At 38.1% G+C, this 62660-nt stretch overlaps 1 protein-coding gene across 4 annotated transcripts; it reads right to left on the bottom strand.

The window, feature by feature from the left end:
• Positions 1–4774: 4774 nt before the first annotated feature.
• Positions 4775–45450, bottom strand: GUCY1A1 (guanylate cyclase 1 soluble subunit alpha 1). 4 transcript variants are annotated; one of them, XM_052777884.1, is made up of 10 exons: positions 45311–45450; positions 35068–35149; positions 22248–22659; positions 19205–19266; positions 17500–17558; positions 15711–16420; positions 13710–14195; positions 13053–13196; positions 10744–10898; positions 4775–7911 (listed from the first exon to the last, which is right to left on the bottom strand). In XM_052777884.1, the coding sequence occupies exons 3-10, from the start codon at positions 22494–22496 to the stop codon at positions 7710–7712; spliced, it is 2067 nt and encodes a 688-aa protein (XP_052633844.1). In that variant the 5' UTR covers positions 22497–22659; positions 35068–35149; positions 45311–45450; the 3' UTR covers positions 4775–7709. The 4 variants fall into 4 exon arrangements, with proteins under 4 accessions (XP_052633844.1, XP_052633853.1, XP_052633835.1 ...); XM_052777893.1 differs by lacking the exon at positions 35068–35149 and adding an exon at positions 28563–28669; XM_052777875.1 differs by lacking the exon at positions 35068–35149.
• Positions 45451–62660: the final 17210 nt, after the last annotated feature.

Below are 62660 nucleotides of genomic sequence, written 5' to 3'. Positions count from 1 at the left end.
GTAATCTTTGTGTGCCTACTGGTGGTAATGAATCTACACTCCTGGAAGAGTGTAAGACAGCACCTGGGAGTTTTGCCCTCTGACGATGTAGCCTTCCTCTCCACACACCTATAAAATAGTTTTGAGGATACAAAATGTCAAGGAAGTCCTGACTGCACATCCCAGGCAGGAAACAAGAAGACTGGGTTGAGAATCAGTGTTAACGTTCCCATTCTTCATAAGTTTCAAGGGAATCTACTTGCTCAGTCTGTATGTGGGGTAAACCCTCATGCTCAGAATATGATACTAGAGAGATTACATAAAATTCTTTTTGGATATGGTTTTCAGAAATTAGAGTAGCCTGGCAATTTTGTGTACCTGAGTGACACTTTTTCAAAAGTGCTGATATCTGCAAAGGTCAAAATTGCTTTAGACAATTGTGAAATTGCCTTTCTTCTTCTGATCTGGATCAGGCCTGGTAGATCGCATTCGCAGCCTGTTCTTGCGATTAAGCCATTGTCATACTAGTGGAAGTTCTAGCATCCGAGGTGAGATTTGTAAAATGTGAACTGAAAACAGCAGTTTTCAGAGTTAAAGCAGGCAATGATTGATTTAGTTTTCTAAAACAGGGATCCCCTTTTAAAATTTTGGAAGATGCTGAATTGAAGAATTGAACCAGGTGATTTGCTGAGAGGGACCAGCCTCCATTCCAGGTGCCTGCTGAATCAAGACTATCTGGTAGGTCTTAGGCAAGATTTGGTTTCAGCTGAAGGAAAGGCTCTAAGTCAACAAGATAAAGTACATGTCAGACCAAGCTGTTAGTACTGGGCTGTGTTTTCAAGGCCCAACCCTATCAGTACCAGGACTATTAGGTCACATGCATTATGCACATCATGCAATCACTTGGACTGTATCTGATTGTCACACCCCAATTTCTCAGGACAATGACCCAGGTTTGCCAATTCCCAGGTCAGGATTAAGGTGAAGCAACACCAGGGATCCTTTAACTCACAAAGCTCAACTTTTATTCGCTCACAACAAGAATTGGCATGCTCACCACCAAAACTGGTATGCTCACAACAAAAATTGGCATGAAAATATGTCAGTAAACTGTGTAACATGGGCTAACCATACATCACCAAATATATACTACAGGCCTTGCTTATTTGGAAATCAGTTCTGGGAAGACAATAAGGAGAGCCCTCCCATTGAGTCACGAGGTTCAGAGCGGACCCCTTTGCTTTCTAGACTCCTTCTCAGAGAGGAGCCCGGGGCGGCTGGATCCACTCTTAGTCCCAGACTTGGTCAACAGTTTATGTCTAAAGGGATTAGGTGTAGGAATTAGAGAAAAAGAAAAGGCAAGAGAGAACAAGACAAAGAGAGAAAAAGGAACAGAGAAAGATCCTGGGTCCAGCGTTGGTTCAGTCAGCTGAGGGGTCCAGTCAGCCGAGGGGTCCAGTTCTGGTGGGCTTGCGCACGCAGAGCTTCAGTTTGTGTCCTTTTATCATCCTTGCCCCTCCTTCGGGCGGGCATTAGGTTAATTAGGTGTCATGAGCGGTTTGTGAGCCTTTGGGCTTGGGGGTCGTTTGGGGAGTAACTTCCCCTTCCCTGCATGGTGAGTTGCCCTGTTCAGCATATCAGAACAGGGAGCTGTGTGCCCTCCAGCACGACCTCCCCCTCGTGTTGCTGATGGGTGCTGATCTGCTTCTCTTCACCTGTGGTTCCTTGCTAGGCAGAGTTCCTTGTTATGCAGTTAGTCCTTAAGCAGAACTTACCCCACCACAATGTTTGAGACATTAACTCTTTCAGTCTCTCACACCGATGCACTTCATAAAGCCTGCAGCTTATTTACTATAGCGTGCAATCTCATTTCCATTTGGGGACCCTCATGTACCAGGTACAGCTCATGACCTGCTGCCCAGCTGCTTTCTGGTATTCAGGAGTGGGAGGGTAGCTGTGGCACTAGCCACAACTGGGACGTGCATGGGATGGAACACTGGCATGAGAGGAGCCTTTTAGAAAGTGTTTTCTGTAACTGAAATCCTACAAGGCAGCTTCTCCACTTTGTGTCCCCTGAACATGTTTCTCAGGAGTAGTTTCCTGAGCTGGCCATCAGAAAGCCAAAAGAGTTGCAGTCAGTGATTAAAAGAGAAAAACAACTGCTGTAGTTTTTAAGTGGTGGTATATATGTTTTTTCCTGATTTGAGATGCTAACTTCATCTGGAAATTCTTGTTGAGATCCGTGAAAGCAGAAAGTAGCATAGGATCCTTTTATGCTGTATGAGAGGGCAGTTGCTGAGACAGTAACTTTGGGAAAACCACTAGCTGGCCAAGAACATCTACATTCAGTTCAATATGGTTTGTGTTAATACACAAGCACTATAAAATAAAGAAAGTATTTTAATAAGTTGCATTTTTTACTTTGGACTTTGCTCTTACAGTTTATATTGTTACTGTAATCCTGAATAAAAATGCTGCCTTATATGGTATTGCTGAATTTCACTTACTGAAGATGGAGTTACTTTACTGACATCAAACTGAATTATGGGTATTTTCTAGTTATCTGTTTCAAATCATAATGGTCTGAGACTTGACATGTGGGATTGTCATAATAATACTTCTCTGGTGCAGAAATATGCTCTTAAGATCACTTCAGCAAGATTCATTATTTCTACTGTACCACTATACACTATTTCACTATACCATTACATTCATTTTCCAACACTGGTATTGACAAGCTATGACTGAAACAGCCCTCAGTATGTCAGTGCTGTTCTGTAATGCAATAACCTGTGCAGATTTGAGAAACTCTGTGAGCTGTCTTGCATCCTCCTGTAAGAGGAATGTAATCTTAGCAATGCAGAGCAAACTAATTGTATGTCCAGATCTTCCCTAACACCTTCTGCAGTCAGTGGAAAGACTCCTCTTGATTTTCATAGGCTTGTAGTCCAAAGCTCCTGGGAACATTATTGTTCTCGATATTTCTTTGGCAGGTTTTGCTTGGGCTGAAAAATTCAGAAAAGTGGAAGTGTATCTGTGACTTAATCTGCCCCTTTTCACATCCTTGGGACGTTACTGCATGTATTCCTCTAGGTTATTTCCCATTACATGCTGTGTGTGCACGATACTCATATAAACATGGCATTTGTTGGTGTAGTGGCACAAGAATTTGTACTGCTCAGAAGATGGGAAACAATTTCAGCACAGATCTTCAAAGGAGGCCTTATAATGGGGCTGCAAAGCAATGTGCTCTCTTCCATTTATATTAGGAAATCACTGGCTTAAATTGACTTTACTGTCAGCATCAAAAATCTGCTGAAGCAGATGAGACACACAACTTTATAAGGTTGTTTACTTTGTTTTAGATTCTTGCACAGTTTATTATTTCTTTGACTGGCTCTCCAGCTTCATGTTCCACCCTAACTGCATATTTAACATTCAGATCCTACTGTTTGTGCTCAGGAGAGTACGTATCTTTAAACTGTTGCATCTGGATGTAGCAGAGGTTCCAGAACCACTGATTATCTTCCATCTTTTATTTGTGCTTCAGTATCAGAGCAATGCTGAGTAATGTAAGACAGTGAGTTTTACTCTGTCCCTTTGCTCTGCAGAAAAGGACTGCCAGTGAACTCATGCAAGTGGGATTGGGAAATTAAATTTAAAAAAAAAAAAAGAAAAAAAAAGCTTATATCTGATTATTTCCTTCCTATGCAGTTGTGAGCAGCCATACCATCGGGGATGATTTTAGAAGTCTCTAAAGACTGTTGTTGCACACGTCTTACAGACTTTAGAAGTAGAAAAGAAAGTCCTAGCTTTCATTTCAGAAACAGCCTCAAAGTTAAATTTGGTTTCTGCCAAGCTGACTTCTGATAAACTGGAGCAGGGCTTTGAAAGCAACACAGTCCCTTGTATGCTATATGGCAAATAGCCACAAAAATTATTGCTGTTGCAGGAAACAAAAACTCCCCTTCCACTGCTTTTGCAGAACAATGAGCAGGCATAAAGAACGGTAGCAGCTAGAGTGGCTCGGTAGGTTATAGGATGGGTGGGGTTTGAAAAAGGGGTCCCCTTGCCAAGATTCAGGAGAAATTCCCCTTAATTATGATGGCTTTCAGCTGGAAATACTGATTTTGCCTCCTGTACTATCTGTTGCAGCTGTTTCTGCAGAGAATGCAAAAGAAAATGATGGGAGAAATAAACTGGTTTTGGGGGAGGTCTGAATTCTTCCTTTGTAAGATTTCACAAGAAAAAGTAGATCTGTCCTGGGGCTCGATTATCTGTGTGCTTCACTGTTTTGTCAGCTTCTGTGAGTTTGTTTGCTTTGTTTTTGCACAGTAGTTCAGAGAGAAGGAAAACATCAGCTCCACACTAATTGCACTTCTTCTGATACCAGCAATGAGAATTTTTTTCCAACATGTCCCTAAAATCTTAGCAGGTTTTGCCTGAATGAAATAAAAGTAGTTGAATTCTTTTGCTATAGCTTGGCTATAGCTTGTACTTTAGCTGTGTCACTGTTAAGATTCAAAGGATCCACTTTTTATTTATTTCAAGGGCCATTTACACCTCTTTGGCAAAGAAATTGCAGTGTGATAAAAATGTTATCTTCCATCACGTAGTGTAAATGTGAACAGGAGTCAGCCCCACCGAATCTTCAAGAACTAATAAAATAAAAATTCACATAATAACAAAACTGTTTCTGGACATAATACTAAGGTATTTGTATATTTATATAAATAGCATTGCATGGTCTCTGAAGACTTTCACAATATCATACAACATAAGACTATACAAGACATCAGCTTAAAAACAACTGTTTTATTTCCTTGCAAAATCTCCCAGTATTATATCAGTTAAATTGCCTTCCTTTTGTTTATCTCAACAATTTGCTCATTGGCTTTCTGATTCCTTTTTTCCCATTGGCTTTAATTTAAGTGAAAAGATTACTTAAAAAGTGAAAGGACTAATTAAGATCTAAGTGAAAAGATTAGTTAAAAATAATTGTCCCTTATTAAATACATATTCATTCAGCAAAAAACTTAAACAGGTTTAAGTGAGACCTAAATTTTTCAGTTCTGCTTAAAGCTAAGCATAGGCTTGTGGGTTTTTTTTCAGAACAGGCCTGAACACAAGTACATTTTAATGAACTTTCTTGAATCATTGTCTTAAATACCTGCCTAAATCCTATTTACTTCACTGAGATTCAAGTGTATTGTTTTATGTGTACACTTAAGCGCCTTATCAGGATTTTTCTCTGAACCAAGGCTGAAGTAGACATGGGAATGTTTTGAACTTTTCAGAAAAAAAAGTTAGTGAAGTAAAAGGAACTCTACAGCAATTCTATCCCAGCTGGTAATGTAGCCTAGGGTTTGTTAAAAAACAGAGAGTTATAAAAAGTAATGTTGGAAGATTAATTTGATCTGTAATAAGAACTAAGGCCAAGGGCACATTTTATTTTACAGAGATACATTTAGGAAGGTGTCGGGAACTGCCATGATGAACATCCTACTGAATGACAGATTTATATGAAATCTGGCTTTGAGAACGGCCATCATCCAGTCCAGCAATAGTTCTTTCCTGGGGACAAAAGGAAATTCACTCCTAAGAGTCCCTCCCATTTGGTAAATATGGAGAAAGAAATCCTTTTTATTTAAAAGCCTATTTGTTTTTTAACATTCAACAGATGACAGGGATGGATAGATTCCTACTGACTTCAGTCATTACTGGCTTAATACCATGAGCCTACTAAGAGTCGGTCGTCAAACACTCCCACATTTTTAAATCCAGGAGCAGACACATGGGACTGCTACCAGCATCCTGGTATTTATGTCAATAGAACAGAATTTTCTGACCAAAATAATATTGCAAAGATCAGTTGCCAAGGTTTGCATAGTTCTCATTCCTTGAAACACTGCTGTTAAAAATGTTACAAATACATATGCTTGTATATGTGCGTGTATAGGTATGACGTGTGCAAGAGAGAGATGTGCATATATAGAGAGACTTTCAGGTTCCACTTTTGTGTCACAATTATTTCTAACCATCTTGGATGGATACAGGAGACCTCAAGCAATAGCAGGATTCAATGTTTCAAGTTTTGTTCAAATGCTGCTTACAGGAAATCTGAATTAAAATATGCTTTTAAAATGTTCTTAGTGCTAGTCCCTTATAAGGATTTTTCTCAAGGCTCTGATAGTACATGTTCTGTATGAGTTTCTACTGCAACATAGTAGGATAAAAGTGTATTGAGCTTCAGAATGAACCTGTCAAGTTCAGAAAATGAACAGACTGGCACCTTAGTCTAATGTAATTGCTCCCTGTAAATATTCAGAGAGCAAAATCTGATTCAGTAGCAAGTAGCTTGAAGAAAGACTTTTATGCTTGATATGCCAAAACCAAACAGTTTAAGAGGTTAGAATAATAACTAATAATATTTGATACTCCTGGAAATATTTTATGTGTGTAAGCAGTGCAGTTCTCCAGCCCGCAGGTGGGATCAAACTGTGTGGCATGGAGAAATTTCTGTGCAGATGGATCTGCTAGTTAGAGAGGCAGAATCCTAAACTCAGGACTCGTAACTAACTCTATTCTGCCAGTTCTAGAGGCAGACCCTTTAGAGTTCTCCACTCATGTTCCACCATTCACAATAGAAAAGCTTGTACTGTATTAATAGTAATATCTCACATATGTGTTCATATGTTTTAAAGCATTTCTGTTGACTTGTAGATTCCCTGGCAACTTTAAAGTGAGTATACCACAGGAATTTCAATAATATGTCATTCATACCCAAGTTGCCGTTCTGAATAAGGATCATAGCTTTAAACCAGTGTGCTTCTGTTCGATTTTAAACAGTCTGACTGGAATTTCCATTCTAAGCGAACACTTCAAAGCATGTTTTATTACACTTCTTTTAAAACATTTCAAATTTAAATGACAACAAAAAGAAAACATTTATTGCTCTAATACATAATAGCAAGTGGATATTATTATTTTTGTAAAGTATTTTAAAAACCCCAAAAACTAAAATATGGTTTGATGATTACAGAGACTTTAGTATGTAATTATACAGTGCTTTAATCTATATTCATTTTATACACAAAATAAAGTTCATGAAACAGTAAGCAGCAAACTTTGCTATGTATATGTGTATTAGCTACAGTTAGCAGCCTGATCCAGAAGATGCTGAGCACCCTCAACACGTTGACTCCAATCAGTGTTAGAAGATGGTCAGCAGCTTCTAGGATAGGGCCCAAATGATGCACTGGAATGCGTATGTGATAGCAACAACAATATTTTAATGGACATTTTCTTATGGAATCACTAAGAAAATATATTTTAATAGTCATTGATAAGCACCAGCTCACAACACTGCATGTAGCTGCATCACTTGCACATTACATTTCCTGACACGCTGCATATACAATACATCTAGAATTCTCAGCACAGAGAGAACTCAGAGAGCTGTTACGCACTTACAAATTACCACAGGGAAAATGTAGGTTTTAGTAGCATTTTCAACAGTGAAGTTGCAACATTATTTTAGTGACTATGTTCCTATGCAAAGAAAAAAATAAAAAGTAGTCAGTGACGTACTTCCTGAAATTTTAATACTGGCTTTCAGGTGTTAACAATCTAAAGTGCTTTCATGTTTCATACATTTTTAAAAATTTGCAATTCATACAAAAAAATCAAAATATTTATAAACTTATTCTATACACTTGTGAATGTACCATTTAGTCTATTCCTGTTTCCTCACCCAAAAAATTGGCATTGCCGTCTTCCAAATCTCTCTTTTGAAACCAAGTCTGTGAGTTTGTTCCTTGAATATAAGCATCCAGAAAATAGCAAATTCCAGGGATATCAGTGGGAAAATTTGGTGGAAGCTCTTCTCTTGAGCGAGGTGTGAACACAAAACCTGGATATTCCTTTAACAACCTAGAACAAAAATGAATCATCTTGATTAAAAATGAATCAGTCACTAATTGTTACTACAAGTGCCAACATTCAATAATTCTTCAGGTACTGCAGGGCAGAATGTAGCAGGGCAGAGTCTAATTTAATATTTATATGTTATTTACTGATAATATAAAAAAAATACTGTTTATTTGATAACCTTGATAATCTATTAACTTGTGCACCAGTGCAAACAGGAATATTGGCTCTCTGTTTTTGTCTTGTCAATGTTTTTCATGTAAGTGGTATGTTTGTTGTAAATATTTAAAAAAATTATTTAGTACTGAAAGCTAGCTCAGATTTGCACGTGAAACTGGCACCATAATTAATGTTTCAACTAATGAAGGACTGAAAAGCTTATTAATTAAACTATTCAGATCCTCTTACCAATTCTAATAATTTTGCTTTTTCACACATGCATCCACTAAACCCCGTGGTCTTCTGTATCTGAAACACAGACTGCTAATCGGTAGGTATAAATACTGATGATTGGTATATAAGCTTCCAAACAATTATTGCAATACACAGGAATTGTGCAAGGTACCATAATGTTAGCAATATGTGTTTAGAATTGGTGTACAAATCAAAAAGAAAAAAACACTAAACAAAAAGGAGGTTAACACATCATTCACTCAGGGAAAAAACCAAACATACCACAACAATAGTAACAATAGTTTAACCAAATTGCCTATTTTCTAGGCACTCAGAGAATTAATTCTCTTTTTTTTTCAACAGTATACTCATTTCAAATATTGTCTTGAGATGAATACACAGCCATGCAGAAATCTACGTATGCCACAAGTTATAGGCAAGTCTTGTGTGGACGAATGATTTTAAGAAAAGACTGTAGTCAGTATCATTCAAAATTATTTTCCGTATGGATGTGGAAAAAAAATCAGCATTGGCCAGCACTGTTCTTCTGACATACTGTCGTGGTTTAACCCCAGCCAGCAACTAAACACCACGCAGCCGCTCACTCACTCCTCCCCCCCCACCCAGTGGGATGGGGGAGAAAATCGGGAAAAGAAGCAAAACCCGTGGGTTGAGATAAGAACGGTTTAATAGAACAGAAAAGAAGAAACTAATAATGATAATGATAACACTGATAAAATGACAACAGCAATAATGAAAGGATTGGAATGTACAAATGATGCGCAGTGCAATTGCTCACCACCCGCCGACCGACACCCAGCCAGTCCCCGAGCGGCGATTCCCCACCCCCACTTCCCCGTTCCTATACTGGATGGGACGTCACATGGTATGGAATACACCGTTGGCCAGTTTGGGTCAGGTGCCCTGGCTGTGTCCTGTGCCAACTTCTTGTGCCCCTCCAGCTTTCTCACTGGCTGGGCATGAGAAGCTGAAAAATCCTTGACTTTAGTCTAAACACTACTGAGCAACAACTGAAAACATCAGTGTTATCAACATTCTTCGCTCTGAACTCAAAACATAGCACTGTACCAGCTACTAGGAAGACAGTTAACTCTATCCCAGCTGAAACCAGGACACATACATAAGCACCAGCGATGCTAATGCTATCTCTGTATTTGTTTAGAGTGCATGATTGAAAAGGTTACTTACTGTGTGCCTGAATACCTGTGCTACTTTTATCTAAATCACCTATATGAGATAATCTAAAGTTTGGCATCCTGTAAGTCACATAGCACATGCTGCAGGGGATGTCAGGATCCTGGTCCAAATTCTCTGTCTGACTTTGGACACAGAATCTTGCCACAAGACATTATCAGATATATGGCAGTGGGTACAAGCAGAGTAGGAACAACTAATTGACTGTCCAGGCTGCAGTGAAGGTAGCAGAGCTTCCTTAAAAGGAAAAAAATAATTTATATCCATATTCCTGGTAATTTTACACAGCCAGCAATATCACTTTCTACGAGTAGATTAACTCTCTACAGTTCATTCTTATAAAACTTTTGGCCACTCTAGAAGAAACAATAGTCTCTATCAGCTCAGTGGCATAAAATTCAGACCTGGACCTGGAGTTCAGATGTAGACTGTTACCATCAAATTCAAAACAGTTTCCTATTATTTTGCCTGGCACCTATAAACACTATTCTTGGCCATGAACATGTTGTAAGGTGATTTTTAAGTACAATTAAACAGATAATACGAAAAGAGTATTAGGTTCGAAGGACAAAGGAAAGATGGTGTATTTCCCATGGAAGAGCCTGCTAGCTGTCTGCATAATCACATAGTACACGTTACTAAGAATGTCTGATCTGAGTGGATAAATAGTACAGCCTAAGTTCCATACTAAAAGGTTTAAACTGAGCTGGGATCAAGACCTGTATGAACTAAACACTGGAGTGGTTGATTCATTGTAATCTATTCATTAATCTTCCCTAACCAAGAGAATGAAGATGTGTAGGGTGATGTTTAACAATTCTTCAGTAAGGTTGTTACTTTCAAGGGCACCTGCAGCCAGTTTGGCATCCAGTTCACACTTAAAGCCACATAGCTCAAAGAGGAGCCAGCTATATGAGAGAAGGAAAAAAAAAGCAAGAGGTGTACAGCTGCAGGGTGAGAAGCAAAATTGGCCCAGGCAGTCCATTTATTTTAAATGTAACATCTGAAAAAATAAGTATCAACTGTTCTGTTTTGCCCTTTTTCTCACTGCTGCTGGTTGTATTCTGACTAAAAATAACCATGGTGCATTTATGAGCAGTCAGATAAAAAGAGAAAAAGGAAAATAAACAGCAGTATTTCAGAGGGGGGCAGGGAAAGAACAGGAAGACAATCAACTATTACAGTAACTACTTCAAGTGGAAATTTTACAGGTATGAAGCACTGTACCTGTAAGTTGTTGGGCTGACGTTTATTTTTCTAGGTATACTGCAAGATTCAAACTTATTGGCAAGAGTTACATTATTTCCAAAAAGGCAGTAACGAGGCATTTTAACCCCAACAACTCCAGCAAAGACAGATCCAGAATGAAGGCCAATACGCATCTTTAAATAAAAGACAGAAAACAGCATTATTAGGTAAAATAAAATGGTTAAAGTCAGTTTTAGAAATTCTTCCTCTATTAAAAAAAAAAAAAAAAGAGCTACTAATATAAATTGAGTTAGTACAGTCTCCTTAAAATGTCTGTATTCCGGTCATCACTTCTTATGGAGAGGAAACTAGCTGAAGTTTACCTTGCTTTGCATTTATAGTAAGTAATCCTTCATCTGATATGACTGTGATAACGCTGGTCTCTGTGGCAGTAAATTGATCTAGAAACATCAGCAGGAGTTACTATGACACTTGGATACTTTTCTGGGAGGAATTACATGACTGGTGATAGTTAATGAATAGTACTTGCTTTGCTGTCACAGTCAGAAGACAAGTCTTAGGAAATAGCAAAGACAGTATGTATATGCTGCAGTTCCAACTGAATTCTATTGACAAGGTCGCACATAGGGTAAATCCCAATCCCAGAGTACAGAATTTTGATAAGTAATCAAATTATACAACAGTTGCAACATTCTGATACCTCTTCTTTGTAACTCATACTCAGATTTTTGAGTTTTGCTTAGCTGGTGCTGCTTTCTAGGTTCTTTTTTTTTTTTTTTTTGAGATGTGTTCTTATGCACATTATACATATGTAGACATGTTTTCTTCAGAATAGCACTCTGACACACTAATGGCATGATGTTGGGAAGCTTGTGTATCTACTATCTGTGCTATGCTTTACATATCAAGAGAATAGCATATCACTATGAAGAAGTCACAATTTCTAATTTTGAGTGGAAAAGCAGAAAAGCCTACAATAAAAGCAAAATCCACCCACACAGCAAAGATGGCTGAAATATGTACATCAATATATAAGTCTGATTTAAAGTAAGCGGTTTGCAGTTACATCTTTTTCTTTGACAATTGATACATAAAATGACAGTAGAGTGTGTGACATATTTGTTGCTTTGCAAAACAGCCAATGCTTTCATGAAGCATTTCATTAAAATAGATGCATGCTTTCATTAAAAATAGAAAGATTCAATTTTCTTCTAAGAAGCTTCTAGTAGGTATTTATACAATTTTTTTCTCCTTATTTTAATATTACTTTTTAAAATGTAATAGCATTCCTCATTCAAAATTATAGAGGTAGCATTTACGTAGAAATTATAAACAGGTTATAATATTGTCAAGATGTTTCCAGATTTTTTAAGTGTAATTTAATTTGATATTGTGAAATACAAAACAAATGACATTTATTTATAATATAATACTGCTGTTCTCTCTGTGATAAATGTGGAGCATGTAATCCTCTTAATAATGATTTTCTTTGTCTTGGAATATAAATATTCCTTGATCTGAAATCAAAGAAGCCTGAAGTCTTCTAAAGGAACAAATGAACAGAAATGTTAAAAATCAGCAAATGAATGAAATAATGAACTAGGACACCTGTATTAAAAATAATAGGACCCCATTCCAGGACATTTGAACTTAGTAGAAGGTCCACATCATTTGTCATGCACACAGGCCTTTCTCTTTTTTTCTCAGTGAGAGAAAAACCTACATGAAAAGTTCAGTACATGTGTAAGTCCTCATTGAAAGGAAGCCATAAATATAACTACCACTGAATCTAACATTTGCTTTGACAGCATTTACACCATTATCTTATGGTAGCGGCTCAGTATCTGACTGTAAAACGAGAACAGCAACAGAATCCTTTAAAGATATGTGGATTACTGCAATTGGAACATGTCTTTGATGATTCGTATTTATACCTGTTACTTCAAAAGACTTAGATGTTCTCATTGGGTCTAATTTTGAGAGAGGATTAGTCTCCTCATTAGAAAACAGTAACAGGATATTCCATGCCACTGACAAACTTACTGCTACTGAGACAAAAACTGCAGCATGTCAGTGTGCACCTATTGATTTCACTGCATTTAAGTCTTTTGGATTGATTTTCAAATCTCTGTTTCATCTTTACCTCTCCACAAAACTCTCATTCGTAGAACTCAAAAGGTCAGCTTCTCCAGCCATACACACTTGATGCCCCAACTTGACTGAGTTAATGCAATGATACAAAATTTCCTTGAGACAAAAACCCCAAAAGCAACTAAACAATCAAAAATGCCCACTTTAACCATATAAAATACAATAAAATATATGACCTTGATAGGCTCTCCATGGGGAGACACCACCTCATCTGACAGCTCCATCATCTTCAGGGCCATCAATGCTATCTGAATAGCATGTGTTTCACTTTCTTTGTGTAAACCTCCAGCGACACAGTAGGCATCTCCAATAGTCTCAACCTAAAACAGGCATATTTGTTCCTTACTGTTAGACTGTTTGACATATAAAAGAATAGTCTGTGGCTTCAGTAAGAATTGTACCTACATATTGACTGAGTCTTACTTGTCCTGCTATATTATTTAAGTCATGGGCAAATCCTGCAGTATCATTCAAAAGGAAAAATTGCACAACTTGTGTTTATTGCTGGGCATGACGCTAAAATACTTCTCCTTGCTCACCTGCTGTCAGGCACCCATAGCTACATTAAACACCTATTTACTCCAGATTCACAGCACTATCATTGAAATGAATTTTTTAAATTAACTCTTAAGTTTGATGGGTTTCTCTCTTGGCTGCATGAATGGCTGATCCTGTTGATTTTTTTTGTTGTTTTATTATTTATCTTAATATGTCTTTCTTATAACGAAGCTTTAGGGCAAAATAATTTTTGGACTTCTATTATCCTCTGTCCCATTTAGTCTTCCTTTCCTTTCCTGCCCCACAACCCCACAGAAATACAATAAATTGTGTACCTTGTAGACATCTAGCTCTCCACATTGGTAATCGAAGCGAGTATAAAGCTCATTAAGCATGGTGATAACCTGCATAGGTGAGCATTGGGAACAAATGGCAGTGAATCCAACAATGTCAGAGAAAAGCATTGTGACATTATTAAATTTCTTGGCTTGCACAACTTGCCCCTGCCACAGCTGCTGAGCAACCTCTCCAGGAAAGATTGAAAACAGAAGATCTACGGTCTTCTTCTTTTCTTCTTCAAGTGCTTGATGGGCCTGCTCAAGGGTTGCTTTTAGCTTTCCTAACCTCTTCTTCAGTCCATCCTGAGCTCTGGCCTGCTCTCCTATCAGAACAACATCTCTCAATGCATTGTGAATGGGAATATCTGAGAGGTACAATCCACGTCCTGTAAAATCTTCTAGTCTATCCACACAAGGCGATCCCAAGAATAGGATGGCACTGGATTCAAAAATATAGATCATTTGGCCTTTAAGATCCATTACCTGAAACAGTTAAAGAAACAAGAATTCATGCAAAACATGCATGGCAATAGTTTAGAAGCAAGAAGTTTTACAGGAATTACATTTTGCTGAAACGTAGGAAAATCAGACCGGTCCATAGTCCTTACATTTTCATTTAGTTGCTTAAGATAAAACATGCAGTGCTAAATCATAGAGCCAACAAATAAGTTTATTTTGCTTGAGACTTCTGGTACAAAAGTTAGGCCACAACTTTAGGATAAACACCTACTTATGTTTGAGTATCAGTATCAGTTTTAGCTTAAGAAGAAGAGAAAAACAAAAAAAAGAATTTTGTGCATTTTCACCTATTGAGAAAATGTTACTATGGCCTATGAATTTCTGCTAATAACTCTAGTGTTTAATTCATACACCACTTTCTTTGTAAGATAAAGTGAGAAAATCTGCTTCAATTTTATCATAGGACGTTCAGTACTCACTGCAATTTAAAATTAAAGGCATAAATGGCAGAAATATCCCATTTTAATGATCTAAAAAAGCAAAATATTTTGTGAAGTGTTTTTATGTAATTTCTGTATTCAGTTGTGTAATGTGCAAGGTGCTGCAGAGCTACACTTCACATTGCTTTGAAAGACCATTTTTTGAAGAAAACCTGTTACTTGCTAATAGACATTTGCATATGTAAATACATGCAAAAGCAAAGCAGAATCTACTACCCCTTGTAATCATTAAACTGTTGCCTAGTGCAGAAACGGATCTGAGATGAAGTAGCTAATCAATGCAACATTTTTTCCCATTTCATTAATAACTGGGTGAAACCCTTATTACCATTCTTCATTTAAGTTCTTGGAGTGTTGAGTCTGAACTGGTAATTCATCCTGGAGTGTCTCGGGTGTATATAAGCTGGAATTCAGCTGGGGCCAGTGATGAATAAAAGCAGTCATTGAATATTTGTTTTTTACAGTCCCAGGTCATTTGCCACAGACCCAGCTTTGGCAAAACCAGTAAGTAATCCCATCAGCTGAAACTAAGTGGGACCTTTGGCAATTACATCTGATGAAAACATCAGAATATCAAAGATATCAAAATACCAGATACCAAAGGCTGAATGAGCACAGGAAATGTCTACTTCTTTCCCCAAATCCTAGAGCTGTTGTTTCCAGATGATTGAGGGGCACTTTGATAAAGCTTTCCCTGCTTTGTGGTCTTTGTGTTGGAGATGTCTTTATTTTCAGCAGCATGGCATGTCATTGGCTTTATCTCAATTTACTGAGTTTATCAGTATTTCAAAATTATTTTTTTTAGTAAAATCAAGTTAACAGTCAGATTTTACTTGTGTAAAAGTCCTAAAGCAGAATTTTGACTGAATATTGGCTTCAGAATCTGAATTACATTAGAGTGCCCTCAAATCATTATTATTCAGTTGTATGCAATGTTGAGAGGTAGACAATGCAAAGTGCACCATGTTTTGTGGCTATTTTAACTCTATCTGAAGAAAAAAATTCCTCACAGAAGTAATGGTTATAAAAAGTCTCTTACCATGGATGATTTCATATCAGTATTATCCCATCTTCTGACTCGTACAGTAAACTGCATATTTAGCATTGTCATTATTCCACTGAAAGTGCAGCTTACTTTGGGGGTAAGAATTTCAAAATACTCTTCAAAATTAGGCTTAGCTTGAAATTCTCTCCTGGTCAAAAGTCTTCTTATCCCATTTCCAATTTGAAGAACTGACATATCCTTGTCAAACATAAAATGAAATGGGAAAGTCTTACAGAACACAGAGGCAGGAATCACAAGTGAAGACTGTGGTTTACATGGAGATAACGAAGGTTTTGCACTTTTGACTTGTATAGAGTACAGCAAATAAGGCTGATTAGCAAACTCAGTGCAGTCATTGTGGAAACAAGGAGGCATGAGCATCACTTCCACCTCAGTTTCATACAAAATATGAGCTGCTGCTTTAATAATACCAGATAGAATAAGACTCGTAATTTTCTTAGGAAAGAAATAATACACATTTAAGAAGTCCTGATCTTTCTCCAGGCATAATATGGAGGCGTCTTCAAGTCTGTCCTTTTTTCCTGCTTCTTGGCTGTGGCCGCTCTGCTTCAGCAGAGTAGTGAAACTGTTCAAGAAGTCCTTAAGGGTTCCTCCAATAACCCCTAATATGTGTTCATCCTCTTCATAGCATATTTTGAATAGCTCTTCACCAAGAGATTCCTGTAGAGACTCCACAGGAACACCTGCATGAAACTACATTTTAGTAAGAACTGCACTCATCACACTGAATCTCAGGCTAACCTCCACATTTTTCATGCTAGACCAAATCAAATTAGCAATATCCTTCCCTGATTCAGCACTGACAGCTGAGGGCCCTCTCATTTAGGAGTCCTGCTCTAACCAAAGACATACTTGTGTTGCCTGGAAAACAGGGAGACAATAGGTTGTAGTTTGGAAAGATCCAAGACTCAGTGTTGTTTGTAGAGATGTAGACAGAATGAATGCACGTTTTGGCACAGGTTTTAAGCCAATTCCCTTATCTTGATATGAAGAAATAAAATAAGAATTTGAAAAGTTAAAATAAGAATAAAAATTAAGAATAAAATAGGATCTGTGCACAAATGCAGATATAAGTACTATGCCTGATCCAATAAATTAAATGACCCTAGGAATATTCCAGGACACTGAGGCCAGCTGGCACAGAACAGTGCACATCTTTGCTAGTAAATTTGTTTAAACAGGATAGCTGCATGCAGACTGACTGTGGGGAATATTCCAACTCCCCAACCGTTAATGGAAATCATTTGGAAAAGTGTTATCTGTCACAAGCCAACTGTGTGCCAGCACCAGGGTAACAGTTTAGGTGTACAGACCATGTTTCAGTTCCTGGAAATGTTAATTTACTATTACAGATGTAGCCAGAGAGTTCCATATTGCAAATTACAGCAGTTCTCTTCCAACAGACTCCAGTCCTTCAGAAGATGAAAAGGATCAAACAGTTTTTCATGAGTATAAATCTGTAACTTATTACTGAATGTATGTTACAACTCCCTCTAGATGTTGGATTATAGGGGTGGATGATTTTATGACACCTGAGAGATGAAACTCATCTCTTCAGCTCAAATTTTGACACACTGAAATGTTAGTTGCAGAGATTATAGTTTAGGCTCTGTGTTGTCAGTATCACTGCAGCCCTTACGTGGAGGAAATTATTCTTAGTAACAAGACTAATTTATATATACATATATAATTTTATATAGATAACTTACATATAATCTATATATTTTATATATATATCTATTATTAAACAAGCTTACATTACCTGCTGCATTAGCATGATCACTGATTATTTTTTCAAAATCTTCTCTATCCCCAGTTTTTCTGTAAAGATCATAAAAATGTAAATAACCCCCCTGAAAAATCAGGGTAAAACATGGTAAAAATAGTAACAGAAGTTACCTACCCTGTCTTTAATGTGTACAGACCAAGTTTTGCTGATCAAATAGGCAGGTTTTGATTAATTCAAAATAGGGTCTTGATAGGATCTTAGATAATCCAGTGCATTTGTGATAAATTAAAGTTTTAGTGGTCTGAGCTCAGATTATGGATTGAGGCCAAATGCTATAGACTGTCATTGATTAAAAGCTGTTAGGTTGCAACAGGGCTGGTTTTTGTTTGGTTTGGGTTTTTTGCTTGAAGCCATAACTATATTTCATAACGTATTATAAAATATGATTGGAATTTATATTCAAGCATTTATTGGAATTACATTGCATTACATTCAAAAGAGGTGAGAAGGTATTCTGTTTTGAGAGGAAATACCAATAGCAACTATTAACTTCAAAATTACTTGTTCATTGGTAGTAATCCAGATTCTGTGACACAAAACTGCAGCCCTCTGAATTCTCTGAGGTCAATAAATGTCAACCTGAATATCAGACCCAAAATTATAAGAAGGGCATGTAGCTTAGATTAACCTCCATATAAGCAATAAGCTTTTGATACATGCTTTCTGAATGTCTTCACTTGAAATATCTTAGATATATTTACATGCAGAAGCAATAGAGACATTTAGATCTGTTTTACATTTGCATTATTACATCATTCAGAATAGCATAGTAATTTTTTGTTTCAAACAACTACTCCAGGAAGCAACACATAATTAAAGATAGGGAAAATATTCATATCAATAAGCCAGTCGGCAATTGCAACACACATCTGACCAGCTACCTTTGGTTTAGTCAATGCATGTAAAGTGCTTTGAAAATATCAAGTATAATTTAAAAGATATATTGTAATTACCTATTCTTATCAAGGTGAGCAACAGTGTAGTTTCCAACTTCATTATTTTCCTCCACTTTTGAAAGGAGATTTAAACGGAGGGGCTTATTTTTTCAGATGCATTCAATAAATTGAATCCTCAATGTATAATGAGACACTAAGAAATTCTCACTCCCTACAAGGCTCAAATGATTAGTATTGGATTAGTACTAAGGAGTGCTGAAAATCAAGCCAAGTTCCTCCAAAACAGAAAACAGAAGCCAAGTGAGCCCAGAGAAAACATGTATGTCAGTATCTGTAGTGTATGGTTGTTTACTGTATCAGAAGCCAATTTTTTTTTTGTATAATACTAATCATTTGCATTTAAAATTCTTTTCCCGGGATCTTGGAAACACTGGGCTAGATCCACATACAATCCTATCTACCTTTCCATCTATGCCTGCGTAGTCTCTTGAGTTCCTCCAAAACATTTGCTCATTTTAAAAAAAGTCCTTGGCTGTTTCCCTGCACAAATGGCTAAATTTGCCCATTAAGTCAACTTTGTGAGAGATTTAAATATTTGTAAATACTTTAAAATAAAGTAAATCATTATTAATTTACACTACATGAAATGTTACACACCAATTTGTCAAGATAACTGAAAACAGATTCCAGAAGTCCTGATTCCCAGTCACCACCCGAGTCCTTATGAACTGTCAGCAAAACATTGCTCTGAAGTTAGTTGCAAACCCATTACACATCCCTACCTGGTTTCTTTTATTCTGTGTTTTGCAAGTGTTCTCTGAAGTGCAAGATTAAGCCTTTCAAACTGGGGAAGAAAAGAAGGTATGTTGATTAAAATGTCATTGCTGAAAATTTAATCATAAGAATAACATTTTTATACAGAGAAGAATTACTTTGCTGTCCTTGGGACTAACATCTTTTTTCAAGATGGTATAGATGTTAGAAACAGCATCTCATTTCTGTGTTTGAGGTTTAGGTTATGTTGATGTCTTCAGCTCCAGTACCACTATAATTAAGCCCCTTAGCTGATGTGCACCAGTGGTTGTGCATTTTAAATATAGTGATGCGCTTTACCTCCAAGTTGTCAGATGGCAATAAAGACAGTGCTGCTAAGAAATAAGTATAACTAACCCAACTTTCTATTATTACACATCCCCCCTCCCCCCCCACAAAAAACACCCTACGATGGACGCAAAATGTAGAAAGAAATCTTTTTAGTTTAAAATATTTTCTCCTAACAGAAAAAGCCAGTTATATTCTCCATTATGCCCACAGCAAAACATTAAAAAGTGGCTCTGCTAACTAGTTAACTTTTCTTGGGATATTAAGAGTTAAATTTTTTTCAGGGTAATTTTCAGAAGTCTCAAGATTGAAACTGCAAAAGGGAACAGAGTTTCAAATGCAGCTATAATCCAGATCAAGATAGCTTCTGTGCTTCAGATTACCTCCTTTTCTGTTTTCAAGACTATAGCATTTCAAGACAATGTTAGAACCATTTATTTTATATTTGTAGAAAAAGAAGAGGTTTGGCTATGTATGCTGCAAACCCAAATATCCTCCAGATGAAAATCTAGTCACTGTAGATAACCTTTGTAAAAGGATTCCCTAATAAAAGACCCTTTAGAGTATCCTGAAGATTTACCTTAATTCGATTTATCTTAACCTCGATCCCATGGTTCCATATCCCTTCTGTAGTTCCTAGTTGGAACTGATAAAACACTTTCCAAACATGCATATTTTAAATTTTTGGGGCCAGTAGAGGTGTTTTATGTATGTAGTCTCTGATCATTTGAAGCCCAAACTTCCCATAAAGAATAGTACTATACTGCCATGATAGAATTTGGCTTTGAGGCTTGCTGTGGTCTGGCTTTTCTTTGGTTCTCATTCCCTGAAGAAACTAGCATTTTCTACTGCATTTTTTATTTGTATTTTTACTGCCTATTTTCAAAAGGAAAGTTAGCACACATGAAGAAAATATCATGTGAAAGAAAGGCAATATATTCTGGAGACTTTTTCCAAGCAAAAATCTAAACTGAACAACTGTTCTACCATGTATATGAACACAATGTAAATTACATCTGTGTATAAACTGGTACAGGAAGTGGAATGCCATCCAGTTCATTACTTATCTCTGAGCAATGTTCTCTATATTTCTGTAAACACCCAAAGGAGCAAATAAAACAATATCACATGCACTACATTATATCTCAGATTTAATCAACAGTTATTCTGGATTCACTATGCCCTGAACTTCCATGCACAACTCACTGTTTTCATGAGTTCATGAGTCAATAGGGGTCATGATGCAGCCCCTTTTTTGAGTTTCCAATTGGAAAGAAGATGATGTTAGTCACTGATGGTTAAGTAAGGCACCATAAAGTATCTAAGCAATGAAAAATATGTTTTTAAAGAAGCAAAACCCTTCTATGGAGAACTGGGATTGGGAAAATGCTTACATCTTGACCCCAAATCAGCATGAGAACAGAATACTATACTTGGACAAAGCTCCAATGAATATGACTTGAATAACTGTAAATAACAGTGACAATAACCTCGAGCTTCAGTAGCTCCTGGGGTACATGGTCATAATAGCCTTGACTTTACAAAGCTTTTGACCCAGCTGATGAACTAGCCTATCGTGATTATACAATAGGCAGCTGCATACATTTATACGACTCTTTAAAGAAAAAAACCCCAATAATTTCATTAAAAAATCCAACAAACAACTATATACTAGAAAAGCAATACAGCAATCATGACACCATAGAAAGGGTGCTTTGCCAGTTCATTCTTGAGTTAAAATTCCTTTCCTTTATATGTTTAAAGATCAGTTTGAAGGGATGAATTTCTTCTGTGTAAGTGCAGCAGAGGTAAAAAGGGGTCTATCAAAAATTGATAATGTACAGTTTTAACAAAAGGGTAATAGATGAAGAGTTGTGAAAACAGATCTGCAAATAGATTTAACCAAGCTCCAGCACATTTAGTAAGGTACACTGAATGTCAAGTAATAGAATTGTAATCAATTCACTATACAGAGTTGGCCATTTGCCATTTGTAGTCCCAATATATACCAGTCAGTTCCTTCATATTTTCCACAGAATTTGAGGCAAGCCCAAGTGTTGAATGTTATGGAGCTTCATTTTTCATGTTCTTTTTACAGAGACAAACCATGGTATTCATCTCCACTCAAGCAAACCACTGTGCATGCACTGTACCTATTTGCAGTTGAGTTGAGCAGAGACATAAGAATACCTTTGTGGTAAACACAGACAATAATGTTTTTAAAAATAGTATGGCAGGACATTAGCATCATAACAGGTGAAAACAGCTATTTTAATTATATTGTTATAATGACTAATGTATGTAGCAGTACGGATTCAGTTAGGTGAATTGATGACGTGACCACATAATTTACATAATTAGGTAGCAAGGCAGAGTTTCTCTAACTGTATCTCTATGTAAAAAATTGCTACAGAAATACATGGATTTAAAAGGAACAATTAAAATGATAGTGGAAGGTTGCAAATACAAGGCAAAAATATAGGGTAATACAGTGGAAGGGATGGTGTGAAGTGTACAAAACTGATTGTGGCAAAATTGTATCCAGAAGGAATGGAAAAGGATGAAATAAGGATTTAAACTATGCAGAACTACATAAGAACACAAACTTTGAAGTCAAAACAACTTTCAAAAGGCTCACGTCTAAAGGCTTGCCTAAAATGCTTTTTAAATATTTAAAATTAAATGCTATTAAATTATTATTATTGCTATGCAGTATCTATTTACCTCAGGAAAGATTAATTTGCAGATGCTTTCAGTTAATGTGTGCAGGTACACTCTACTTCTGCTCGTTTTCCTTTGTGGAAGTTTTCCTTGAGCATCTTTTTCATGAACTTCTTTGCAGATGGGCAAAGCTGCTCTAGAGCTGTTTTCTGTGCAGTCCTTGTCATGTTCCTCAGTAATGTGACTTTGAGTCAGTAAGGAGAAAGGACATTCCCCTGTGATCTTCAAGTCTTTCAATTTTGTACAGAACATACTGTACAAAGTCTTTCTCTTGAGATTAAGAGTACTTGGCTTTGTGTTTTATAGTTCTCTTCTGTTTACTAACAAGAGCAGAAGATGCCAGAATAGTAGATAAGGCAACCACTGTGGAAGATTACTGGAGGCTATAAATCACCACAGGAACAAATGTGTGCCCCTACAAAACAAGAAGAAAGAAAAAAAATTAAAAACATTTATTTTCTCTTTTAAATTCCCGTGACGTGACAGTTTTATCATATGTGCATTAAAATAATGGCTTTCCTGAGCAAAGCACTTAAGCTCATGTGCCATTTTAAGCATGTAATCTCTCCTGACTTCAGTGCTTCAGGTAATTAAAGTTACATACATGGTTAAGTTCTTAGCTGAATTGGGGCTCTAGTGATTAAGGCAGAGGAGTTGTTTTAGCTGATATCTCTTTGGTCACATTGATGGATGAGGTTTCTGAAAGAGTAGAGAGCAAAATTCTAATGAGAAAACCTTTTTAATTCTTCATAAGCAGCTATTAAAAACTACCTGACATGGCACAATGAAACTGATTTGTTATGGATACTTAAATCTCAATTTAATTGATGACCAAGATACCCTTTTTGTAATAAAGAAATGTATGGCTAAAGTTAGTACTTGTACTTCTGGAACAGCAAGCCATCCAAGACCAAAGGTTAGTGCCTCGTTAAAAGCCACTGACTGGTGACAACTACCATCATGGGAATTTGACCACATACCTGATGTAGTTGCTTGGAAACTCCAAGGGATTTTTATGCTTTTGAAGGTGGTATCTTTTAAGCAACACATTAAAAAAAATGGCTGAACTTTTCCTTTTAATAATTGTTCCATTTGTTACATTTATTTCAGTAAGACTTAATCCGAAAAAGGCTCTTCCCTTAAGGGCTTCATTTTCTATTGACTGTATCTCATTGAATCAGATTCTCTCATCCTCATATAATACTCTAACAAGGTAATCCTTGAGAGCTTTTGGCGACTCTGGAAGCAGCTGAAGTATTACATTTGTCTCTTGGGAGATCCAGCACAATAACTATTTCTTTCAGAGGCACTATGGCTTTAATCTGCCAGTGCATCACACTGCTTACTCCTGCCCCTGAGATACCCAAAGGGCATTTAGGGTCACACAGCGACTGTACCAGGGTTAAAAATAGCTAATGCCCTGATACAGGTTATCAGCTGCTTCTTTTGAAACAGCTGGAATGAATGGCACAGCAGAGGAGTGCTGCAGACCCAGCACAAGTGGCATGGATAAGAGGAGAAACAGGCAGAAGCTACTTTGGCTGGACCTGCTGCTGAAAAAAAATATATTTGGCAGAAAAGGCCCTCTTAAAGTATGCTGTAATACTGATGGTGTCAGGCCAGCTTCTAGGGGACATCTATCAAAATTATTAAAGTATTATTTTAAGAACCAATAAACATAATGCTAAAAACAACAGGCTGAAGAATGTTTACATTCTGTATTTCTGATTTCAGTTTCTACACAGAAACTCATTTGTTTCTACTGCATGGATATCAGTAATGCTTTATTTTTTATTGCTGAATACTGTTGTGTAGCAAATGAGGCAGTGAAAAATTTCAGGCAAGAACCACACTCGCAATACATAAATATACCTAAAACTTTTATTTATAATGTAAGCATTGTTATGTATTTGTAAAAGTATTTTTATTCAGGAGCCATTATACAACCTTGTATTACTTTATTAAAAAAAGAAAAGCAGAAAAGAACCACCTTTTCTGTAATTAGACTGATCTGTGTACTGAAATAAACTGTTAAGGGAAATAGTACCAAAAATATATATGTGCACCATTGTCAAAGGATAAAAAAATTTATGGCTTTGATGGATCTCACATATATACTCATGTGGTTTGCTGAATTTGGGTCTTAAATTTCAAGACAAATCTTGAATTTACAAAATAACACTACTAAAATTTTAAAATCAGGTATACCAGCATCTTTGAAGAAAAAAAATTTCTGAAATACATTTTTGAAAAAAAAATGTGTAATAAAACATTTAAAACACCTCCCAGTGAATGGAATACTGCATTTGTATGTGCTGCTATTTAAAAAAAAAAAAAAAGAAAAAAAAAATTCTCTCTCTGTGAAGAATGTAAGACTGAATTAATGGTTAAATTAGATACCAACAAATATTTACTGCATTTGCACTAAACTAAGAACAAAGGAAGTGAATGGCCTTCAGCAATTACCAATAGTTTTCACGTTTGGGGTTTTTTCCTGCTGGTGAAACTATTTCTCTGTTTCTAGAAGACAATAATCTGGAATTATTTGGGGGTTCACTTCCATGCTAGCATATTGTATTTTAATTAAATTACATTTGTTGTGGTAGGAGAAATATCCAGGCAGGTAGAATCAGCTCTGCGAAGGAAGTGTCATTGTTTTACACCTGGAAAACCTGAAGTCTCCAGAAGCTGCCAAGTGAGAAAGAGAGGTCCTAGAAGATGGTCATGGGCCAGGACTTATTCAGGAGCAAAATGGGCACTGATGTGAAAGTCCCTGAGTCGACGAAGCTGCTGGACATGCAGCTACTGTGTCTGCAGCTTCTTTTTGTAATACAGCCTGCCATTCTTTGTGCTGCAGGATATCCACATTCAGCCTCTTCCTGCCCTGGTGGGGACGGGAATCTGTGCCCTTGCTCTGAACATGACCTTGGGCTCCTGCCAATTGCTATTTATGATAAAATCATCATTGATTTGGAAGAAAGTGGAGATCCATGACGTTTCTAGTAATAATACTGTTGTACAAAACCAGTATCATTAATATACAGATCTTTAAATTCCAAATAATGAAGACACAGTTCCTAAAGAAAGCTTCCTGCAGAACTATTTTCTAAGTATCCTGAAGTTCTTGTTTTCCCAGTGTCCTCATTTCAGCTGGGATAGAGTTAATTTTCTTTCTAGTAGCTGGTATAGTGTTATGTTTTGGATTTAGTGTGAGAAGAATGTTGACAACACACTGATGTTCTCAGCTGTTGCTAAGTAGTGTTTAGACTAAGTCAAGGATTTTGTAGCTTCTCATGCCCAGCCAGCAAGAAGGCTGGAGGGGCACAAGAAGTTGGGAGGGGGCACAGCCAGGACAGCTGACCCAAACTGGCCAAAGTGGTATTCCATACCATGTGACATCATGTCTAGTATAAACTGGGGGGATTTGGCCGGGGGGGATCACTGCTCGGGAACTAACTGGGCATCGGTTGGCAAGTGGTGAGCAATTGCATTGTGCACCACTTTTTTTGTATATTCGAATTCTTTTATTAGTATTGTTGTAATTTTTATTATCATTATCATTATTATTATTTTCTTCCTTTCTGTCCTATTAACTTGTCTTCATCTCAACCCATGAGTCTTACTTTTTTTTCCCCGATTCTCTCCCCCATCCCACTGGGTGTTTGGGGAGTGAGAGCGCAGCTGTGTGGTGCTTAGTTGCCAGCTGGGGTTAAACCATGACACACAGAAAAAAATGGGATGGTCCTTTGATAACATATATCCCAGTTCAAAACCTGTATCAACTTAATAGGCATAACAATTTTCAAGCAGTGACCAGTTCAAGACTCCTCCTGACCTCTGTAATGACAAAACCCCCTAAATCACATCTTTAAAGAAACAAAGTAGAAAACCTAATTCCATGAGACTTCAAATACTGAAAAAAAACATGCATATACTAGGTCTTCCTTTATTAAAACATCAAGTTTGCATCTGGTATCCTAAGTGCATCTTGTACTTAATATAACTAAAATTCAGAAAAAAAGTCTATTGTGTTATAGGAAAACCTGTCTCACTCAAACAGTAATTAGACAGTGGTCTTAAAGGTCTGACAGGAGAACAATAATGAATTGCCAGTGTAGAGTTTACAGAAGGAATTTCAGCAGTATAATGGACCTTAAAAAGGTATGAGAAAGATGATGGCACACATCACAGGTTAAGTCAAACATTTGCAGATGTGTTTCAAGAATGAGGAACACCAGCCCTTCCGTTGTTCACAACGTTTTAAGACATTTTCTGACCATAACAAAAAAAATATGAAACATTAAGAAACATGGGAAAAGTTTCTGTGTTTAATTCCTCTCCAAACATGCTTTAAGAGAGCTCATCCCAGGGGAGCAGCAGTGTTTAATGTGAATTCTCCATCTCTGCCATATTAATTGCTGTCATAATTTACCTTGGGAAGCAAATTGAAAATTAAAATTAAATAATCTGCCGTGAGATCAAACTACAAGCAACCAATTTATTCAGTGTCTGGCTGAATGCAACAAGGCACTATGCCACTCAGAAAAATGAAGATGACTTTACATAGTATAGTCATAGCAGCAGAATAACTTAACAGTGCTCAAAATGCTTTGTGCAAACATTTCATTGTATACTTACATCTATACTTGTCTTACAGCCAAAATGCCTTCCTGTATGCTTATTTGTACTAGTTGCTTCTGAATATTTTCCTCTGCTAAAACATTTCCTTGACAGTGCCATGAAATACGGTGCAATGAATCAATCACACAGCAAAACACCCTACTATTAACACAGCCATTTATAAGAATTAAGCAATACCACTTGCTAACAGTAGCTAAAGGTGGTTTATAATCTTAGCTTATGGACATGGCACAAAAATTAGAAGCAACATTAAATACTTTTTTCTTATTACAAGCAGCATCCTTTGCTCAGAGTAGGACAGAATATGGTATTATGCTATAATGTCACTTTTTTATTTTTAATCATACATACCACTTTGTTAGGTGAACTGATGCATGTTGAGCAAGAATTAAAAAAAAAAAAAATTAGTTTGTTTTGCAGCACTCAGAAGATACCACTGACTGGATCTAACTTTCTGCAGCACGAGAGTGATTACAGCACTTGTAGGAGCTCAGTGTGGTCTGGGAGCCATTGCCTCAACAGAAGCAGCTGTTAACTTCTGTCTTGCCTTTATGTAAAACAGAGGCTTGCAATTCCCACTCAGCTCTATAATCTCTGTGGGATTCAGAAACTACTGCTTTTTGCCCCTTGCCAGTTAGTAGGCCTCTGCACAGAGCAAGGCAGGAACTGTTACTTTTACGCACAGGCAAAACACAAGCAGCTTCTAGTGAGACAGGTTAGTACCCATCACCCTATTGCTGGCACCTCATTGTGGATTCAGCTGTTGTGCCTGTCAGCAGAGAAACCCAGGGAAAATAGCTAAATCCTATCATTTTGTTTTATTAGTCTGAAGTGCAATATCTGCACTTTATTTTTTCTGCTTGAAGTGCTGTGTGTAGCAACAGAATCAAAGACCTGGTGATTTGTCCGTTTCCACAGATTTTGAGGAGGCTTCTAAATACACAGAGAAAATTGCTCAAGTCTGCATCAATATATAAGTTAATATTTTAAGAAGTCAATATAAGTATTTATTAGTCTTATTAAATCCTGTACAAATAGGTAAGCTTTCTTTGGCTGCTTTATTGTAAAACATGTTCAGAGTGCACACACCTTCAAAGCATTAATTTGTTTGGGTATGGCTGCTTTGGAGAGCACAAGATGTAAGTAACTGGAGGAGACAGGCAAATGTGTTTACAAGTTTCTAAGTGGTACTGAGTCATACCTAATAGAAAACTGCCAATTGTTGACTTAGGTAGAGGACATCTTGGAAAAGATGTGTCCTTGGGAAGAGGAGTGAGATGTTTTCCTGTATCTCCTCAGTCAGAGACTAACCCATCAACTGAAATTTGAAGATGCCTCATTTACCCCTTTCCAGTAATTTGGTCCTGTCGTTAACACAGTAAATACATTTGCTAACCTACCTGGGGATAACTGTGTCATTACACAAGAATAATTTAAAAACTGTATCATGTGTAACTTGCATATTAGGTAAAGTGCACAGTAGGGATAGGTTTTCTAAATCTGCAGCAGCAACAAAAATGTGATTAAAATATTAATCAGACCAAATTGCATAAAGAATATAACTCTATGAAAAGAAAATTGCAAAGCCAAGGAGTTGAGGTCTAGGAAATCCCAAATATAGGCGACCATTCAATCTGAAATCATTACCACCCTTATGTAGATACGGGCTTTACTTACATTACAAAGTAGGACCTTTTTTCCCAGCAAGATTCTAGGCTCTTTCACACCACAGTATTTTGCTACTTGAGCAAAGGCAATAACTGATGAAAGGGTTGTTGTCCTCTCTGTAGATCAGGATGAGACATGACATTGGACAGTGGACTTCACTATAATCTACTGGTACCCAAGAAATTACTAGATTCAGCAATCTCAAATTCCACTCTAGCTCTCAAAAGGAATATGCTTTGTCAGGCATTAACTTTTCTGCCTGTTCCCCCAAACTTCAACCCTTCTTTCTGACAAGTCATCCCTAGTTCTGATCTGTCTGTATCCCAGAGCCCTTTAGAGTAGCCTTACCATTTTTTTCCAAAGCACTAATTGCCATTGTGTGCTGTGCAAGCCCAGTTCTAGTGTCTTTACTGCCAGACATAGCTCTGTTTGGGGCTATTTCTAAGAGTATACTCAAAACTTTTCTGTAAGTCACAGCATACCTTTGATAGTAAGGAAATACCACAGCACACCACTGCACTTAATGAACTATGTAGTGGAATTGCAGTGATTACCAAGCTAAGTACAAGGTAGTAAAGCGGCTATGATAAAATAATACAAGTCATAGCAATCAGTTATTATTTTAACAGTCCAAACATTTTAGTAAATCCAAATTCAGTGTTGCAACTTATCCCAGTGACTATCCTATATGACTGCTTAGGGCAAGCTAAAAATCTAGACCTTGCTTACAAGACAGACCTTCTTCCCACATAATGTGGAATTTCTTCACCTTTTCTACCTTTTTCTCTTTATGAAGTGTTTTAAGAAACAGAAACACAATCAAGTGTTTCCTCTGTGCTCCTAGTCAAATGGATCGTGATCTGTGTTGCTGCAACATTAGACAGCTACCAAGCCAGGAGATGAAGAAAATAATTACCTTTGTTTTCTGAGAAGAAAATAAGTTATCTCCTTTTCCATCTTGTCCCTGTTGTAATCAGCAGAAAATAGGTTTCATGGAATACATAAGTAAACTTCAAAACTGCTAATATGTCTCATTTTAAGGTCATCATGAGACAGACATTTCTGCTGCTTTAAAATATCACCATTTGTGTAATAACACTAAGCTTTATACCTTGATAGAGAAACCAGTGTTCTTAAAGACAGGGAAAACCCCTAGTTTTAAAGTATCACTGAATTTCTGATACTGATTTTGTGACTGACTCATTTCCCTCTAATGGTTTGAAGCAAATCCCTGGATCCAAATATAGCCCTGGGAGAAGCCCAGACTCCAGATGTGAAAGTTATATTGCAGCCACATCTCTGGATTCAATTAAAGGCACGGGGGCAACCCTAATTACTGCACCCCTGTTTTGGCCGGTAGCTAAAAGAAGGACTGATTCCCAAATGCTGCTTATAAAATACATATTTGTCATTTTAAGTATCACATGTACTTTCATAGGGTAAATATTTTTCCTATGCTAGGACCAAATATCAGGGAGGCACGCTGAGAAGATAGCGTGGGAAAAATACTCTCTTCCTGTGAGTCAATCCTATCTGAGAAAACACTCCATAGCAAGCCCAGCAGGCAGCCTCATAGCACCCGGTTCTCTGCTTCCTGGCTCCCGCGCTCAGGCGGAAACAGCAGCCCTTGGTTGTGGCACATCCTCGCACCCTCACCCGGTCCGAAGCATGGCTTGTACCACCAGCTAAGCAACTCGTGATGGAGATACTACCCCGAAAATCCCAGCCTCCTTACACTGTGGGAGCTCTTGAGGTTGACTGCTCATGGGCATTTTTCCTGAGGCAGAGCTGAAGATACCTCACAAACACCAGAAACAACCGGCTGTATGTAACCACAACACATCATTTCAGTTGGGTTTGGGTTTTTTTTTTTTGAGAAATCCTGATATTGAACTGATGTAACTGGCGATACCTCAAGTGATCCAGGTACCCAGATGAGGAAGCAATTGAAACAGCAAAACCAAAACCAATCCAAAGTGTCTGTAAACTATTCTCACACTTCAAAGGAATGTATTTTAAATATAGCATTTAATCTGCATTTGCAGTCCGTCAAAGTACAATACTTTCATGAAAATCATAAGAGGAAAGCTAAGAAATAAATTTATGTCTTCAGAACCCTTTCTTTTCAAGAATTAAAATTTGTTGTGAGGACATGCGGTGTTCATGACAGTTAGCAGGAGTTAAACGTGAAGACTGAAATCTTGCCCATAGCCAATGGAATGTAAATTAGAATCCACAAAAGGAGAAGGGCTGTGATTCTAGAATATGAAGTCATTGTTGTGTCTACTGATTCCTTCCAAATACCTACTTACTGCTGAATCTCTCAAACTTACCAATGCATATAACTTTCCTCATTTAACTGGACCTCTAACTTCAAATGTCTGCAAAATCTGATTTTTATTTAGTTCATAGATCAAAAGTTTTTTTAGGAGCAAAGACAGTAAAAAATAATCGTAATTATTCTATAATAAGAGTGAAATCTAACAACTTTTTATCTCACACTATTTTTTACTGAAATCTTTAGCTAGTATTCATGACTTAGCCAGGATTGCTGCATCTTCTATAATAAATGAAACAATAAACTATTTAAAAATTCCAAATTTCTAACGCATGAAGTAACTTCTCATTTGAAAACCATGGTCTGGATTAACTGTGAAGCATCTTCAGAGATGATAAAATAATTTTCATACTTCTTCAAGGACTCTTATCTTGCTGAGACTTGTATATGCATGTATTCATCTAACTGAAGTTGAATGTGGGTAACTGTTTACACAACTGACACAAAGGTTTGCATAAATAGCATTATTGTTATTGTTTTCCCAAAGATACTGGAGCATTGTAGAGCAATATAAAACATTGATTGTAGTGTCTTATAACAGTGCATATGGTTAAATATTCCCTTTGTGTTCACAGCTTTAAATTATAATGGAACAGCAAGCTTTATAAATAGAAATACTAAAAGTTTTATAAATAAAAGTACTAAAAGTTTCCCTGAACTCTATAGATCTTAGAGAACTGTTTGAAAACTAGGTCTGTAGAAAGCAAAGTGTTTCATTAGTAGATTTCAATCGCAGAGTTTTCTGAGTGAATATTTGCCACCTGCCACTTCTGTTTACAATGTCTACAAAATCATTTTCACACTGAAAATCACTGACAACTACCTTTCATATTTATTCATAGTTAAGCACTCATGCCAACTCCCATTGAAAAATCAATAGCAGGTTTCTGGATATAGCAGGAATAGGATTAAACCTAACAAGTCTGTGACAACAGTGTCAACAGAAATACTGATTTGCATGTTTTCTTATTTTTGAAGCAAAACACAGCCTTGGCTTTTTTAATCTTGGGGTTTTGCAGGTAGGTGTTCAGATGTATGGTAAACACAGAACTGAGGTCATTTGAGATTCTGGAAAAGTTAAAAACTATGCATGGGAAGCTATAATATAACAGGAACTTCTAATTAGTGAAAATGGTTTATCCTGCAGCAGCAAAGTCATGTCCTTGTAATTTTTCTGATAGGGAAAAAAATATATTGATTGAAGAGGTGTATTCAGTGAGAATAGATGGTTGAAGAGGTATTTTCACAGCCATCATGCAGCTACTGATTCTGCTTTAGCTAGAGCCCATGGCAAAGAAAGCAGCTCTGAAGAAGAGGAGAAATCAGCTACTTTCCCAATTGTTCTCTTCCATGGTATCTGCAGGGCAGGACCAGCAGGCACCTTCCTTTTGATTAAATGCTTACAGACATTTTCTGCTACAAAATATGTTTAAAATAATCAAAATTGCTGATTTGGCCATGTGCACTGTAAATTAGTACCTTCATTTTTTATTTTGCTGATTGACTTGTCATTTTTCACACAATGTATGTGCAGCTATAGGTATTCACAGCCCATCCCTTTCAAAATCTGCTATTTTAAAAAACATTTGAGTACACAAAAGCAGTGGATCTTAGCTTTGAAAAGCACAGTTCCAAAGGCTATCAGCACATCTCGCGAGGCTGAATGCTCTAGGAATACATTACAATACCAGTTTCCCTGTTGAGTATATCACTTAGTTGCTTTTCAATACTCTTCCGGAAAATACAGCAGATATGCATTGAAAGCAGAGAAAGCTAAGTAAATATGGTAAATATGTGAATTTATATTGTCTTTAAAAACACAGGCTTCTTTTTTCACTAAAATGATGAAGCAAAGTAAAGATAAGATGTTTTATGAAATACCAAGCTTGCACATGTGGTATTCAGAGAAATTAATATTGTTAATTAATGACAGTAAATATGCACTTAACGACTAACACTAGCCTTCTGTGAGTGTATACCACCTCTGTAACAAAACTAAAAATTAAATAAATCAAGAGGCAGATTTTGGCTTCCTGTAGAATGTTCAATCTGTGATGCTTGTTATTGTCTCCAGTGCAATTGCTGGAGTTATCACAGCTACCGATCTTTCAAATCTTTCTGTTCCATTTATCCTACTTCTCTTTTAAGCATGTGAAAGAAATCAAATTGCATGCACAGAGCGTTTCTCAGATTACTTTTGCACGGGAAAAGTCAGCACATGCAAAGCGTGACCAGCAGGTCAAGGGAGGTGATTCTGCCCCTCTACTCCGCTCTCATGAGACCCCCGCCGTACTGCGTTCAGCTCTGGGGTCCTCAGTACAAGACAGACATGGACCTGTTGGAGCGAGTGCAGAGGAGGGCCACGAAGATGATCAGAGGAATGGAACACCTCTCCTATGAAGACAGGCTGAGAGAGTTGGGGTTGTTCACCCTGGAGAAGAGAAGGCTCCAAGGAGACCTTATAGCAGCCTTCCGGTACCTAAAGGGGGCCTACAGAAAAGCTGGAGAGGGAGTTTTTACAAGGGCATGTAGTGATAGGACAAGGGGTAATGGCTTTAAACCAAAAGAGGGTAGATTTAGGTTGGATGTAAGGAAGAAGTTCTTTACTGTGAGGGTGCTGAGGCACTGGAAGAGGTTGCCCAGAGAAGTTGTGGATGCCCCATCCCTGGAAGTGTTCAAGGCCACGCTGGACGGGGCTTTGAGCAACCTGGTCCAGTGGAAGGTGTCCCTGCCCACGGCAGGGGTGTTGGAACTAGATCATCTTTAAGGTTGCTTCCAACCCAAACCATTCTATGATTCATTCTACAATGACAGCAGCAGGGAGAAGGCGGCATGCAAAACTAACTCAGAGGTAACTGCCGTATTCACCACATATTCTGTATGTGGAACTTCCCCTTGGCCTTGGTGGCAGTTTGATGTAAAGACTGAGGTGAAAATGTGGCCCTGCGGAAAAATAAGCTGAAAATATTTATGGGTTATTCAGCTTTGACACATCGATTTAAAAACAAAAGGAATGTGTGGGACAGACTAGCAGAAATCTAGGTTATTCAGATATAGAAATATGAGATCCTTTAAAAAGAAATTTCTCAAGTCATTATTAAAATGTAGCTTCTTGTTTTAATAAAATTTTCAGTGACAATCAGAGGATCATTGAGGCATTGATCATGATGCAAAGGAAAATACATGACATATATGCTACTTTTCCAAACCTGCAGTAGTGCTAAACAACAGAGAAAAGATCCATGCTTATAGCTAAAAAATATTATCAAGTAGTAGAAGCCTTGGTCAGTGCTGCTTATAGCTAAAAAATATTATCAAGTAGTAGAAGCCTCGGTCAGTGCTGCTCCCCCAGTTATAACAGATGCATTTAGAAAGATTCAGAATGTTTCAAACAGTGCATTATACTGATTCAAGTGCATTAGCTGTTGAATTGCAGCTTCTTGTAACAATATCAAAGCTGAATATTAAATCCCACAAAAATAAAAATAATGTCATCCAGCTTTTTTGAAACTCTAGTGTCTGCTTCAGTTCTGGGTATTTTAGTGCCAGAGTGCTAGGCACAGACTGGCACAGAAACATATGCTTGGCTCGAAATGCTTGTAAATTCCATTGAAATTCATTGATTTCTGTGGCAGGCATTTCAGATTAACAGAGATTAAACAGATTAAAAGATTTGGAAGCATGGAAATCCAAGAAAGGGTTAACAAAGAACACAGTGCGGATCTCTGATCAGATATTCCAATCACCAGCCTCTAATTTGAGCTACTAATTCAGGGTTTAAATATGGAGGTAAATTAAATGTATTTTAACCATAAGGTTTCTCCTTCTACTTTTTCCACAAACTTTTGTGACTTTTTGGGCAAGGCCCTCAGGTCTTTCTCTCATTGGGAAAATGCAGATAATATTTCCATAAAACAAGGGAGATGATTTCACCAGAGGACTTGGATTTTCCAAAAGACTAGAATCATATGAAAAACTCTTACCAAAAAATATATTTGTCATCCAAACTAATATGCTTCTGTGGTACAGAACCTGAACTTTGTGCATTGTATGAACCACAGAGTAATATTGCTAGAGTTATTCTAGGTAGAGTACCTAGAACTGTCCACGGTTCTTCATCTCACAACCTGTATAACTGCATTTACTGCAACAATGTTAACATCACAGTATTCTTACCAAAGTCTGAAAGATCAAAGCTTTCCTCCATTTCTCAGATAGCATAGTTTTTCTCATTTATCATAGCATTATTTTGCAATATCTGAGAGAGAAAAAGGAGAGAAGGGAGATACAGACAGAATAAAGGAGCAAGGAGGAAAAAACAGAATAAAGTAGAGAAGGAAGCCTACAGAAGGACACAAGAATTAAAAAATCCATAAGAAAGAAGGAAAACATGGGCAACAGAACAAAACAATTTGCAAAGGCACAAGACAGTTCTCTTACTGATATATTGCTTTTTTTCTTGCGGATTGCGACAAATCCACTGAAGTACGGTGGGTACTTATGCAAATAATTTTTCTGTAATCTGTCAGTATAGCCTATAGAAAATGTTGAAATAATAATTTCAAGGAGCTTTGCAGCAATATTTTAGATTTTAGGGGAAATTTTTTCATGGTAGTTACAGCTTGTGTTTCAACCAACTCTGTTGGTTATATGTTACTCTGTTGCACAATTAAGGAAGGATATGTGTTTATCACCCTGATTTGGCTGCCAAGATCCAATTTTTAGTTTCAGTGTTTTACCTTGCTGGCATCTAATGGGAGGCAGGGACTGACATACCATGTTTTGCCGCACTGTTTAATGAGGTTACCCTGTGTTAATAAAGAAGCAAAAACTTTCTAGAATTGGACATTTCATATGTTATTTTCTAGTATTTTGTTTTAAACAGCACTGATTTGTAAGTTAAAGGCGAGATACACATTGTTACTGATTTAAGGCTTCATAGTTTTACATTTTATTTTTTAAAGATATTTATTTCACTTCTCTTTTATAATATGTCTGTAAGGAACCTCTTTTCTCTCTCCATCAGGCCTTCTCAAATACCAGTTAGTGCTGCACAGGCATCTGAGACCCCAGGATGGAAGCACTACTTACCTGGTTTCCTTGAAGTCCCTGACCTGCATTCCAGTGAGGCATCACGGAACTGCACTACTGTCAGCAATCACCAGTAACTGCAAGCCAGACGTTCCTCCCACTGCGTCACCGCAGAAGGTAAGAGACTGTAAAGGCACTCAGTTCTTAGTTCAAGGTGTGGCAATGTATGCTTCAGTGCTGGGAGTCTTTGGGTGTCAGTCCTCAGGCACAATGAGGACGGAACACAGCTTGAGAGTCTTGCTCTAGAGGCTAGGGCTGCAAATGAGAGCATCAGCTAAAGAGAAGTAGCAGCAGGTAGGCATATGGAAATGACAGCTGACCAATGGACATTAAGTGCCAGTCATCCCTGAAGGCTGAAATCTGAACCCTGAAGTGGCAGGCAATGACTGTAGAGGGTCTTGGCTGCATTGCCCTTACTGAGGTAATGGGGTCATCTCAGATTTACTTTGTTGAGAACCAAAACTAATATCAAATCTAATTGAGAAGCATCTTTGTCTCAACACTTCAGCCTGTGCAATGATAGATAAACTACCCAGATACCATAACACTCACTTTTAGTGTAGGAGCTGTTCCACACCCAAGGCCCTTCAAGTACTATTTCCCACCAAAATGTTAAAGAACAATCACTCTGTATGTTTTGTTTTCTTAATCTGTAAAATGGGTATCCACACTGAACTTCTTGATAAAAGAAATCCCATAACAAATAATAGGTTCCACCTCTGTGTTTGTGTATGTGCACAGAAAGGGGATGCTACATAGGAAGTTCTCCGTTTTTCTAGAAATGCATGAAATTCCATGATGAAAAGGCTGAGAGACCATGTGTATAGTTGGAGCAGAGGGAGGGAATGAGAGGCATGAGTTCCTAGAGGATATAACCAGAGACCTAAGTTTAAGGATAAAGAAAGGTAGTATCTCTTTCATGAAGAATTTCCTGCCAAGATGAAGACAATATTTTAAGCCTTTTGGTATTCTGGACCATCTGGAAGCACCATGAATCTCATGAAGTGTGCACTCTCAGCAGGTAAAAAAAAAGGGGGGGAGGAAAGAAAGTTTGCTGCACTGTGTATAGTCTTCCTTTACATGGGGTCAGAAACCTTCGACATTTCTGCTTACAGTTTAGGTGATGCTGAAAATTTTAAACATTTGTTTTAAATATTTGTACCTGGCAAGTTCCGACAAGACAAAAGCACTAACTTCACAAGTGTGACAAGTGTCTCCTGTGACAATGGAGAAATGAAGTTCTCACAGTATCACAAGTATCTTTGCAGAATATTCATGTTGTAAACCTTTGCTCTGGGTTTTCAACTCTGTTTATAACAGGCATCTAAATCCTACACTGCTCATAATATATTAAACTGACAACAGGACTGCATTCCTAAGTAATGCAGCTTCTTTGCTGAAAGACAGACTACCAAACCTAAGCTTAGCATTAAAGATCTGAATGCATTTATTAATATTTTACTAAAGATTATGAGTGTTTTCCATGGTTGTAGAGTAACAGTTGAGAAAGAAAAAAGTGAGGATATGTTATATAAATACTTGCATAAACTGCCTTTTTTTGCATATTTATTCCAGCATTAGACAGATCAGCCATTTACAATACAGTACATTACAGCAACTGCAATAAAATCCAACTGTATTTTTTTTAAATACATCAACCCCCTTAGATGCTTTTCTGCCACTACTACTCTCATTTCAGTTTATCTTATTTTTTCCCTATTCCAATTTATTGGTAAGAAAAATCTGCCCACGACATGGGCAGGGATAGATGTTCTTTTTTAGCTTTTGCTACATGTAAGTCATAATCCTGTATTCCATCAGGACTCCTTGTTCTTCACCGCTTCAAAGCCTATTTGAAAAGATACTTTTACATTTTAACCCCCCTCTATCTATCGCTTAAACCTATTTTTGCTTAGAACTTAGCATTGCTTAGAACTGAAAATTATTTTCAAAGAGAAACTAGAAGGAAGATATCATGAAACCACATTTTATATATTACATTATATTATATTATATTATATTAATCAACAGTTTAAAACATTTTTTACTGGTATTTGCTAGTGCCAGTCTCTAATCTTCCAAGAGAATAATTATTCTGTCATGATGCCTACCACTATCTCATGCATGGTACAGTTGCGCACTTCAAACTTTGACTAAGCCATGACTCTGTTGGTTCTAAAATTTACTATGGTTATGGTCAATGACTTTTTCCACATACAGTTGGCTATCATGCTGCATCTCCCACAGATCTGGAGCATGTGACATGCTGAGTAAGTGCAGAGCTGATCTATGTTGATACTAATTTTCAGATCAACTGTAGATTTTCAGAGTGATACTACAAATGTAGTCACTGCCTCATGAGCTTATCAGAATGTTTTGCAAGCCATGCCCAACTCATGACTGAAAGATTGGTCTCTTCTATGCTGTTTCATTGCCACCACACAACCAAATGTTTTTTGTCTGGGAAGGGCACAATTTCATCACCTTTTAGCATTCATGTAGGCCACTATTCAGTCAGTGAGATTGATAACTTGGTCAACATGTGAAAATTCTTATGGAGCCTTTGCTTAAACTCAATTACTGGTATTTAACCTTCTGTCTGGTGAGTTCATCCTTGGGCAGGTTGCTCAGCAGAGAAATTGTGCCAATGTTATCTTGCATTCTGCTTTTTCTCTATTGCTGTTGCTAGGTGTATTATTTGTTTAACCTCCCAGAGGGCCTAAATTAAGACCAGGGCCATACACAAATATACAGTAAAAGATGATGTTTGAGCTGAAGGGTTTGCCCTCTGAATAGCTAAGACAGAAAAATGGGATATGAAAGGAAGCATTACGATGCTTCTTTTAGAAGTGGAGAAATAAGCCATGCCAGAGATCGCAAAAGAAGGACTGCAGCTGAGCTAAGAAGTGAATCCAGATCTCTTGAACAGAGTTGCACCAGTCTTTTTGGCCAGGAGTTTAGTAGATCTGAGTGATTTACAAAAATCAAAAATGATTTATAAAAATTTGCAGCCAGATTTAAAAAAAAATATGGGATTGAAACACTTGCACATTTCTACAAGTGAAATTCAAATAGATTTTGCAGGTAGGATTCATAAAAGGGTGTAGGTGCTACATATAAAAGCAGAACAAGGAAGGTGTCCTCATCCTATAGCTTCATGCCTGACACACACCAGGTTTAACTTCATTCTCTCATTTCTGAAGGCTCTGTAATTGCTTATAGGAAAGGCATTTCCTCTTGGCTGGTTTTATTAATATCATGCAACCTGTTTGGGAACCTTTAACTTTAACTTCATCAAAATAAGCATTTAATTCAATTTAAAATTAATCGTAATTATTCCTGTCATGATTTCCTGAGGTTTTTGAGAAAAAAAAAAATCAGTTCCACATTGACCAAAAGCCTTGCTAAGCTTCTTAAGCCACAAGACTATCCTTCCTTTCACACCATTCTTCCCACATGGAAATTGTAAATTCCTACCTCTAAACATGCTTTGTGAATTCAATGGACTAATGGGTATATTTTCACCAAAATTTGAACAGTTTATCAATCCACCAAATATTTTTCTCAACATGAGGAGAGTGGTTTTGCACTCTCAGCTTGCCAGTGCAAGTACACTACTATGAGGACAATTTCGGCAAAAAGAAAAAAAAAGTAAATTTAAAGTTAGATTCATGCATGCTTTCTCCAAAGACATGGAAATTTTGCCATTTTTAGCAGTGCTATTTAAAACAGGAACTGCAATGAGTATTTTAGGCTCCAGGGTGCCTGCAGTCAGGACTAGGGAGCCACATAGCTATTAATATAAGCAGACACCCCTCCCTATTAACCAGAAGACAGCAACTGGGTATATTGTCTTGTGTTTTCAAATCATAGAAATAATTATGAGCAAATGCAAAATCCCAATTTTTCCAGGCAACAAACTGGAAATCTTGCTGAGGTGTTCCTCCATTGTAGTCAGCCTTTTACTAATGCTCTTTCATGTGTGAAGAGTTTCTGTATTTGCCGAGAAGGGAAATCAGCTCTCCCTGAACAACTTTTGTCAGTCTCCATCAGTATCAAGTGCCAAGTGAAATGCAAGGTTAAAATGAAATTAAACACACGTTTACCTTGGTCAGCATTAGAAAGGGACTCATCAAACTCTCTAATATACCATAGAGTAACCTGTTTCTGGGATCTCAAAAATAACTGTGATATTATTCATTGAAAGTGGACAGTTTAGCAGCAACTACTGTATGTGGCATTACAGAAACTGTAAGTTTTACTGCACCTTCTGGAATTGATGACATTCTAGAATTACACCAGGAGGATTCCCACAATATATATTTTCCCCAAAAGAGTGATACTTTTTTGTTCTGAATACCTTAGAATGGGGCTGAGGAAGAGGTTCACTTCATAAATGTATGTTTCTTTCAATTTCCATTTGTGGAGGAGAAATTAATCAAAGGATTTTAGCACATTGCCTTATAGTAAGAAATTTTTACTCACACTGAAACAATTGGATGACTTGCATGGGATATTCCCTGCAACTCTCTTAATACAAATAGCTGTCTAAGGGCTAGATTCCACAATGCTTGATAAAATCTTTGGAACTGGTTCCAGCCTCCTCCATGATGATGCACACACCCTGCTTTCTAGATTACAACCCACACAATTAAAGCTCTCTTCCTGAGCCACTGCATGGCTGACCTATTTTCCATATGGACTTAGCTGAAACAATCAATGGGCATAGCCATGCGTAAAGTGCAAGGCATAGCCAAACAGTCCCAAGAGAGGGTTTCAGACAGCTCTGTGCCCCACAGCCCCAAGCTGGGATACAAGTCTTTGGGCATTTTTCCCCTTGCCCTAGAGCAGAGAAAACGTGGCCTTGGCAGTCAAGCAAGGACAGTACAGCATTCCATTCACATTCAGGCAGATACATATGCATAGGAGGTACAGACAGGGGGTCTCGTGAAAGAAGTAGCCTCTCGGAAATAATACATAAGGTCACAGCTTGGTTATCGTCTAGGCTTAGTGTGCTGCCTGTAAGAAATTAGCCTACTGGTACTGACTTGCATGAGGAGGTGGCTTGTTTGAATACTTCTGCTAGCAGGGCACCATTCTCTTGGAATAGCTACTTCTAGTATGAATATGCAAGAAGAAAATAAATTCAAAAGTTGGCTTTAAGTAACTCAAAGGAACTAAATTAAGGAGTCAGAGCAGTAAAATCAAGAATAATGGCTACCACAATACTGCCAAGTTCAAGGAGCAGGGAGGGTGCCTAAAAGTAGCAGGGAGGGGTCTGAGCTATGGAAGCGGGCATTTCAATCAAATGAGAATGTTAGTTAAAATACTCCGCAGTTAAATGTGAAAGCAGTAATATTCTTAGCAAGGGCATTGATTCCACTGAACAAAACTATCATATAATAGGAAATATGAATGAAAAATAAGTGGAAGTGAGTATCAGAAAAGACTATGCTCTGATAGGGTGAAATTCTCCCAAAGGCTGAAGGCTTGTGGAAGCCCTAAAGCTCAAATTTACTTGGGGTCTGAAGCAATGAACAGGACTCAGTGAGGTCTCTCTATGTTGAAGTAAAATTAATCCCTAGAGAATGTATTTGCTCTGACTTAGGTTATGAAGCAGCAGAGTAACTGACAGCAGTGAAACCTGCACTCCTACGAAAAGGGAGTAGATGTCAGCTTGCTCCAGACTCCGCATCTACAAAAATAAATAAGCATCGTGTATGAGCTACAGGCCATAAATGAGGAGCCAAAATGTCAAGGAAACTGACCTAAGAGTGGCATCACCTCAGTAGGACAACCAAAAAACTGGAAGAACAGCATGTTACCAAAATGAGTAGCAATCAATACCTGTGTTACAAGTAAAAGGCTTCATTAGAGATATTAACATGGTCTTTTCAATTGTTTCATAGCAAGTGGATCTACAAGCAAAAACCTTATTAAAAACCTGCTGTCTTTAGCAAATTTTGCTGCCTTTATTACAAAAAGAAAATCCATTGCTTATGCCCTAGCTAGAAGCCCTAGCCCATTTATGCACATGCTTAAATCCTACTGGAATTTTTAAATTAAATAGATATTAATATTATGTCCTGAACAGTGTTGCTTTCTTGAACAAAGACTTATGCCCTGAACACTGACTTAAAAATATAATATCTGTTCAATGATAAACTTGAATCTCTACTTCTGGTACAACTAGTCATGCAAGACTTGCTGAATATATATCATATATATTAAAGCCATATCTCAGATGCTGAAAATATGCTGAAAAGAATATTCAAAGTAATGTCAAATGTGAGATTTGGTTTAATTTAAATTTCAAGTGCTAAAAACCTTAATTGCAACACTAAGCATCTAAATAAATGCCATGAATTCTAATAAACACAGACAACGAAGATCTTTAAAAAACAAATAGTGCAAAATGTGCAAGGAACTCCAGCAAAGAAACTCTAATTAATGGCAGCTCTCCACAGCTCAATCTTCATTTGCTAATAAAATGTGCAAGCTGAAATGCAATGATTTCTAAATATCATTACCCCCAAATTCCTTAAAACATGTCCTGTAGTTTCCAATAACTATTTAAAAACACTTCCTTTTACCTATACTGAGCTTTTCTTAAACAAATAAGTTCATATAAAAAAAGGAAACTTGCTGCTTGTCTACAGAGTACATACAAAATACGGCCAGTACCTTCTAATACATATTTCCTTGTTGATAATTTAGAATGTTGTGTCTGTTTCCTTAGATTACTGAGGTGCTTGATTTTATTTTTTTTTTAAGTAAGATATAAATTTAAAACATCTTTGGTTTAACAGCTCATTTCAGTTAAAAGGAATATAACTGTATTTGCTACAAACTCTACCCTGACTTCTTGGATTGCTTATTTTGAGTCTCGGTATTTTTTTAGAATTTCAAACAGATGGATGGCATTTATCTTCATAATGGCTGTGATATTTTACCTTTTATTACTTGACATAACCAGATTTTGACTGCTGCTGCTGTTTTGAGTATTATATTTTATTATAAACTTTTACTTATGTTTTGATTTCACTATGGGATCTGTTTTGAAACAGACTGTAAGAAGGGAATGGTTAAAGACAGATTTTTTTAAAGAAAGCATTAATCAGAATAAGACTAATATACAAGACTTTAGTACTTACTTTTATGGACATGACATTAAAGACTAACCTTGACTTCTCATTTTTAACGGTTCATCAAAAACTTAATTGAATAATTTAAGTGAATACTCAGCAAGTGAACCAGTGGGAGAGGGGATGGTGAGCCATTTTATTGATAGTCAAAAAAGGGTAAAAAACCCACTGTAGAACTAAATTCCTTACGTTCTCCTGCAATGTTTCCTCATGATCTTGCAAGGTCATGACTCATAATAGCTGCAAGCTGCATAATTCCATGGAAAAAAATACAACCAAGAGATCTGAAGATGTGATTTCCTTCTTTCTCCTTCCTTACTTTTCCTGCCTGCTTTAGATGAGCATGATTTCAGCAATTGCTCTTCTCTTCTGAGAATGTGGAACATGAAGTCTTTTGTATCACCATTACAGTATTCCTCATGCTTCCTTACAATCATCTAGTTCATTTAAGGTTCTTGTTATTGGCAAGGCAAAGAAATAGTCATCAGAGCTGCAGAATGTATGGCCATATGTAGTGCCCCAGAGCAACACAATCCAAGCAAGAAACTTCTCTACAATAAAGACAACTTCCCGTGCTTGCATTTGTAACAACATATTTGCACGCATTCTCTGGTTGCATAAATTGCTTAACTTCTCTGATTAATTATGTAAAATAGTCTGTTACTGGAATTTCTTTCCAGCATGGGCTGTCACTACCTTTTGTTCCTAACCCTAGAAAAGCAGTAGACCCATTTATGTGAAGCGTATGCTTCCTTGCACCTACTTTCTGCAGTTTGGAAACAAATCATCTTAATCATAACTACAAGAAAAGGGAGTGGCTCCATTGGAAGTTTTGTCTTAGGAAAAACTGTAAGATTAGACCATTTCCAAATAAGTAAAACACTTTGTTCTATTCATAGAAAGATAATTAAACTCTTACACTTGTTATGAAAAATCGCTCTGTTACATTTTTCTGTAATTCCGTATTCTGAGACTTCACAGTGGAAAATCTGAGTGAATAAAAATTTCTTTTTTCCTACTAGTATTTCAACTATCAAATGTCTTACCATCTCTCTTTAGACCAACCTGTATGCAGCATAGTAACCTGTAGCTCAGTGAAAGTGCATAGCCCAAACACAGCATTACAAACAGTTCATTTCACCATAATACTCATTTTTAGTAATAATGCATCCTTGCTTAGGACTTTTTTCCTGTTAATTCATCCTTCGAACTTAGAAAGCCATCTCACTACATACACACAATAAGTGACCAGCTCTGAAAATAGAGCCATTTTAGGAGCAGTGTTAGATCAAGCCTGAGGGAATACATAAGGTGTATAAAGTACTGCTTTACATACGAGATAAAAACTTTTCAAGTGTCTCATGTTTATACATCGAGATGATTTTATAAAGGGACTACTATGCCTAGGCTAGTAATAGTCTCTGAACTTTAGGCACAGAAACAATCACCACTCAGAAAAGGAATTACAAGTCTGAAGTCTTGACAAAATAAAAAGAATAGTGGAGCTAAGAAAACCGACTGAAAAAGTAAAATGCCCATCATAATGAATACACCACAGTTTGGGGTTTCATTTATTCTTCCTAGAAAAAAAAGGACTGGAATAACAAATGCAAAACTGAAGTTATTGTTGGAGCATCAAGTATGCAATTAAGTATCAGGTTCGTGTCTAACTGATGAAGTGCAATGATGTGAATTACTCTGAAAACCAGATAAGAAACCTTACCGAAGTATAATGCAGTAAAACTAGCCTGAATGGGTTTAATTAGCTCGACGGGCACCAGCAGTTAGCAAATTCTTAGAAAGCCTCACAATGCACAAAGGCCGCCCAAGTACCCCTTGTGGCTGAAGACCTCAGCGAGCTCCCTGGTCGCTTCCAGCCCCCAGTCGCTGCACCTTTCGCTCAAGACCGTATTTGGCCGGGGGCACGGTGCGAACGGGGCTGGGGGTGCTGAGGGGAGGGGGCCTCCCGCGCCCCCCGCACCCCCCCCCCACCCCCGATCCCGGGGCTCAGCCCCACACCGCACGGCCGGGCGAGAGACCCGCCCCGGCCCCGGCCCCGGCCCCGGCCCTGCCCGGAGCGCCCCGCTCCCCGCGGGCACGGCCGGGCGCCCCGTCCCAGCGCTGTCCAGGGTCCCCGCCGCGCCTCGCCGCTCCGCTCCGCGCCCCGGGCGCCGCTCACTCACCATGGCGCGGGGGCTGCCCGCGGCCGCGCAGCCCCGCGGAGGGGCTCTGGGCAAGGCGCCGCTGCCGATCCCCGGCGCCGCAAAGGTGTATTTGGGGAGCGGGCGCGGCGCGGCGGCGGGGCCGCCCGGGCGGGCGGGCGGGGGCCCGGCGGGAGGGGCCTCCCCGCCGGCCCAATCAGGGCCGGGGCGGGCGGCCCCGGGCCGCGGCGGTGGGCGGCGGCGGCGGCCCGGGGGGAGGCGCGCTGCCCCCCCACCGCCCCGGCAGCACGGCCCGGTCGCCGCCGGCCGCGCTCCGCCGAGCGCCGGTGGCACGGCGAGCCCCGGGCGCGGCGTTCGCTGGTGGCGCAGGGCTTCAGCTGGGCCTCGGAGAGGGCGTGTGGGGGCCCGCTGCCCCCAGCTGCCGCACCGGGGGTGCGTGTTTCCCCGGCTCCGTGCAGCAGCGCAGGAATTCAGCTTTCGGGAAGTGTCAGCTTGCGCAGAGTCGGCTTCCGCACGGGTCCGAACCGGTGTCACCAGGGGTGGCAAGACGTTCTGGTTACCGATGATGTCTTTTCCGCACAAGTAGCCTTCCAAATACTCCTCAGTTCGAAAATCGTGGGCTACCGTGTTTGTTTGATGTGCACGGTTTCTACCACGCCTTTGATTTACTTGTTGCCGGTGATGCTCTGTGCAATCTAGAATACGTACATTTTTACCGTAGCTTTGGAGTGCGGCTCTTGAAACGGATAGCTAAGCAATGACAGAAGGGAAACAATACCTTTCCAAATAAGCACAGAAAACAGAAACCATTCAAACGGCTTTGGAATATCGGAGAGCCAAGTTCGATTTAGAACATGAATTCATAAAACACTTTTTGCAGAGTTGCCCAGGTCTGAAATCATACTCTTAATTCTTGCACGCCACCATCGAAACAGAACGACAGCTCAACGGTTCTTAAATCTTCACGAATACCGTAGCGTATTCATAGTATTTTCACTGCAAAAACATTGGATGGTTTTTGGGAAGCCCAGGGTCAGAAATAGTTATTTTGTTGGACTTGGACAATTAACAGTGAATGACCTCACAGTAGGACTAGTTGCCTTATCAAGTCACATGGAAGCACACAGAATATTTCACCCAGAAAAAGAGCTGTTGTAAGCTGAAGGATGAGTTTGGAAGAGCACCATACCTACACGGCAAGAGAAGGAAGGTCTTGTAGCTCACTGTTGTAGCTTAACAAGCTAGCGCGGAAGAGAGAGTCAAAATCAACCAAACCAAAAGCAGCACATCTCCAAGTGGTTTTGAACAGACCAGCTTTGCACAAGAGAGGGTATCAAAGCTCAAGGCGCGAATGTTTTGTTGCCTCCTTGACTGTCAGAACTGAAAAACCGTTTAATAAATATATCTGCTTCACACCATGCTTCCCTCCCTGCAGTGTTAAAAGAAGACAAACCTGTCAGCTAAAGAACTGATGAATTCCTTCAACCACTGGTTAGTCAGCTGAAAATAATCTGCCAAAGCCCATTTTGTTGCCATTTCTGAAGTTATTGACAAGCAATGTGAAGCTTAATTGAGTGCTAAGTAGTCTAAGACATTGTGTACCTCATAAAATTACTGTATTAATAGATAATGTATTGATGCAGCCTCTTGCCTTCAGAAACAAAGATTAGTCTCAAGGCAAGATGCAGTCTTGCTAATGTTTGCCCTCACCTGCAAACTACCCTAACTCTTGCTGTTCTGTTTAGTCTCACCTTTCTTGCCTCAGGGAACCAGCTTTTTCTGTAAAAAAAAAAAAAAAAGCAGAACCAGCTTCTGAGCAACTGATATAAATGAATTCCATTATCAAGTTTCTGTACCAAAAAGGAGTAAGAGCTTCTGTTGCACAGAGAATGCCTGTTCCAGGATGCGCTATGCTGATTTAAATTTGATGATCCCTGCAGTGTAAACCTGCTGTGCCCAGTGTGACAAATTAATGCTAGGCAACAAAGGTGAATTTGGACATTTGGTGAGTAACTAGATCGTCAGCACCCAAAGGTCTCCCAGAGCTCTTGAAAAGCCACTGTTGGTCCTTATCACATCAATCACTACGTGCATACTAGTAATGACTTGCAAACTTGCACCAAATAAAAAACAAAGAAAATGCTTATGAGTAAGATCTTTGCAGTGAGTATTTGGAAGAAGAAAAGAATATTTCAAATTATATTAATTGAAATATTAATATAAGGCACTATTCATTTTACTTTAGCCATTGAAAAGTTAGTTCTCTAAACAAAATCACATTAGATAAATTTCTTCCATAAGATCCTATAAATACCAGAAAGATAACACGTTTCCATCAAGAAACACTCATGTCACACCTAAAAATGGCTACATTTTCTTCAGTTTCTTCTTTAAATTAAAGGTCTCTTTTTGACCAATAAAATAGAAAGATTATATTATATGTAATGATGCTAAGATATATGTATAATCAAATATAAGGGCATCATCATTCAGAGTATAATTAGCACTCCTCAACTGCCATTTACTGGCATCTGCTGTATTTAAATCAAGTTCTCAAAATCAGATGTCTTCAAAGAAGCACCTCTCAAATTTATCATCTCCCCCGTGGCAACTGAAGTTTCTGAAAATACAGAAAGCTGCAGCCCAGAGCTGTGGTGCCGAGCAGCTGATGGCTCAGCCTTGATGGCTTCAGGCACCAGCACTGTGGGGCTGGAGATGCTGGCAGATCACAGAACTGCAGAAAGACTGAGGTTGGAGGGCACCTCTGGACTTCAGCTAGTCCAACCCTGCAGCTCAAAGCAGGGTCAACTACAGCACATCGTTCAGGGCAGTGTCCAGGCAGGTTTTTAGTACCTGCAAGGATGAGGACTCCGTAACCTCTGTAGGCAACGTGTTGCAGTGTTTGACAACCCTCACAACAAAAAAGGTTTTTCCGGTATTTAAATGGGATTTCCTGTATTTCAGTTTCTGCCCACAGCCTCCTGTCTTTTCACGGACACCACTGAGAAGAGTCCAGCTCCCTATTCTTTTTCTCTCCCATCAGATATTTATACACGTGGCTAAGATCTCCCCAAACCTCCTCTTCTCTAGGCTGAACAGTGACAGCTGTCTTCACCTCTCCTCATATGTCAGGTGCTGCTGTCCCTTAATCATCTTAGCAGCCTTTTGCTGGACTCGCTGCAGTAAGTCCATGTCTCTCTTGTAGTGGGGAGCCTAGACCTAGACCCAGCACTCCAGACGTGTTTCACCAGTGCTGAGTAGAAGGGAAGCATTGCCTCCCTCCACCTGTTTGCTGTGCTCTTCCTAATGCAGTCCATATAATGTTTATTGCAGCCCAAATGATATTATTTGCATTTATCACTGACACTAGAAATAGCATTGTTGCAACTGTGCAGTGCTCCAGTTAGCAGTCCATTTGGGTGCAGTACTACGCTCATTCAGGTTTTCAGCTTTTGAATTGAATCTGGTCAGCCAGAGTCCTCATGGACTCCCTGGCTCTGTTCACCTCTAATTTGTGGATTATTAAACCCAGGAGTGATGTGGCTATGCTGTGCATCTTTTTTCAAGGCATGGGCAAACTTAATTCTTGCCTTAACTATAATGCTTGGCTTTGTAGCTTTGATTTTGTTTTGCATAATGTTTCTTGTTTGTAATTTTAATTTCTACTCCACTCCATAATGATACATTCTCAGTATTGCCATTCAATGACATTTATTGGAGACTCACATGAGGAACACATTAGCTTTTCATTCCAGAGCAGAGGAGGTGCACATGACACAGAAAGGTGACAGTCACCTGATCCATGGCACTAGTAATCAAATTAGGTTTTACAGAGCAAGAAATGACAATTATTCCTGAAGGCGGATGAGAATATGAAAACCTAAAAAAACCTGTATCATACACTGTGTCTTTTTAAGAGCCTTCTAAGATCAATCTAAGTGCCAAAAGGTGTGCTGCAAACTGAAGAGTTAATTTAATTTTGCACTATCTAAAATGCATCTGAACTGAGATTAACTGTGGGGTTTGGATACCTCTGCCACCTGGTTAGTATTCTTTTATTGCTTCACTTGTTCTTGCTATAGGGAGTTGAAAACACTGTGGAAAACGTACTACCACTGATGTGCCTGAAGACATCTACTGGACTTATTAAGATTATATCAAAATCAGAGAAGGTTTCAGTGATTTATCCTCACGTACCTCAATTTGTCCCTTTCTGGACAATGTTAAATCGTCTCAGTTAGAAATTACTTATCCTTAAAGTTCATAATTACCTTCCTCAGGAACATGTGTCTTGCTGCTTGGAAATATACCACATTTCAAAAGGTTACCAATATTAATATGTTTTTCCTTTGCCCTTTTCCACTGAAAGACTCCTTTTCAAATAGTACATGTCATATTCTTACTCATCTTTGGTCAGTCAGATCTGAGCATTTATCAGGAGTAATGTCTACATTTTCACCAAAGGAAGTTTTGTGCAGAGTTTCAAGTCTGCCTTGAAGAAGGATTTTGTTTCAATGAATGAATAAAAGCACAGGTTCCCCATTCTTTCTTAGACTTCATACACATGCAAGCAAGCTGTCCTGAACACAAGATTTCTGAGGACCAAAAGGATTTTCATTGCTCTTGCAAGTTTTCTTGGTAAACTGCTGTTTCCTGAGGGGCAGGCTAGATTTACTGTGTGTCTCCTGACAATATGTCTGTATCTTGTATAGAAAGACAATTTTGTGAAGTTGTTATGGTGATTTACCATGGAGAGTGACAGAAGTATCACAAAGGTTCTAACAGCAGCGACAGATAAATAGGATTCTCAGCCTTCATCTTCATTGGAAGTTACAGGTAGTCAGACTTCCTGTGGAAACATCTTCCTGCCCGTTGGATTTGCTTTCTTGCCCAACATTCTTATTTTCAGTTGGAAGATGGGTATAATGCTTGTTTGTACTGATCAAGTAATAATACCTCTTTTAGACAAAGAAGCAGTGATACTTGGCCAGAGGATAAATTTACTTCATTTCTGACGTCATATTTAGGAAGCTTTCAACTTTAAATACAAGTTCCAGGTTGGGTGATTGCAAACTCTTTGCATCCTCGTCTAATTTAAATTGTTATGGCATCCTTCCTGTCCCGAGCGAGTTGTTATGAAATCTTTGTCATACCTTCTACTAAACATTGGCTATGCCTATGCTGTGTGATCCGGAATAATTTTTCAGCTCCCTGCTCCAGGTGCATGCCCCAGTGACACCCTGACTTTGTCTTGGACGAGCTCTGCAAATGCATTCTTTTCCATTGTGCCTTGATTTCCATTCAAAGGAAGCCTAGGCAGGCAGGCAGGTGGCAGGACGGCAGCTGCAGAGTGCTCCCAAAGGCAGCACAGGACTCAGGGAATTAGGAGTGCAGGGAGCAAACACCAACCATCAAGTGCATTTATGCTGCAATAATTTTTAGCCTTTTTCACATTTTCACATCTTTTCACACATTTTCAGATTAGTGAATCGATTCCTGTAGGTACGGGAATTCAACTCTACCAAAAGTTTTGTTATTTCTTGATATATAAAGATTGGATTATTCATCTGTTCAATGCACTTCTTACAGCTAGGAAAGACACAACTATATTAGACAGTGGTGGAAAACTTGTGCTGAGACAATGCAGCCATTCCAAACTGATTTCCCTGCTATTCAACAGCCTTTCACTGATACTGTAAGTCAGTTATTATACAGAAAATATATTTATTTCTAAACTGCTCAGTTTTGAGAAACGTTTCTTTTATGTATGGTAGTTCACTGCTGTAATGCCACCCTTTCTCCACAGTCTCTGAATATCAGCTTAATTCAGCTGTTAAAATAATGTAAGAAAAAACCCCTGTGCGCAAGTTGGCAATCACATCTGAGGTGCTCATTTTATCTGCTGTCTTAGCATTATTGAAAATAAGCATTATTCTTGTGCGTAACAGTAATTCTCATTCAATATTTCAATCTCTGATCTTCTAAATTAGATAAAATTCCATAATTGCATCATTATAAAAATTACTCATTCGCTTTTTGTTAAGGAGATTCTGTTTGCATTGTGTCAAGTACAATGGGTTCCAGTCATTTTTCACATGTTTGGATGCCGTGAGAGTACAAATATATGCTAAGATCCAACTTCTTATACACATCATCTCTCAATTTTCTATAGATATAATCGCTTATGAAAACATTCTTGAGTGAATTAATGAAGCTTCTCTTTTGGATACTGTTTTGCAAACATCGGGATCCACTCTTGATTTTGTGGGAAACTATCATGAGTCGTTTAGAGGGTCTTTATTCCAGAAATCCTTTTGTGTCAAAAGAAAATGGAACACAGTACTGAATCATCATTGCTGAGAAAGCAAGAGCATCATTTGCAAATAAAATTAGGTTGACCTCAGTTTTGCAAACACTGGTTTGTATAGATAAAGGTTTCTCTTTTATTCTAATTACCTACCATGGCAAAACTTACCGACCATACTGTAAACAAGGTAGGGTTTCTTGTTTTCAATGTGTGTTCCTGGATCATTTTAGTTTGGAACCTCTTAGCTTGGTTCGCATGGAGTTAGAATGAATGGGCTACTTACAGAGCAAAGGTATTATCATCAGCAGAATCCAGCTCTCAGCAGTTGTTACTGAATTCTGGAAATTTTGAATAGGCTCATCATACTGCAAAGAACTGATTGGAGTTGGCTTTCTAATTCATCAGAAAAAGCATGAAAACCCTCCCCCTCCCCACCCCATTAAACTGTGTTGTTTAATTTTAGTAAATGCAAATAAATACTGAGCTACAGTGACCTCATTAACCTCAATTCATCTAGTCAGAGAAATCATGGCTAGATAATGGAAACCTAGCTCAAAATTCATATGGAGAAAAAAATAATAATTCAGCCTTTTTTCAGGTTATTCTTTTTGAGAAAAATAGAAAAATACCAAAGAAGGAACCTCTTTCTCACAGGACTTCTCATGTGGACTTTGCACATGCAGGCAGTCCTGTTTTCTTCTCTGGGAGCACTCAAGCAAATGGGAACTGCAGTCTCAAGGAGTTTCCTGTAGTTTTCGTCCTCCTCCCTGTCAGATCTTTCCTTTTCCTCTTCCTCCCTGTCAGATCTTTCCTTTTTTCCCCTTTTTCCCTGCTCCCCACCCCCCTCCAATTCATCCATCCCTTTTTTTTCCTCTTTTACTTCCCAGCAATAGTGCAGGCCACTGTCAGCTAACTTTTCCTCTTTCATTGCTTCTTTCATTGCTTCTTTCATTGCTTCTTCATTTTCATTTTCTGGTAAGGAATAACATATTTATTGTAGGGAGATAGAAATGGAATGGCTTACAGAGAACTGACAAAGGTACTGCCTCCTGCCTCCCTCTGTGGCGGCAGCAGAGCACTTCCTATGAAATAACACCAGGAAAAAAAGTTATTCCAGTAATCTTTATGAAGCCCAATGCATTATGTCAGCTGAGCACTGGTGGTGTAAGAACTACCACATATTAATTACTTCAAGACTGACTACAGATGAAAGTATATTATCACCTGAATTTGACACATTAAATACATTAAGCTATGATTTTCTACAAAATAAAATGTTGATTTCTCCCTGCCCCCTCCCCCCCATATATGTGTATCTTTCCCTCATTCTAAAAATTCCTAAAGTCATTTTTAATATGTCCCACATCTCAGCAGAAACCTTCTGTTTTATGTTAGGCACGAACATTTGTCATTTTCCCTTCACCTCACACTTGTATTCATCACAAAGAATTAGTTCTTTGTAGTGCACATTGTCCTATAATGAGCCTGACACTCCTTTTGTTCTGTAGACCTTTCCAATGGAATAAGTCTCGGAGTAGATTCTTTGTATAAAATCAGTACAAAGTAATACTTAGGCTCTCAGTTTTGAATAACTAAATATGATAATAAGACAACAAAAGAAGGAAGTCTGAAATTGACTTAATATAATGACTAGAACCAGAATAAGGAAAAGAGAAAAGAAGCCAAGTTCCTAAAAGCCAGAAGAAGAGCTACCTGGCAAAAGATAAAAAAATACGTATTAAAAAATGTGAATAGTAATAGGAGAGCAGCATCACTTGGGTGATTTTATTCTTTTGCCTCTGAATTTCAAATTCCATACACATTAGCTGTTCTATGAAAATTTCCACTGCTAGGTTACACCAAGTGCAACTGCACTTGCTGCAAGATAGTCAATAGTAAAAATATGTTCCTGCACTGCCTAGGCTTGTATGGTCCAAACTGCTGCTCACAAAGTTAATGGGGAGAAATTAAAAAGCTTCAAAAACGTGTTTTGATATTGCCAGTCCTATAACTAATTTGATATGAAAAAGGTCCTGGAAGTTAGAGCTCTATGTTAGAGGAGTTTTGCACAGATGGATCATGCATCCTTAAAATGGAAGTAAAAATATCCTTCAGCCAGCAGACTAAAAGGCATTCTTCCTCAAATAGTAAAGATCATATGCACCTGTTGTAAGCCTCATCACTTCCCCTCATACTTATTTAGTACCATTACCTTTAACATGACTTTCTTGAGGTAGATCCTTAGGTGAAAAACATTAAGAAGGTGAGGTGAAAAGTACATTTTATTATGTTTGTAATATTTTCAAATTATGTGCTCTACACTAGCAACCAGGAAAACACAAAGCACATGCGTGGTCTTACAGACTCATGCACCAATGTTCACTTTCCTCCTGCACACCCAGATGCTGCCACCAGGATCAGCCTGTGACATTTTTTGTAACAGAACCACAGCTCCTTTACCTCGAATCTGAATTAAAAAAAATCTTCACTTTAAAACCTGGTTTTAAAGTGAAAACGTGGAGGATGGAAAGACCTTCTATTGGGTATTCTGTAAGGGTTTGTTCTGTTTACAGTGTGTTTACGTGTCTGGCTAGGTAAACGAGGCTGCGAAGTTGGCTGATCTTCCCCCCAGGGGAATAAGTCCACTCTATAGCTATCATAGGCAGCATCACCGTGGACTAAGTTATTTACAAAGCTATGGATTTTTCAGTTAGCAAGGCACTATATAAATAGCATCGTAGCTTAATTAGTATCATTTGTAGGTGGTATGTGAAAGCTTGTCTCTTTATAAATGCTTTCCTAACCTCAGAAGTGTATTTAGTAATCTTTCCTGATTAGGAAAAACACACCACAAAACAAACAATCAAAAGCCAAGGCAAAAAAAAAAGCTGTTGGTGAAGTTAAAGATAGTTTCATGACCCTGGTCTGTCCTGGTCTCCTTCAGTTTGATTTTTTAGTTGAAAGACTTATTAATAGACCTTTCCAGCACATATCCAAATAAGGAAAAATATTTCAGGACCAGGGAGAAAAGATTCACAAAGATTGTTTACCTGCCATCCTTTCTACGAAAAATGCTTACTTTAGTAAGCTGTAGAATGAAGAATCACTTTAGAGGTTCTGGAGGCGGTGGCTCATCTATTTGAATAGCTGCAGGTGGGAACGGCAACGTAACCTTGACAGTGATTTAATTTTTAATATTTCAGTTTTTAATATGTAATTTAACTTCAAATGTAATAAAACTATAAAAGTTTCATTTTATTCAAATCTACAAATGCATATGTCTTGAATGCCATTTGCCTAAAGCAAGAAAATAATTCTGCACTTTCCGAAAACGTTATAATTCTGATAAAAGAGTGGGCTGCTGAAAGCATATGAGAAGAGGTATGGGCAGGCAACATAAAATGAACCTGATGTTAACCTTTCCAAATGGGAAGCCACCGGCTTTACAAACGTACTATTTTTCACTCCTCCTGATATCTCCTTAGCCACAAGCAAGTAATTCTTTGATGAGTATACATTTTTGTATCACATTTACAAAGTGAAATGCACTGTAATTTCCTGAAAATCAACATATAGAGCCTAAAGGCTGCTTTAAATTATACTCAATATTAACCACCCTGTTACAAAATTATAGGAATCAGGGATCAGTGGAAGTGTCAGAACTACCATATTGGAATAAATTTTTACAGTTGGTCTATGCTGACTTTGAGCACAAAATTTGTGTTAGTACACTGAATGGCCACACCTTACACTCAGATCTGAACTGTTTGGAGCTGGTGCTGTTGGAAGAGATTTTTGTGTTGATGGGTTTTGATTGTGTACTAAAATAACTACAACAAAAAATGTTCTAGAATAGGTTGAGAATTTTCATCCACTTCTTTTTTACCCTGATATTCTATGCTTAATTTGTACCATTTGCTTGCATTTTTAAGTTCTTTGTAACTACTAGTTGAGTTTTCCTAGTTAATGTAAGATTGAACTAGACAACCTTACAAGCCACCCTACTTGTGTGTGGTGGAAACATGTCTAGAATCAGATTATCATTTAAATAGTATATTCCCAATCCTTTCCTACACTCAGGAAAAAGCGTGACAAAATCTGCTCTTCCTGTTCATATAGTGTACACTTCCAGTAGCCAGGTTTTTGTTCTTTACTCACCTGCACAGATAGTCAATCCAGTTTCTGACCAAGTCCATAGTGAGTGGATTATTTATAACTGCTTATAAATGTTCATGGGTAAAAAAATTATCTGCTTGCTGCTTTCAAGAATGAGCTGAAAAATTGAAAATCTACTGTAATATTTTTTTTTCCTAGCAGCCACAGTTTGAGAGTTGTCAAAACTGAGTTTTTATTGCATTGCTTCCTTTCTTTTAATCTTAATATAATCACAGAGCTCACAATAACAAAGAGGTCTCGAGATGAGACAATTCACATGCGTAAGACATTCTAAGCAGGGGTCAGGTTTCCTCCATCTGCTTTAAATCTATTTCAGTTATATGTATCACCTCAATGTATAAACTGCTGCTGTCCCACAGGTGGTTTTGTCATTTGTGATGCAAAACAGTCTCTTTTTAATATCTCTCTGACAGTGCTAGAATAACAGGTGATGGTGTCCTGTTGTAGAAATCCATATGTGGGAAATTTCTGAAATAGATTACTAGACTAGACTATGGTGCGCAGTTTTGTATCTACCTCTCTGTGAGGGTGTGGGTCTGTAAAGCAACAGCTGAAATGACTAATTGACTTCAGCAGGAATCTCAAAGCATCCGAATGGACTTCTTGCCTTGGGTCCAAGCACGACACTGACTTACTTATGCACAGAGTAATAGCAGGTGGTATCCACATATGAGCATATTTGAAATAAAACATTCACAGGCAGATGAATTTGAGATAAAGTTGCAAAAGATGTTTGATGGCTGGGAAAATAATGGAAAAATATATTCAGCTAGCTACATTCTAGTTTTAGATCTTAATGTGTATGGGGAGAAAAAAACCCTACAACTATGTTCTTAATTATCCTGTGACTTCTGGACTTTTGGACTTAATTATTCTATGACTGCTGGAAGGACTGAGCACTTGAGACATTCCGGTGAAAAAGTCAATATCCCTTGGTAATGAACGAAACTGGATGGAACAATGTATTGTCTTCCAATCAAAATATAAAAGACCTACTTTTGTTTAAACAACATTATTCTGGAAAAGGCTGATTGGAAAAAAAAAAGATATCCAATCTCCTATGTTTCCATTAAACTGTTGGTTCCCATTAAGCTGTCAGTTGTATTTTTAACATGCAAGTTACTTTATTAGCCAGGGCATTTTGTCAACATTAAAAGTGATAGCTCAGTGTAGGATTCCATATTCACAATAAAGACACAGGAGAAGCATACTGGGGGATGCTTGTTCATCACTATGGACTGACTGTGGCTACAGAGAGTAGGATATGTGTGTGGAAGGATTACTGTCAATAATAGCTTCCTAAGTGATGTACAGAAATGCAGCAAGATACAACAATGTACTGTGTTTTGTATTGTACCTCTTGCTATACCTGTGGAATATCAGTCAGAGAAGGACACCGAGTAACAGATTTATATTATGGAATTCCCTGCTACTTGCTTGATTACTTGTTATGCTAAATTCAGAAAGAACTAAATAATGAATTTTAAGGTACAATGACAAAACTAAAAATCCTAGTCCAAAGAACACTTCAATTTTTTTCCCTGGTGTCATGGTTTAACCCCAGGTGGCAACTGAGCACCACACAGCCGCTCACTCACTCCCCGCTGGGTGGGATGGGGGAGAGAATCAGAAGGGTAAAAGTGAGAAAACTCGTGGGCTGAGATAAGGACAGTTTAATAGGGAAAGCAAAAGCCACACATGCAAGCAAAGCAAAACAAGGAATTCGTTCACCACTTCCCATCGGCAGGCAGGTGTTCGGCCATCTCCAGGAAAGCAGGGCTCCATCATTTATAACCCTTACTTGGGAAGACAAACGCCATCACTCTCAGCGTCCCCCCCTTCCTCCTTCTTCCCCCAGCTTTATCTGCTGAGCACGACGTCATATGGTCTGGGACATCCCTTGAGTCAGTTGGGGTCAGCTGTCCCAGCTGTGTCCCCTCCCAACTCCTTGTGCCCCCCCAGCCTCCTCGCTGGCGGGGTGGGGGAGAAGCAGAAAAGGCCTCGGCTCTGTGTAAGCGCTGCTCAGCAGTAATGAAAACATCCCTGTGCCATCAACACTTGTTTTAGCACAGATCCAAAACATAGCCCCACACCAGCCACTATGATGAAAATTAACTCTGTCCCAACCAAAACCAGCACACCTGGTCTTCTTGCTCCTAATTTGGAAAATATCAGGAGGCCCCCTGAATGAGGGGAAGGAGAAGAGGGTAGCTATACGTTTGAGAAATATTTTTAAATAATCAACCTGTATTATAGGGGAGACTTCACAAACAAATGACAAATGAGGAAACCAACCAGTTCTCAAAAGTAAAAAGTAAAAAACTGTTCATCCCTGCCTGTGCAGATTTATGCCATAGCTACAGTTTTATGTTACCCCATGCTATTTAAAATATTAAATAAGATTGCCACCACTGGTTTTGCAGTGATTGCTACCGGATGTGTCAGAAACTGATATTCAGCAGAAATGATTGGACTCGATGATCTTAAGGGCCTTTCCCAACCTAAATGATTCTATGATTCTATAAATGCCATATTTGTAATCTATGCTTTATTTTTTTGTGTAAAATGTGCGTTTTAAATCAACTAGTCTGTTTTATCCATGCCCTGAATCAAACCCAGCAGAAACTTAAAAAGCTACTATTTTGCTGTCTTAGTATCTTGATAAGATCAAGATAAAGGCAGAACTTGAACCAGTTCACTGTGGCCAGTGGAAGAAGGACTAAAATAAATGCAAATAAACCTATCAAAAATATATAATTGAAATATATTAAATGTGACATATATTATTATATGAATAGTGTATTTTCAACAGGTTTCCAAGCAGAAAGGGGAAAACATGAAATGAGATTTTCAAGGGGCTACAGCATCTTTTACTAGGTATGTTTCAATTTCTATAGATAAATGGAAAACTACACAAAAACATATTTCAGGAGGGAAGACAGATGAGGTCAGCATCCACAAACCTTGCAGACTTATTCTGTTCACATGCAGCTTCCATGCCTCTCAACCAAAAGTCTCTCACCTTAGTCTTGGAATGATGAATTAGTTTATTAACTTTGGTTTTGGTTCGGTGAATATATTTTCCCATGCTCTGTTGGAATAGATTATATGCTTGAGATTAGATTATCTTTCCTAGTTAAAAGAAAATAAATCCAGCAGAAAAGTAGATTTAAAAATGTAATTATCCTCTTCTATGGGAAATATATTACTTTTTGAGACAGACAATTTAATATACTAAATGAATTGAAGCATTGATGGGGCCTATTTGAAAGCTTATTATGCACTTTCAAAAGGACTCTATTGAAAGAGAGATAAAGGCTTTTAGTCATGAGCAAAAAAATAATTTTTTTCTTCAGCATCTAGGATGGCAGTACTCTTTTGTACCTGTCATATTCACATCTGTGTTTAGGAGAGCATTGCACAAAATATTCAGCTTAGCAGAGTGAGGCAAGCTCTTTTATGAATATTAACAAAAGACACATCGAGATGAATACAGCACATACCTGGGAGGAACTCTCTGTAATTTTTTTAAGTGATATCTCTTCAGTGTCAAGATATTTTGTGACTTTTGGCCCCAAACATCTAGCCACTGGCATTACTAGGTCTATTCACAAACATGGAGTTTAATGTCGTATTTGAAGAGTTTGTCGATGAAGGAGATCAACACAAGTCTCTTTCACCTAACGAGACTACTGTAAACTTCAAATTTTGGCTCTTCATTGAAGCTCCTAGAGAATTAAAAGACCTAATTGTTATAACCGTCAAATATATTATCTCTTAGTGTCCTATGCATTAATAGAAGAGCTTTGAATATTAAATAATTATTATATTAGCTTAACAAGAAAAATATTTTTAAATAGCATGTTAAATTTTCTTAAATTATTCAAATTACCTTGTGGTTTTCAAATAAAAAGTGAGATTTAGATGTAACCTTTGACTTCAGAATTGCAGGCTAAAAGAAAAACAATCAAATAACAAAACACTGTGAAATTCTAACAATAAATGTTGTATAGAGGGCATGTGCCTGCTAATCTCTGAAATTTAAGAAACATTGTGCATCTTACCTATAAAAGAATACTAGGTTTTATGGAAATTACTGATTATCTAATGTGTGAGTCATGGCTTATGTTTCTGTAAGTAACAGAAATTTTTGACCCATAAAATCTTTATTACCAATGGTATACCAGAAAAAAAATAAAGTGTCAATGTCAGAGGTTTGGTTGAATTTGAAAGGACACAGATTTACTAGAAGCAGAAAAAGTAGAAATTAAACAGAACTGACAGAAAATGGGAAGCGTGAAAGGGAGGGAGGAGAAGAAATAATTCTGAATATTTTTAGTTCCTTTCTTTGATCTCCTCTATTTACTTTGTAAAATATCACCAGCAGAAAAGTCATATATAAAATTTCACAGAAAGAAGAAAGCAAACATAGGTTAAATATAGATACAATGCGTAGAGGTGATTTGTCATATTTTTTACTTCCTGGTGTAGTTAAGTACATAGATAGACATCTTTTGAAATGGTTTTGAATAATGGCTGTTTAATACGGTTTTATGGCCACTGAACTTGTTCATTAGAAAAGCTTCATCTCTAACCTCCTGAGGGAATAGCACACAGGCAAACTAATTTTTAAACATGATTAGGGAAATATACTCAATAGTGACATAAAGGTTTAGGAAACGCAGTTGTGTATCTGGGGCAAATCCTATCTTTTTACAATGCAGTAGATATTGGTTTGATCGCCTGACTGTGGCTGCCTCACGCCTGGCTGGTCTCCTCCCCTCCTGCCCTCCCTTACCTTGGATCTCTCAAGGCTTCTACCCACCACAGGAAAAGTCACCAGATGTACTTCTTTTTTGGCCTTTCACATAGATGAGTTCTTTTAACCAGACCTTGCCTGGTAAATTGCATGTGCTGCTCCTCCAACCTGCATCTGTACAGACATCTTTCTTCTCATCTGCAGCTGCTTCAGGTTTTTGTGACAACAGCAGTTGTTTCCATAGCGGATCAGCTTTAGGAAAGCATTCCTTGTATTTCCAGACATCTTGTAATGCAACTCAGCTGCTAGAAATAGGAGTGGGCAACATCATTAAGTCATCTGAATTTCTGCAAACCACTAGCAAGCACTCTGTGGATTCCCAGTGCTTCCTAAGCTATAGTTCGTGAAATTCTGGTCTGTGAAAAATCTTGTGGTCTGCCTACATGTTTTGGCAATGTTTGTTTGCATTCAATGGGAAGTCTACCTTTGGTTTGGAAGCAGGTATTCCTTACTGTGATGATTAGAGGAATCCTTGCTGAAGATTGTGCAAAAAGTAAACTGTAAGTGTAGGAGACACTGGCGAGTCCTTCCAAGACATTTCTTGCTATGATCACTTCACTGTTTTATTTGGGTGAAAGACTATTGCTCTTCTCCATTGTTTGCTCTAAAGAAGTAGGATACAACATGACAGTACTATACTGTATTGCACCACCATACAGCATATTGTATCTCAGGTTCCAAGTGAAACAATTATTTCCATATGATTTCTGTGTTCCAAAAGGTGATTCACTGTGTCCTACTCTGATAGGCATAGATTGGAGCAATGGTTACATTTCCTTTATGGATGAGAATGAATATGCACATTGTAATGTTCATAATGAATGAGCTTTTTTGTATGTAAAGGAATATTTCACAGGATTGAATGTAGCTTGCTTTATACAAGGGGTTGACAGGCACTGACTAAAGCTATTTAACTTTCCTGTATCTGGATGATATCAGAACAATGAATTTATCTGTTATCGCAAAGGAAATATTTTTATTTCTGCAGTCCTTAATGTAGATAAACTCTTGAGTTCATCATATGAAGTGCTAGTTACTTAAACCATATTTGAAGTACTTATGCTTATATTGCTCACTATCTTGTTAAATGGATTGTATACATGAAGTGCTCTGATATTGCCGATGTGATGTGTAGGTGTGGGTATTTACAGCTATAGCACAGGCTGAGTCACGTCACAACTAAATGCTAACCTTGGCTGATCAGTCTTAGATCATGGAAGGCTATAAAGCTCCAGTTCAGAAAAGTTCACCTGCTTTCCCACCACTTACTTCTCTTAACAGGGAGGACATCTGAGCACTATTCATCAGTCAGTAAACTGTATTGCCATAATTATCTCATAAGACCTCATCTGTAGTCACTGCATCATACTCTGAGAGCCCGATATTCTTAAGACAGACAGACACTTATTTAGTTTGTCTTGTCATATACTGCTTTGGTCTAGATTAAACATTTATCCAATGTTTTTCTCATGGATTTTTGTTAAGAAAAAGACCCAACACAACAAAACCAGTTGTTCTATTTCTGCAGTTTAAGGTCTTAGGAACTTTGCATCCATTTTTCTGGCCTCAGCTCAGGTAATAACATTACATACTTAAAGCGACAAAGACTGTTTGACACCATTCACTTGTGTTGTCTTCTCTTAGGCAGCTGTTCTGGGCATTGCAGGCACACAAAATACAGTGTTTATAACATATCACTTATTATTTCCATCTGACTTTTTGGGAAAAATGAAGTTTCTGATAGATAAAAAGGGCTGCTACTTAGGGACTAGTTCCAAGCCCACCTACCATTATGCCGTAGTTTAACCCCAGCTGGCAACTGAGCACCACACAGCCACTCACTCACTCCCCGCTGGGTGGGATGGGGGAGAGAATCAGAAGGGTAAAAGTGAGAAAACTCGTGGGCTGAGATAAGGACAGTTTAATAGGGAAAGCAAAAGACACACATGCAAGCAAAGCAAAACAAGGAATTCGTTCACCACTTCCCATCGGCAGGCAGGTGTTCGGCCATCTCCAGGAAAGCAGGGCTCCATCATTTATAACCCTTACTTGGGAAGACAAACGCCATC

This window comes from Harpia harpyja, chromosome 2 (assembly GCF_026419915.1).
Source record: "Harpia harpyja isolate bHarHar1 chromosome 2, bHarHar1 primary haplotype, whole genome shotgun sequence".
Taxonomy (NCBI): Eukaryota; Metazoa; Chordata; class Aves; order Accipitriformes; family Accipitridae; genus Harpia; species Harpia harpyja.
Note: the sequence above shows the minus strand (reverse complement) of the source record. Positions and strands in the feature narration are given on the sequence as shown.

Bases quoted from the DNA above. Each gene is read 5' to 3' on its own strand.
- GUCY1A1 (XM_052777884.1), bottom strand. From the start codon at position 22,496: ATGTTCTGTACAAAATTGAAAGACTTGAAGATCACAGGGGAATGTCCT. The intron at 19,267-22,247 runs GTAAATAGATAC...TTTCTTCCCCAG, and splicing joins GCAAATTAATCTTTCCTGAG to TTTGAAAGGCTTAATCTTGC. The intron at 14,196-15,710 runs GTAAGAGACTTT...TAACTGTTTCAG, and splicing joins CTGATATGAAATCATCCATG to GTAATGGATCTTAAAGGCCA.